At 45.7% G+C, this 72,089-nt stretch overlaps 3 protein-coding genes and 1 long non-coding RNA gene across 4 annotated transcripts; 1 reads left to right on the forward strand and 3 right to left on the reverse strand.

Annotated features, from left to right (window-relative positions):
• Positions 1-8,688: 8,688 nt before the first annotated feature.
• Positions 8,689-9,844, reverse strand: LOC139829655 (expansin-B2-like). The gene is made up of 2 exons (XM_051330590.2): positions 9,615-9,844; positions 8,689-9,521 (listed from the first exon to the last, which is right to left on the reverse strand). Exons 1-2 carry the CDS (start codon positions 9,787-9,789, stop codon positions 8,884-8,886), a joined length of 813 nt encoding a protein of 270 aa, XP_051186550.1. The 5' UTR covers positions 9,790-9,844; the 3' UTR covers positions 8,689-8,883.
• Positions 9,845-12,085: 2,241 nt separating this feature from the next.
• On the reverse strand, positions 12,086-13,437 carry LOC127300472 (expansin-B2). Its single transcript, XM_051330588.2, has 3 exons — positions 13,196-13,437; positions 12,979-13,088; positions 12,086-12,736 (listed from the first exon to the last, which is right to left on the reverse strand). Exons 1-3 carry the CDS (start codon positions 13,380-13,382, stop codon positions 12,209-12,211), a joined length of 825 nt encoding a protein of 274 aa, XP_051186548.1. The 5' UTR covers positions 13,383-13,437; the 3' UTR covers positions 12,086-12,208.
• A 9,022-nt stretch (positions 13,438-22,459) lies between these two features.
• On the forward strand, positions 22,460-23,813 carry LOC127300474 (expansin-B2). The gene is made up of 3 exons (XM_051330591.2): positions 22,460-22,681; positions 22,770-22,879; positions 23,082-23,813. Exons 1-3 carry the CDS (start codon positions 22,504-22,506, stop codon positions 23,607-23,609), a joined length of 816 nt encoding a protein of 271 aa, XP_051186551.1. The 5' UTR covers positions 22,460-22,503; the 3' UTR covers positions 23,610-23,813.
• A 20,763-nt stretch (positions 23,814-44,576) lies between these two features.
• On the reverse strand, positions 44,577-48,390 carry LOC139831052 (uncharacterized). Its single transcript, XR_011745196.1, has 2 exons — positions 48,327-48,390; positions 44,577-47,084 (listed from the first exon to the last, which is right to left on the reverse strand). It is a non-coding gene; the product is annotated as an uncharacterized lncRNA (long non-coding RNA).
• Between the last annotated feature and the right edge of the window lie 23,699 nt (positions 48,391-72,089).

Raw genomic sequence — 72,089 nt, forward strand, 5'->3', positions numbered from 1 at the left:
TATGAGCTAACAAGAAAGAAAGACAATGAAACATCTACATGTATTTCTCTTTTCTACTTAAACCTCAAAGTGTTGTTGCTATTGACCAATGCTAAGTTTGCCAAAACCAAATAGATTTATTCAATGCTCCCAAAGTGATACCAATACTAACAACAAGGTAAATCATATGATAGAGATTGCAAACTAGAATAAGATGTGCAATATGTAAATGATAAGACTTCTCATTAATATTCCATAACGATAACTCACACCAAGGGATACATAGATAACCAACTAAAGGAGAGATACTTCCAACTGCAACCCATCTTATATGATAACTTCCCTACTCATGATATGACACTACTTGACAATAAAAGTAAAAGGTAGTGATGATGTGATACCGCGGTACTCCCCCAAGCTTGGAACAAACCAAGGGGATGCCAATACCGATGATGAATTACTCCTGCGGAGATGGTGGTGATGAACTCCCGTCATCAAGCTTCCAAGGAAGAGGCTCTCCATCAAGAAACGACATCTTGGTCTCGGGAATCCTGAAACTGGCAGCACGGCTTATGTATTTAAACCTGTTTTCATACTCACAGTTCTGATTCTGAACGTCATAGAGTTGTGCTTGGAGCTTGTTGGTGGTGTCGTGAAGTGAGAGGATGTCGCTCCAAAGCTTTCCAGTTTCCTTCTCATGTTCAGCAATGAGTTCGGACACAATCCTGTGGAAGATATCCACCTCACGCTCAGCCATCTTCTTGTATTTGAAAACCTCCTGTTCTAGCTTCTCCATCCTGTCTTCCAAGCTTCCTTCTCCTTTAGGACCCTGGACATCCTTGACCTGCAGTTCTCCTTCAACGAGCAGCAACTCCTTGGGGTGCATCCTCAGCTCCTCCATGTACAAGTTGCCAACATCCTTGCTGGAGCTGTCCTTCGGAGTTTCCGACGAAGACATGATGGCTCTAGATCCGAAACAAATCCTGGCAGAAACAGCTCGAAACAAAACACGTAGAGAAAATGATATACGGACTTCCAGGGGTCCGGGGGATTATATAGCAAAAATTTTCACGACACAAGGAAAGTACCAGATCGAACCAGAGTCGGAAAGGGGCGACGAGGCGGCCAAACCATAGGGCGGCGCGGGCCCAGGCTTGGCCGCGCCGGCCCATGGTGGCGCCCCCTCGTGCGTCCTTTCCACTCCGTTTCGAACTCGTAATTTTTCATATTTTCCAAAAACAGCAAAAATATTGTTCGGAAAGTAAATTGCGTACTTTTCATTACCGATCGTTACCTATTCAAAGTCGAGTTAAGCGGACTGTCAATTTGCCCTTTGATGAAAGCCTCCGGTGTTTCCACTTGAATAATATCAACATCAACATTATAAGAATCACCTGAGATATAATGCTTGAGTCTTTGTCCATTCACCACTTGCGTAGCATTGCCTTGGAGAGAGCTAATTTTAATTGCTCCTGAACGATACACCTCCTCGACAACATATGGTCCTTCCCATTTCGAGAGTAATTTTCCTGCAAAGAATCTGAGACAAGACCGATACAATAGGACTTTATCCCCAATATTAAATTCTCTTTTGATAATCCTTCTATCATGCCATTTTTTAACTTTCTCTTTAAAGAGTTTAGCATTTTCATAAGCTTCACTTCTCCATTCATCTAGAGAACTTAATTGCAACAACCTCTTATCACCGGCAAGTTTAGGATCTTTATTTAATTCTCTAACAGCCCAATAAGCTTTGTGCTCTAGTTCTAAAGGTAAATGACAAGCTTTCCCATAAACCATTTTATAAGGTGACATTCCCATGGGATTTTTATAAGCAGTTCTATAAGCCCATAGTGCATCCTTCAATTTACTAGCCAAATTTTTTCTAGTTTTATTAACAGTCTTTCCCAAAATAGATTTAATCTCTCTATTTGATAATTCTACTTGGCCACTAGTTTGAGGATGATAAGCGGAAGCAATTCTATGATTAATACCATACTTAGCAAGAGTTTTTCTAAAACCTCCATGAATAAAATGAGAACCTCCATCAGTCATAATATATCTAGGCACTCCAAATCTAGGAAAAATAATGTCTAAAAGCATTCTTAAAGAGGTCTCACCATCAGCACTTTTTGTAGGTATGGCTTCCACCCATTTAGTAACATAATCAACAGCAACAAGTATGTGAGTGTTACCTTCTGAAGACGGAAAAGGTCCCATGAAGTCAAATCCCCAACAATCAAACGGTTCAATAACAAGAGTATAATTCATAGGCATTTCATTACGTCTGGAGATATTACCAACCCTTTGGCATTCATCACAAGATAAAATAAACTTTCTCGCATCCTTGAAGAGAGTTGGCCAATAAAAACCTGATTGTAAAACCTTTTGCGCGGTTCTTTCTCCGGCGTGATGTCCTCCATAAGCACTACCATGACATTTACTCAATATCTCTTGTTGTTCATATTCGGGAATACATCTTCGCATAATACCATCCACTCCTTCTTTATATAAGTGTGGGTCATCCCAGAAATAATGCCTCAAGTCATAAAAGAATTTCCTCCTTTGCTGAGCTGAAAAGGTTGGAGGCAAGTACTTGGAAACAATAAAGTTAGCATAATCAGCATACCAAGGACTGTCTCGCGAGCTCACCTTTATTACAGCCAATTGTTCATTTGGAAAACTATCATTAACAGAAACAGGATCATAAGCAATATTTTCCAATCTAGACAAATTATCAGCAACAGGATTATCAGCACCTTTCCTATCTACAATATGTAAATCAAATTCTTGCAAAAGAAGTACCCATCTAATAAGCCTCGGCTTAGCATCTTTCTTTGTCATAAGGTATCTAATTGCAGCATGATCAGTATGAATAGTAACTTTTGAATCAACAATATAAGATCTAAATTTATCGCAAGCAAAGACTACAGCTAATAATTCTTTTTCAGTTGTAGCATAATTTCTTTGAGCAGCATCAAGAGTTTTACTAGCATAATGAATAACATTCAGTTTTTTATCTACTCATTGTCCAAGAACAGCGCGCCACAAAGAAAATCACTAGCATCACACATAATTTCAAAGGGTAAGTTCCAATCAGGAGGTTCAACTATACGAGCAGTTGTTAAGGCTTTCTTAAGAGTTTCAAAAGCTTCCTTACAATCGTCATCAAAAACAAAAGGTACATCTTTTTGAAGAAGATTAGTAAGAGGCTTTGAAATCTTGGAGAAATCTTTAATAAATCTCCTATAAAACCCAGCATGACCAAGAACACTACGAATACCTTTAACATCCCTAGGATAGGGCATCTTCTCAATCGCTTCAACTTTAGCTCTATCAACTTCTATACCTCTCTCAGAAATTTTATGTCCCAATACAATTCCTTCATTAACCATAAAGTGGCATTTCTCCCAATTAAGAACAAGGTTAGTTTCTTCACATCTCTGCAAAACTTTATCAAGGTTTCGCAAGCAACTATCAAAAGAATTCCCATAGACGGAAAAATCATCCATGAATACCTCTACAATACTCTCGCAAAAACCATGAAAAATAGCAGACATGCATCTTTGAAAAGTAGCAGGAGCATTACATAAACCAAAAGGCATGCGTCTATAAGCATAAGTTCCATAGGGACAAGTAAAAGTGGTTTTCTCTTGATCTTTAGCTTTAACAGCAATTTGTGAAAACCCAGAATAACCATCAAGAAAACAAAAATGAGTATTTTTAGACAATCTTTCTAGCATTTGATCAATAAATGGTAAAGGGTAATGATCTTTCTTAGTAACTTTATTAACTTTTCGAAAATCAATGCACATTCTATACCCTACAACTACTCTTTGAGGAATGAGCTCATCATTATCATTAGGCACAACAGTCATTCCTCCTTTCTTGGGAACGCAATGCACAGGACTAACCCATCTACTATCAGCAATAGGATATATAATACCAGCTTCAAGAAGTCTTAATACCTCATTCCTTACCACTTCCTTCATCTTCGGAATTAGACGACGTTGATGTTCAACAACAGGCTTTGCATCATCTTCCATATTAATAGCATGTTGGCAAATAGAAGGAGAAATTCCTTTCAAATCATCAAGAGTATAGCCAATAGCTCCTCGGTGCTTCTTCAATATTTCCAATAACCTTTCTTCTTCAATCTCTAAAAGCTTAGAACTAATAATAACAGGATATATTTTCTTATCATCAATATGAGCATATTTAAGATTATCAGGCAAAGGCTTTAAATCAAAAACAGGATCTTCCTTTGGTGGCGGTGTTGTACCCAAATCTTCCACCGGTAAATCATGCTTGAGAATAGGTTGGCGGAGAAAAATTTCCTCAAGCTCATCTCTTTCTTTCCTAAAAACTTCACTCTCGCTATCCTCCAAATGTTGCTGCAAAGGATTGTTAGGAACAAGAACAATAGATGCACACTGTTCCATTTTAAAATCATCACTAGGCAAATCAGCTTTATAAGGAGTTTTGGTAAATTTAGGGAAGTTAAACTCATAAGATTCACCAGCAAATTTAGTCAAAATTTTCTCTTTCTTGCAATCTATAATAGCTCCACAAGTATTTAGAAAAGGTCTACCAAAAATAATAGGACAATAATCACTAGCAGCAGAACCAAGTACCAAAAAGTCAGCAGGATATTTAATCTTACCGCATAAAACTTCCACATCTCGAACAATACCAATTGGAGAAATAGTTTCTCTATTAGCCAGCTGAATAACCACATCAATATCTTCAAGTTCACAAGAATCAATTTCGTGCATAATCTCCGTGTAAAGCTCATAAGGAATAGCACTAACACTTGCACCAATATCACATAATCCATAATAGCAATGATCACCAATTCTAACAGATAGCATAGGAACACTAGCTTGTTTGGGTTTATTAGGATGTGAAACAATATTAGAAGCATCTTCACAGAAAATAATATGAACATCCTCCACATTTTCAGTCACAAGATCTTTAACTATTGCAACAAAGAGTTTAACTTTTATTTGTTCTTCAGGTTCTACAGGTTTCTTTTCACTTTTATGAACCGCACTATTTATAACAGAGTACTCCTTCATTTTAGCAGGGAAAGGAGTTTTTTCAATATACACTTCAGGAATAACATGATCAGCAGTTTCAACTACAACGCATTTATTAATAGATGAATCAATTTTATCTTTATACGGTTCATGATACTTATCAAAATTCTTCTTTGGCAATTCATAATGAGAGGCAAAAGCTTTATAAAGATTTGCAGCAACTTGAGAATCAAGACCATATGTAGCACTCATATTACGAAATTTATCAGTATCCATAAAAGCTTTAATGCATTTATAATCATAAATTATACCTGATTCTCTATCCTTGTCGTTCTCCCAACCTTCAGTATTTTCTTGGATCCGATCAAGAAGGTCCCTTTTAAACTCTTCTTTGTTGTGTGTAAATGATCCAGAACAAGAAGTATCCAGCAAGGTCTTGTCTTGAAAAGAAAGTCTTGCATAGAAATTATCAATAATAACATTACCAGGAAGCTCATGAATGGGGCATTTGAGCATTAAAGACTTCAATCTCCCCCAAGCTTGGGCAATACTCTCTCCATCATGAGGCCAAAAATTATATATGCGATTCCGATCCTTATGAATTTCACTTGGAGGATAGAACTTAGAATAAAACCGGGGCACAATATCATTCCATTCAAGAGAATCCCCATTATCCAGTAATTTATACCAATGCGCCGCCTTACCAGACAGCGATAAAGAGAATAGTTTCTTCCTCACTTCATCCATAGCAATACCTGCACATTTGAATAACCCGCATAATTCATGCAAAAACAGTAAATGATCACCGGGATGGACAGTTCCATCCCCTTCATAGCGGATATCCATAACACGTTCAATAATTTTCATAGGTATTTTATATGGTATCACTTCCTCACCTGGCGCCTCATCCACTACCATTGCAGTAGTAGTAGATTTCCCAAATAAAAATTGAAGAGAAGATCTCTCCATAATGACTTATAGCAGCAGGCAGAAATAAAATCAGCACAACAGTAAAGGTTTTCCTTACCAATTCCACTTACCAATAGCGCTTCACTCCCCGGCAACGGCGCCAGAAAATAGTCTTGATGACCCACAAGTATAGGGGGTGTATCGTAGTATTTTCGATAAGTAAGAATGTCGATCCCAACGAGGAGCAGAAGGTGTTGACAAGCAGTTTCGATGAAGGATTCACTGTAAATGCTCACAGACAAGTATTCAGGGTGTTTTGATGTAACAGTTGAATAAAGTACGAGTAAGTAAAGTGCGAGAGTAACAATTGCAGCGAGTGGCCCAATCCTTTTTAGCACAAAGAACAAGCCGGTTTGTTTACTTATAATGACCAAACATTCTCGAGGACACACGGGATTTTAGTCTAGTGCTTTCGCTACATACGGCTAAATAATCTTAATTGTTATGATAAGTGTTGTGTGGGTGAACCTATGCTAATGTACCACCCTTCCTAGGACTAATACATACTTGTGATTATACCCCTTGCAAGCATCCGCAACTACAAGAAAGTAATTAAGAATAAATCTAACCACAGCCTTAAACTCTGAGATCCTGCTATCCCTCCTGCATCGATATACCAACGGGGGTTTAGGTTTCTGTCACTCCGGCAACCCCGCAATTGGCAAACGAATACAAGATGCATTCCCCTAGGCCCATAAATGGTGAAGTGTCATGTAGTCGACGTTCACATGACACCACTAGAAGAATAACACCACAACTTAAATATCATACCATTGAATATTACTCAACCATAGTTCACTACTAACATTTAGACTTCACCCATGTCCTCAAGAACTAAACGAACTACTCACGAGACATCATATGGAACATGATCAGAGGTGATATGATGATGAATAACAATCTGAACATAAACTTGATTCAATGGTTTCACTCAATAGTATCAACAACAAGTAGAGATCGATACCGGGAGAGTTTCCCCTATCAAACAATCAAGATCAAACCCAAATTGCTACGGCGGTGACGGTGTCCAGCGGTGGAGACGGCGGTGATGACGGTGGAGATGATGATGATGGTGATGGAGATGATGTCCAGCTCGATGACGGTGACGATCGCGTCGATTTCCCCCTCCCGGAGGGAATTTCCCCGGCGGATTCCTGCCCGCCGGAGAGCTCTTTTCTCTCTGGTGTTCTCCGCCCCGCAGAGGCGGCTGTAACTCTTCGCGAGGTACCCTCTGTGGCTTAGGTTTTCGGGACGAAGGATTTCGCGAAGAAAAGGAGGCGAAAGGGGCTGTGGGCCCCCACACCACATGCTGGCGCGGCCAGGCCATGGGCCGCGCCGCCCTATGGTGTGGGCCCACCCTGGGTCCTCCTGGCTCCTCCTTCTGGCTTCCTTCGTCATCTTGAAAAATAGGATTTTTGGTATAATTTCCTTCCACAGTTGATCTTCCGAAATATTGCGTTCTGACGGTGATTTTTCCAGCAGAATCCTGGCTCCGGTGCTTGATCCTCCAATAATGATGAAACATGCAAAATAGATGAAATAACATAAGTATTGTGTCCCAATATGAAATATATCAATGAATAACAGCAAATTATGATATAAAATAGTGATGCAAATTGGACGTATCACGCACCCATGTTTCTGGCCGTGCGGCTTCAAGAGGGACTGACGCGAAGCTTCGGTGTCTGTTGCCATCATGGAACATGTTGGTTTTCGATCTCCATGAAGAAGATATGCGCGGAGATTGTTATGGCGGCTGAGGTCTGAAGTCTAGTAATGACATACCGAGTCTTCGTGGCGAAGATGACTTCACTTGATGTTTCTTGTCTTGCAGTAGTGACATCGATAAGCGGGGGCGGCAACATAGAGGAGTACATAGTCTTGTCTTCCATGGTGAAAATCTAAGTTCTGATCTTAATTGGTTGTGCCTAGCAATGACCTTGTTGAAGGTATTGTTTTGAGAGGGAGGACTTGCTCCAGGGTGAAAATCCGGTATCTAGCCTTAATCGGTTGTGCCTGGTAATGGCCTTGTTGAAGCCAAATTGTTTTAAGAGCGCGAATTTTGGGTGCTATCTTGGCAGTGGTTTGTGTTGCAGCTACAAGGTTTTGATCACAATAGCGAAATCTTCGTTTTTCCTTCTTATTAGTAGAGTTGTGTGCATCCATAATGTCTTTAAACATTTCGTTGTTGTACTGGCTGAGTGTAGTTGATATTTTCGCGATAGCAATTTATGCTAACGAAAATAAATCAAACCCTTCTATACAGCGTCCGGCAACCCGGTAACAAATTCCCAGGCGCTCTTAGAGGACGAGCGCGAGTGAGCTCAATCTAGTTGGTATCCACCGCCACCTCCCACTACCTTGTTTTTGGCCCAAAACAAGCAAACTCCCAGACTATTACTAGAACCATCCTGACCACTACCTTGTTCTTGGCCCAAAACAAGCAAACTCCGAGACTATTACTAGAACCATCCTGACTACTCTAAACGCATTTGGTACTCTAGGGCAAATTGCCAAATTTGATGCTCCATATGGGTAGACTTCGTAGATGTTAGCCCGTTGCAAACGAGCCACTTGCCACTTTCAGCTGTTCATCGTGAATGCATTTTATGTACCAGGGAGGAAACTCTACCCCCACTAAGTAGGTTGCAAACATGCTTTTCGGTCGCACACATGAGCATACTATAATAGGATTTTTCATTAGAGTGGTGAGGTTGACTAGCAGTGCTGGCTGGATAAGAACACGTTCAGTAATATTTAGTTTATCACACGCACATCACACAATTAACGCCAATCAAGTAATCAACACGCCTGGAATATTACCCCGCTAGTAAATATGGATCAATCACATAACACTAGCAAAACGATTGACTCAGCCTCGATCGGGGGGAATGAATCAAGAGAACTGGATGTTGGACGAGTAGCTGGTGTCGCCCTTCCAGCCATTGGGGATGGCATTGTTGGCGACGAGCGTCTTGCCGGACTCGCTGGTGACGCGCAAGGAGAGCGGCCCCAGCAGCGCGTCCCTGGAGTCGCACCGCCAGACAGAGCCCCAGGAGCGGTACATGGGCTCCCATCGCCCCGTGGCGCGGCCGTTCGTGGACCGCATGAGGTCCATCTTCACGACAGTGCCGTCCCGGTTGGCGTACTGCACCAGCACCGGGAGGTAGTTGGGGTTGGCGCCGCGCAGGATGTAGAAGCCCAGCTTCATGCCGGCGAAGTTGCAGGGCACCCTCCTGAACTGCATGTCGATGATGCCCGCGTGCCGGAGCTGGTCGTTCTGTCCCGGCATCGCCAGCGCGCCGAACGCCGTGCCGCTGAGGTCGAAGTGGTACTTGGCCACGGGGTAGTAGTTCATGTCGGTGATCACCACCGTCTTTGTCTGGCCGGAGCAGGAGGGGTTGTTGGCTCTCGTGCATCGTATCTGGTAGCAGGTGCCGCAGCCGGCGCCGCCCTGGAACAGGGGCTCGTTGCCGCATGACGTCATAGCGGAGAGTGGGTACTGGTTCACGTTCTTGAAGCCACAAGCACCACCTGCAAATAGATCGATCGGTATTATTGGTACTTGCAAATAACTGCGTGATGCAAGACCAACATGCATTGCGTCGTCGTTGCGTATGAGCGTACCGTTGTCATCGGGGCCGGCGCCGTTGGGCCGGCCGTACCAGGTGGCCTTGGCGGGGAGCCAGCCGGAGTTGTAGGATCTCGCGGCGGAGATGCTGTAGTCGACTGCAGAACGGACGGACGGGACGAGCATAGAGACGAGTGCGACCAGCGCAATGGCGCCATTGGTGTTGGCCATATTGGCAGTTTGGCACTACGGTTGAACTAGTATGAACCTCCTTAGACTTGTACGGTATGTGTACTCCTGATTGCGTCTTGATCGCTGGGCGGGGGATGGCATTTTATAGGCAGCCCAACAGGCAACAATCAGGTGAGAACGACGAGTCGGTGCCAGTTGCAGTTGCATCTGACGACGACGTGTAATGGCGTGTTAAGAACTGCAAGGTAACATGGCTACCGAGGGAATCATGGAGGAATGGAGGCTCCGGTTTAAGTGTGTACGAGTCGGACGACTATGAGATCGCATCTTCAACGAATATGAAATACGGAGTAGAATACAGTCCTGGAGGTGATCATCGAGTAACCGCTAATGATTGCCGTACATAAGCGAAAGTTCTATCGATCCAATGATCATCAACTAACCAGAATCAGATCATGGGGTTGAAGGCATAAAGTCAGACCATTGTTGTGCATTAAGATCTAGCTAGCCCCACGTTATACATTTTAAATTCAAATGATACAACACGCTTAATAGGTGTATTTAAATTAATGGACCGTGTTACCTAAAGAACGTGCCCATCAAACCCTTCTATAGGCTTGCGTCGCTCCCGGGGCGGCTCGGGCGAAACCCTAGACGTCGCTGCCCCCTCCCCCACCTCTCCTCCCCTACATCTCCCTGCCACCACCGGAGGAAATTGGCGGGCAAAGCCCTTCCCGGCAAACAGTGGTGGCGAGCTCTCATCTTCGAGGGCCCCTAGCGGTGGTGGGAGCCTGCTCCTCCTTGTGTGGTGGGATCTTCGGTCGGAGCTTAGCGGCGACCCTAGATGGGATGGCTCGGTCGAAGAAGATGGATGGCGGGGAGGCGGTCCCAAACTTATTCGATGACCTCGATGATTGTTGTTGCCGCAAGGGCGGCACGGCGCCTGGCTCATGGGACTCGGTACGGCTCAAACCCTCATCTCTGCGCGGTACGGGTGGTGGTGGTGCCTGGTGACATCTTCGGTCTGGTGTTGGGAGCTAGCGGACGACATTGTAGGGTGGGGGGTGCCGATCTGCCTAATGAAGGAGGCGGCTCGCGCCAAGACGGTGTCCTGCTTGATACCTGCCCTCATTGATCTGGCCGATGATGAGTTTCAGAAGGCTCCACCGAGGATCTCCTTTGGGCGCCTGATGCCGGTAGTTTGCTGGATCGGATGAGATTTGCTCGTGCGCACCCATATTTCTGGCCGTGCGGCTTCAAGAGTGAGTGATGGGAAGCTTCGGTGTCTGTTGCCATCATAGGACATGTTGGTTTTCGATTTCCATGAAGAAGACAACGGTGGAGATTGTTTTGGCAGTCGAGGTCTAAAGTCTATTAATGACATACCCAGTCTTCGTGGCGACAAGGACTTTACTTGATGTTTCTTGTCTTGCAGTAGCGATATCGACAAGCGGGTGCGGCAACATAGAGGAGTACATAGTCTTATCTTCCATGGTAAAAATTCAAGGTCTGATCTTAATTGGTAATGCCTAGCAATGTCCTTGTTGAAGACATTGTTTTGAGAGCGCGGACTTGCTCCAGGTGAAAATTCAATATCTAGCCTTAATTGCTTGTGCCTGGTAATGACCTTGTTAAAGATATTGTTTTTAGAGCGCGATTTCCGAGTGCTATCTTGGCAATGATTTGTGTTGCAGCTACAAGATTTTGATCACCACAGCGAGATCTTCATTTTTTCTTCTTATTTTTGTAGTAGGGTTTGCATCCGTAATGTCTTTAAACATTTCTTTGCTGTAGAGGGCGAGTGTAATTGATATTTAATATATTCTTTTTATCGAAAATAAATCAAACCCTCCTATATAGCGTCCGGCAACCCGGTAACAAATTCCCACGTGCTCTCTGGTATCCACCGCCACCAGCCTAGAGACGTGTCCCTCTCCCTTGTTTCTGGCCCAAAATAAGCAAACTCCCACGTTGTTATCAAAACCATCATAACCACTCTAGGCGCGTTTAATAGCCTGGACCGAATTTGATGCTCCCATGGGGACAGGCTCCGTAGGTGTTAGCCCGTTACAAACGAGCCACAAGCCACTTTTAGCTGTTAATTTGATTGCTCGTGAATGCATTTTCTGCACTGGGAGGGAACACTAGACCCACTGTTAGGTAGGTTACAAACATACCTTTCTGCCCTGTGGTGCAACGCACCCCTTTCTCGGTTGCACACATAAGCATGCAATGGCAACCTTTTCTATTGAAGTGGTGAGGTTAACTAGCAGTGCTGGCTCAATAAGAAGTTAAAAACACATTCAGTTCATCAAATATCTTCGCGATAGTCGGGCTCACGCTCATCGCACAATTAACGCCAATCAACACGTCTGGAATATTACCTCTCGGTAGTAAATACGGATCAATCACATGACACTTGCAAAACGATTGACTCAGCCTCAATCGGGGGAATGAATCAAGAGAACTGGATGTTGGACGAGTAGCTGGTGTCGCCCTTCCAGCCATTGGGGATGACATTGTTGGCGACGAGCGTCTTGCCGGACTCGCTGGTGACGCGCAGGGAGAGCGGCCCCAGCAGCGCGTCCCTGGAGTCGCATCGCCAGACGGATCCCCAGGATCGGTACATGGGCTCCCAGCGTCCAGTCGGGCGGCCGTTCCTGGAGCGCATGAGGTCCATCTTCACGACGGTGCCGTCCCGGTTGGCGTACTGCACCAGCACCGGCAGGTAGTTGGGGTTGGCGCCCCGCAGGACGTAGAAGCCCAGCTTCATGCCCGCGAAGTTGCAGGGCACCCTCCTGAACTGCATGTCGATGATGCCCGCGTGTCGGAGCTGGTCGTTCCGGCCCGGCATCGCCAGGGCGCCGAACGCCGTGCCGCTGAGGTCGAAGTGGTACTTGGCCACGGGGTAGTAGTTCATGTCGGTGATCACCACCGTCTTTGTCTGGCCGGAACACGCAGGGTTGTTGGTTCTCGTGCACCGTATCTAAAACAACAATGGAGGAAAACATAGAAGGTCAACTTCCCGATGTATACATGGCACATGGCAGAATACCTAACATTGATCGACATCGGTTTGAGTTCGACCAAGCTAATCATTAGTGATCAGAAATCAGCATCAACTAATTTAATCGACATTGACACATCGTCATTAGCTGACATTGTCGTCACCACGCGTGGTAGTGGTAGTAAGTTGCAAATTCCTAGAGCTGTCAGTGCATACTGTACCTGGTAGCAGGTGCCGCAGCCGGCGCCACCCTGGAAGAGGGGCTCGTTGCCGCAGGAAATCATGGCGGACAAGGGGTACCGGTTCACGTTCTTGAAGCCGCAAGCACCACCTGCAAATGGTAGATCGATCAGCATTATTACTTTTACCGAGCTGGAACTTCTGCGTGATGCAAGAACGACATTGCGCCGTCATCGCATATGATTTCAGCGTACATACCGTTGTCGTCGGCCCCGGCGCCGTTGGGCTGGCCGTACCAGGTGGCCTTGGCGGGGAGCCAGCCGGAGTTGTAGGATCTAGCGGCGGAGACGCCGTAGTCGACTGCAGAACGGACGGACGGGACGACCAGGGAGAGGAGCGCGACAACGACAAGCGCGACGGCGCCATTGCTGGTGACACCAGCCATATTGGCAGTACGGTTATATGAACCTCCTTAATTAGACTTGTACGATTTGTACTTGCTGGACTCCTGTTTGTGTTTTGATGGTTGAGCGGGACGGGATTTATAGGCAGGCAAAATGAGGTGAGAACGATGAGTCGGCGCCAGTTGCAGTTGCGCCGACGAACGACGACGACGTGTAATGGCGTGTTTAGAACTGCAAGGGTAACATGGCTACGGACGGAATCACGGAGGAATGGAGGCTCCCGTTTAAGTGTGTACGAGTCGTACGACTATGAGATCTCATCTTCAACGAATATGAATTACAATAACATCCTGGAAGTGATCATCCAGTAACCGCTAATGATTTGGGTACACAACTGAAAATGTTTATTGCATATTTTTTGGGTGGTGGCGGTGCAGTGGAGAGGCTCCGGTTTGATTAATTGCAGAAAATCAGACCATTGTTGTGGCCTCCGGTTTGATTGCAGAGAGTCAGACCATTGTTGTGGCCTAAAAGTCAAGCTCCACGCTATATATTTGATGCAAATGATACTCTAGGGCTTAATATGAGTACATAAAACAATTTACACTGGTTAGTATATTTTGCATACTTATGTCTCTCTTAATATTCGTAAAAAGTATATTTTGCATAACAAACTATAACCTAATAATGAACCACAACCCAATAACGAACGTGCCACTCTAATAGAGCAAGAACAATATATGCCAACTTACGACTAGCTCCAGATAACGAAAGATACATGAGGGTCCGCCTAACGTCCAGGTGACTAAGAGCTAAGTTAGTTCAAAGTAAACTAACATTACCGCCGCTCCTTTCCCATGATCTTGTCCTCAACCTCCGGCAAGCATTGCTCCTTTATACCTTCGAGCGATCCATGCCTCCAACACAACCACTGCCGGGTAAACCGCCGTCTACCACGTCCGTGGCCAGGGCGTTGCCGTGACGTCTCTCTTAGCTCCTCCTCCGCCATTTCAAAGTCTACCCCGACCATCCCTCTTAGCCCTGCCCCCTTCTTATCCGGAGCCAAAAACCTCGCACTCCCCCATCGTTAAGTTTTTTCTCAGCTCTGAAGGGGTTTGATGCATGTAAAATAAACAACTCCCTACACTACCACCCAATATCTATCTATGAAGATGCAATGGATCTAAATGATCTTACTGAGCTAAAGCAAAAGAGGCTTAATGACAACTGTGACCGTGGCGATCCCCACATCTAGGCGTATTCCTCCCATCCGCGAGGACATATCTCCCCCTTGCTTCAATCCAAGGATCATGTGTATGATCCCTCTCCCGGTATCAATTCATCATGTAATCTAATATGTCAATGTTCCACCATTCAGAGCGTGACTCTAACGGAAAAATCTACGGCATCTTAGCGTGCCTATGTGGAGAAGTCCATGAGAGATAACCTCCATGAGGGAGAGACTCATCAAGGGAGATAGATAGAGAGAGAGAAGAGCCAACCAAGAGGCTTATTTCTAAGGCACAACGATTGATTTGAGACAGACATGAGACCCTACGTTTATATAGGAGGAGGGGTGGGGGAGGGGCAGCATACGGCTGCACCCCACCGTCCCTTGGCTGCTCCCTTATTTGGAAGGTTTGGTGAGCCTCGAAACACTAGGGCACACCAACCTCCTTGTCTAGCATGGAGGCCCTAGGGGGGCTACATGTGCCCCTTAAAGCTCATGTGGCCAGCCTTGGTGGCCTTTCGGCCATCCTCCAGCCCCTATGGTAACTTCATGATAAAGTTGGAGGCCCAATTCCTTATATAAATTAACCGAACCTATTCCTATCAATCCCAAACTTATTTAGTAATTCCGGAACACTTCCGATGATACTTTGAAACAATATTAACAACTCCAAAACACTTTCGAAAGTTTCTCTCTCACATAAAGAAGTCCCGAAACAATTACGAAACCTCTCTGGTATTACTTTGACAATCCCAGAAAATTCCAATTTCATTATCTGAAACACATACCATATATATAACACTTATATAAATTCTTAGAAAGTTTAAATTACTTTAAACGTGTGATCCACTCATGACTCCCAACTCCTTCAGATCATAACCAACAGCCGGACTCTGTGATGGCTCCTGTGCGTACTCGAATTACTTCGAACACACCTTCGGTTATACATATTTCTTTATCTATTGCTTCATGATATACTGAAAGTCTAAGGCGAGACTTTGATATCCCCATGATTCAACTCCTGATCACTATACCAGTTATCCTTGTTCCGGTTTCATTATTATTTATGCCGTATTCCAATGTCCTCGTGATTACTATCACAATCTGTTTGGTTACACGGTAGAGGGAAACTGTAATATTGAGAGGGTCCAGACCATATCTCTTCGTAGTCGGAGGAGCAATATCCTAGTTTTGGACTATACTTGCCGCACACACACTTTCTGATGTAGTTGAAGGCTGGAGGTCACATTTATAATCACCCTCTTCAGGTCAATGTTTGATTAGTTCAAAGTATATCTTCCGGTGTGTATGTACTTGATATCCTTGTGGTCTAAGAACTTTTACATATGATCAACACATAAAGCTAATACTAACAACCAATGACTACGTGTCTCATAGCATATCATACATAAGGGGTCGGTCCAGTGCCCTTGTTCTTCAAACAATGCACTCTCATTGTTGATGGAATTCTTGTAACAATGACTATGCCCATGACAAGAAAACATAGTCATCATTCAAGAAATGAGCTAGTTCTAGATACATGACTAGGAACAACTTCTGTGTTTATCTCTTTAAAGATGCTTATGAGTTTTCCTTTAAATATCATATTCAAGACACATAACAGTTCTCGGCTGAAAAAATAAACGTTAATCATAAACTGATAGTTAAATAATAATATTTATTATTGGCTCTAAGGCATAAGTCCTTCAAATACAGCCCACCGTGGTCAGGCGTGTGGGCCCTGACTCCGATGAGGTTAGTGGTCGACTCTCTCATCTCTCTCTGTTTTCTTGTCCGGGTCGAGAGTGAGGTGGGAGAGAATGTTCTTTTCAGAAACGCGCGAGAAAGTTGTTTATAGATAGGAGAAGAACCAAACACAAGCATCCACAAACAAACAACACCAAGGCCAACAAGGCTTAGAAGAAAAAAATGGTGTACAACTCACAAAAATCCCACTAGTTTCCACCTCCCCGCCCCCTTTACAATGGCATCCACCACAAGCGCTTATGTATTCGTATTGTTCTTGAAGATCATGTTGTTCGCTAAGTGCCAAGAGGAAGAGAGGTTGCACTTGAGGTTTAATCTATGCCAACCATGAGTCAATTAGCACACGCGGCTACGGTTTTAGTAGGCTATCTACAGAAGAAGGAGCCAAGGATAGGTAAACCCAAGCCTCTAAGGACCACAAAGCAAATGGTCCTCGCACGCGCAAGGGCATGAAAGGAGGAGGCGATCATTTTTTTCGGAGTCTTGTATGAAGAAAGCGCAAGAGTCATCCATGGTTAGCCTATGATAAAGTCTCTGATCACGTGTCTAACACCTGTTCCACGCCACTTACCAGTCAAATAGTTTGAATTCGAGGGGTGCTTTGAATTTCCAAATTGGGTCATACCATGGTCATAGAGGGCGCCCTTCTTCGTCGGTAGGTGCAAGGGAATTGTACCAAGCACAAGAAAACCAAGCATGGATTTTCTCCTCGGAGAGAATGTGAGGCTAAGGAGGATGGGGATGAAGATGGATGGGACTCACCGACACAAATCTTAACACAATGGTCCAAAGGCGAAGGAGGTGACAAGTACTAATCTAATTCTCATCGAGCCGTAGCAAACACAACACAAAACACATCGAAGAAGTCCCCTTCCGCTGGGGGGGGGGGGGGGCAACAGTGTTGACACTTAGTTTCTGTGAGTCGCGAGAAACTGAATATTTCTTAGGATTAGCTCAGTTCGAGAGGAAGCCGGAAACTGGCACTCTTAGGTAACATTTTATCAAATTCGCTTCTATTGTATCTCCGGGAAAATATAAATTTATATCAATGATTCACACAGTATTTTTTTCGAGAATACACCATGGAGAGGTGTATCAATCATATAGAAGGGGTGCCAAGAGGCACAAAGGGGCTGCCAACAAGAGGTGGCAGGTCCTCACCCTAAACCTACTCTCCTAATTGCCACGGTGTAGCTACAGGTTCGGGAAAAACAAAGACATCGCTACGGAAAAGCTTCGCCAGCTTCCACCTATCGCACTCCTCCCTAATCTTCTCCTTGATGCAAAGCTGGGATGGGGCCGCCCCATTGAAGACCACGTCATTCCTGTGCCTCCAAATGCACCAGAACACCAGGATGATGGCCGTCCACAGGTCCCGCTGGAGAGACCGCAGGCACGACCTGGAAGTCCACCACTCAACAATGCCGGAGTCAGCCACCGGGAGCCAATCCGTGTTGTCCCACTGCCGGAGGACCCATATCCAAACCTCCCGCGCGACGACACATCCAAGGAGAAGGTGTTGCAGCGTCTCCGGCTCCTGATCGCAAAGGGGGCAAGCCGCGGGGGCCGGCAGACCACGGTGTAGCAGTCTGTCTGCAGTCCAGCAGCGGTTCTTCGACACTAGCCACGCGAAGAACTTGCAACTGTAAGGCGCTCTGGAACGCCAGATCTCGTCCACCACATGGGCTCTGATAGTTCCGCCAAAGAAGCCTCGTAGGCTGACTTGGAAGAGTAGCAGCCGTCGCTAGTCCACCTCCAAACTAGCTTATCCTCTCTAACAGGATCGAGGACAACAGAGGCTAGCCTGTGCCACAGCAAAAAGAACTCGGGTAGAGCTCGCTCACCCAAATCCGGACCGCAGTCCAGAAGCCATCCACCTGCCAGTCCATCTTTGACCGAACGAGTATTGGCCCTCCGCTTGGAGACCAACATGGCCACATGTGGAGCTATATCCTCCACCTTCTCTCCTCCCGGCCACCTGTCTTTCCAAAACCGTGCCCGCTCTCCATTGCCCAACTCGTAGTAAGTAGCAGCGTCAACAATCGCAGAGCACATGCTGGGTGTTTGGATGTTAAAATCTGCCCAAGCCTTGGAGGGATCTACCTTCTGGAGCCACGACCACCGGCATCTAAGAGCCAGGTTGAGGAGTTTGAGGTTCGGAATCCCCAAACCGCCCAGCAGCTTTGGCGAGGCCACCTTATCCCACGCAACCAAACAGTGTCCTCCCTTGACCTCTCTCCGGCCTTTCCACATGAAAGCCCAACTGATCTTGAGAAGCGACTCAAGAACCTTGGGAGGAATGTCCAACGACATCATGGCGTGAATGGGAATCGCACATAACATCGTGTGAACAAGGATAGTCCTCCCCCCTCTGGTGAGAAGGTTCGCACACCACGGTTGCAGCCTTCCGGCCGCATTATCCACGAGCGGCTGAAGCTGCGCCGCCGTCACCTTTCGAAGCCCCAGGGATAGGCCCAGGTACTTGAAGGGGAAGGAGGCAACCTCACAGCCCAAGATCGAACGCGCAAGATCCACTTGCTCCACCGAGCAACGAATGGGGTGGATGGAGCATTTGGCGAGGTTGGTGCGGAGCCCCTATGCCACCCCAAAGTCATCCACGATGGAGGCACAAGCTAGGAGGTCACCTCTCGTAGGCCTGATGAAGGTGACTACGTCGTCGGCGTACATGGAGGTGCGATGCCGGAAACCACTTGGGGCCAACTCCGAGAGGAGACCATCTGCCGCCGCCCGCTCAAACAGCAGGTGCAGGACATCCATGACCGTGTCAAATAGCAGGGGGAAAGGGGGTCGCCCTGCCGGAGGCCATGCCGGTTGTAGATAAGGCCACCAGCCGCCCCATTCACCACCACACGGGTCGACGTAGAGCCGAGCAGCCCGCAGACCATGGTGATCCACTTGTGTCCAAAGCCAAGCTTCTTCAGGACTTCGAGAAGGAAGGCCCAATCCACTGTGTCAAAGGCCTTGGTGATGTCCAACTTCAACAGGATGGCGTCCGTCTTCCGCGCATGCAATTTGCTGGCCGTGCATTGCACCAACTGGAAGTTGTCATGAAGGCAGCGGCCCCGGATAAAGGCGCTCTGCTGCGGTCCCACGAGCTCAGACATACGAGGAGCCAGCCGTGCCGACAACACCTTAGCCACCAGCTTTGCCACACTGTGAATCAAGCTGATGGGGCGGAAGTCTTTGTTCTCCACAGCATCGGCGTGCTTAGGAAGGAGGGAGACCAACGCCTGATTCGCCACATGCAGCCCCCGACAATCACCACTCCACAAGGATCGAAAAGCATCCATGAGGTCGTGCTTGATAATGTGCTAGCACGCCACATAGAATCTACCGGAGAACCCATCCGGGCCTGGCGCCTTGTCCAACTCCTGGGATCGGATCACACCCCAAACCTCATCCTCCGAGAAGGTGACCTCCAGAGCCGACAGATCATGCGTCTGCACCCCCAAATAGTCCAAGTCCAGGGTGAAGTCCCGCTCGGGTGCAGACCCCAGGAGGAGCTCATAGAAGGAGTCCACCGCCTCGGCTTTCGCCTCTTGGTCAGACACCAGGACGCCATCCACCTTGAGCTGAGCAATGAAGTTCTTCCGACAGCGATGGTTGGCGTGAAGGTGGAAGAACTTGGTGCAGGCGTCACCCTCTGCGAGCCACGTGATCCTCGACCGCTGCCTAGCGATCGTCCTCTCCAAGGAGGCCAACCCGAGCAGCTTCCGCTTGAGAAGCTTCCTGAAGCCTCTCTCCTCGGTAGAGAGGGCCCGAGTCTCCATCGCCACATCCAGACGTAGGATCAGCTCATTGGCCAGCAAGATCTGTTTCTTGTTGCTGCCAATGAAGCGATCACTCCAGCTAGATAGGGCCTTAGCCGTAGCCGCCAACTTGGCAGCAAGGCGCTTGAACGGGTTCTCGATGGGCTGAACCGACGTCCAGGCACCCTCCACAACCTCTAAGAAATCATCCACTTTCGGCCAGAATGCTTCGAATCGGAAGCGGCGAGCCGCCTTCAGCTCTGCCGCCAAACTCAGCAGAAGCGGGCAGTGGTCTGAGGTGGAGGAAGACATCGCAGAGAGAAAGGAGGAAGGGAACGCCACCTCCCAGTCCACAGTGGAGAAAACTCGGTCTAACCTCTCCAAGGTCGGGCGCTCCCGCTCATTAGACCACGTGTAACGACGGCCATTGAGGTAGAGCTCCTTGAGTTCCAACTCAGCAAGAAGGCGGCGGAACTTGCCCATCATCCGCCTATTGAGATTGGCGTTGTTCTTATCCACAGCATCCACGATAAGGTTAAAATCACCAGCCACTGCCCACGGACCCGGGTGAAGATCCCTGATGTCCTTAATCTCTTGGAGAAAGAGACATTTGTCTATATCTGCTTGCGGGCCATAGACCACGGTGAGCCACCAACCGGTCGACCCCGAACCGCCAACTCTTGCCGTGATGGCATTGTTAGAGTAGTGCGGGTTAGACAAGGAGACCACTGCCGATTTCCAAGCCAAAAGAATGCCACCTCGTGTGCCATCGGCGGGGAGGAAGAAGTACTCATCAAACTCCCGACCGAGGCAACGATCCACAGTTGTACGGTCAACCACTTGCAGCTTAGTTTCGAGAAAACAAACCACACTTGCCCCCGAAAGACAGGCCACCTGGTAAATCGAATCACACCGCGCCAAGGAGTTTAGGCCACGGACATTCCACACCAATAAGGAGAAAAACCAGTCTGACATGGTAAACAACAAGAGGTCTGGGTACAAGTGAGAAAAAGCTCAAACAACTACATCCACGTCTCCCTCCTCAACCACAGGAAGCACGTTTGGCAACCAGCCAAACAGAGCCAGGCACGCAGTAAGGTGCTCCGCCGTCATGGGCTTCTCCTCGAAGTAGCGTAGGTAGGCCTGGAGCGTCTCCTCGCTGATCACCTCGCCCTCCATCGCCAACTCCAGCTGAATCATGAGGGTCTTTTGTTGCTGCGTGATCGAGGCTCCCGAAGAGAACCGCCCCGCCACACGAGCACTACGCCGAACCACCGAAGGAGGGGGTCTCTTGGCTCTCGGCTTCCTCGCCGTTGGACGCGGGAGCAGCGCCGCCTTCTTGCGGCGGCAGCGCTCACGGAACACCGCAAGCGCGCAGCTGGTGTCCACGGAGTCCGAGCCCACCGGGGTCGAGGGCACCACCGACGTGGAGGGCAGCGGCGGCTGCAGCTCCGGCTGCGCCTCCTCCACTATCTCGCCGTCTTCGACCTCCACCTGCGGCTCCTGCACCTGCTTCGTCACCGACGGAGAGGACCGGGAGATCTCCACGGTGAACATCGACATGGGAGATTGCAGCCACCGTCCTCTCCCCTCGAAGGAGTCGCGAAAACAGGAGGAGCTCAAGGGGGAGAGCGGGCCTGTAGGTGATCAGAGCACCCCTGTAGGCGAGAGCACCCCATCCCCCTTGCCTATCGGCCGCCACCACGGGTCGTCGTCTTGGATCGAAGCAGAGCTCGTCGTCGTCTTGGGTCGTCGTCGTCTTGGGTCACACAATTTTGAATATGGGGTTAGCACAGCTTGGTAGCGAGTTTGTTGACTGTGATTTTACAAAATTGCAGTCTAATGAGGAATCTGAAAATCTCATTAGTACGTATCATATGGGTGGAGTGCATTTTTAGCTTTAGTTTGACATTTTTAACTACATATCAACATAAATTATTGTATGTAGCGTGAAGCTAGATCTTAATGCACAACAGGGGGCCTGACTTTCTGGAATCAACCCCATGATCTGATTATGGTTACTAAACGATCGCATTGGATATAATTTTCAGTTGTGTACCCAAATCATTTAGCGGTTAATCGATGACCACTTCCAAAGATGTGATTTTGTTTTCGTTGAAGATGAGATTTTATAGTTGCACGCGCTTAAACCGGAGGCTCCATTCCTCCGCGATTCCCTCCGTAGCCATGTTACCCTTTTCAATTCTAAACACGCCATTACACTCGTCGTCGTTGTCGTCGGGTGCAACTGCAACTCGCCGGCTCTTCGTTCTCACCTGATTGTTGCCAGTTGGGCTGCCTATAAATGCCATCCCGCCCAGCGATCAAGACACAAACAGGAGTACAGCAAGTACACATATCGTACAAGTCTAAGGAGGTTCATACTGGTACAACATGGCTAGCGTCAGCACCAATGCCGTCGCGCTGGTCGCACTCCTCTCGATGCTCGTCCCGTCCGCCCGTTCTGCAGTCGACTACAGCATCTCAGCCGCTAGATCCTACAACTCCGGCTGGCTCCCCGCCAAGGCCACCTGGTACGGCCGCCCCAACGGCGCCGGCCCCGACGACAACGGTACGCTCATACGCCATGGCGGCGCAATGTCGTTCTTGCATCACGCAGTTTTTGCAGGTAGTAATAATGCCGATCGATCTATTTGCAGGTGGTGCTTGCGGCTTCAAGAACGTGAACCAGTACCCGCTCTCCGCCATGACGTCCTGCGGCAACGAGCCCCTCTTCCAGGGCGGCGCCGGCTGCGGCACCTGCTACCAGGTACTTACTACCACGCGTGTTGACGACGGCAATGTCAGCTAACGACAATGTGTCAATGTCGATTAAGTTAGTTGATGCTGATCACTAATGATTAATTAGCTTGGTCAAATTAACTCAAACCGATGCCGATCATTGTTAAGTAATCTGCCATGTTCGGGAGTATATACATGGGGACGCTGACCTTTGTCGATGGGTGTTTCAGATACGATGCACGAGAGCCAACAACCCTTCGTGCTCCGGCCAGACCAAGACGGTGGTGATCACCGACATGAACTACTACCCCGTGGCCAAGTACCACTTCGACCTCAGCGGCACGGCGTTCGGCGCCCTGGCGATGCCGGGCCGGAACGACCAGCTCCGGCACGCCGGCATCATCGACATGCAGTTCAGGAGGGTGCCCTGCAACTTCGCCGGCATGAAGCTGGGATTCTACGTCCTGCGCGGCGCCAACCCCAACTACCTCCCGGTGCTGGTGCAGTACGCCAACCGGGACGGCACCGTCGTGAAGATGGACCTCATGCGCTCCAGGAACGGCCGCCCGACTGGACGCTGGGAGCCCATGTACCGCTCCTGGGGCTCCGTCTGGCGATGCGACTCCAGGGACGCGCTGCTGGGGCCGCTCTCACTGCGCGTCACCAGCGAGTCCGGCAAGACGCTGGTGGCCAACAATGTCATCCCGAATGGCTGGAAGGGCGACACCAGCTACTCCTCCAACATCCAGTTCCGTTGATTCACCTACTTCCCCGATCGAGGCTGAGTCAATCGTTTTGCCGGTGTCATATATGATCTGGTAATTCCGGGTTTGGTTATTGGTGCTAAACTGTTAATTGTGTGTCTTCAAGATGTGTGTGTGCCGGACTCTGCGTATACGGGAAATATAAGGAACTAAGCAAGTGGAGTAGAGTATCCATGTGATTTGTGAAACGAGATGAATAGGAAAGTGCTGGGCGTCCCCCGGGGGATCTGATTCCCCAGCCCCCGGGTCCCCAGCCGTCGGATCAACCATCTGGACGGTCAGATCTACATGTAGCAAAAAACCACCCCCCGGCAGCAAAAAATTAACCCCGGCAGCAACTTCATGTAGCAAAAAACGGTTCGTCTAGAAAAGAAAATAAAAAAAAACTAGGTTGGCCGGATACGCGCCGGAGACCACGTAGCAATTTTTTTTTGCTAATGTAGCAAAAAAAATAATCGTCGGAGACATTGATGACGGCCTCGCCGGAGAACCTCACCAGAGACACCGCCGGAGACCTCTTAGCAAAATTTCTATACTAAAGTAGCAAAACAACAAAACAAATATAGCAAAAATAATATAGCATCACATCATTTTTTACAATGTTTGCGGCGAGGTCATTGCTATTGTATGAAAACAGACTTCACCGGAATACTTAGTAACAAAATATATACACTAACATAGCAAAACCATATAACGGTTATAGCAAAAAAATGTTCACATGTAGCAGAATCTACAGAACGAAAAAATTGACGGAGACTTCGCCAGAAAATTTGTATCAACCGCCACCGCCCTTTACAGCAATGCCGCCCGCCCGAGGCAGCAACTCCATATGACCAAGGTAGCAACGTAGGCCTTAGCCAGCAGCAACGCGAGGTGCCTAAAGGTAGCAGTGCCCTGCACGGCCAGCAGCAAGCCCCTAGAGACGCGATAGGCCAACACATGGAGGTGCTTGTAGCACCCGTAGACCTTGGGGCAACCTCTGCTCACGAATGGTTGCAGGGGAGGAGGTCGGCGAAGATAGCGGCCAAGGGCGGAGCTCGGCGTGGGGGCGAACAAGGGCGCATAGGATGCAGCGGTGGTCGTCGTCGTCGGAGGGATTCGGGGCCAGCCGGAGCTCCGCGGCGAGCATGGCCCTCCCTTCATTGCATCGAAACGGCGAAGCGCGACGAGCTCCAGGCGACGAGGTGGGCTAGCTCTAGGCGGCGAGGCGGCCGAGCTTCCCGCGGCGAGGCGGTCGAGCTCCCAACGGCGACGGCATGCCGGCAACGTCAGTAGCACGCGCAGCAGCGGCGCTGTGGGCCATGAAGCGCAGCGGCGGCGGCCGGTCAGCGATGTAAGTAGCGCGCAGCAGCGGCGCCGTGGGCCACGAAGCTCGGCGGCGGCCGGCCATTGGCGGCAGGATCTCCGGCGCCTGATCCTCCCATCACGGTGTGGTTATGGGCAGAGAGTTGGAGAGAGAAAGGCAAAAAGGGGATCCGGAATGAGTGGAGGAGGAAGAAGACGTTAAAGGTCGTCAGTCTTGGTGGGCCCCATGACGTGGACAGGCCACGCGGCGCACAGGCAAGGCGGGGGTTCGGAACGTTACGATCCCCCGGGGGAATCTGATCATTTTCCTATGCAATATGGCAGGTTGTATTATTGCGCATCGAGCGTGGGTATATCTCTTTAGAACATTCTTGCGGGAACCTGGCCCAATCCAGGGCCTGTGAATCGTGGCCGTCCCTTCCGTCGACGTGGCGTCGGCCTGCGTCGTCCGTTTTTCGGATCGACTGATCCTGGCCGTCCGATCGCCTCCTCGACACTGCTCATATGGTCGAACCGTTCATTTCGGCGTGGTGGCTGCCCCTGTGGTTAGGCATGCCCGCCAGGGGCATTTCATCTTTTCGCATCCCATTTCCGTCCTGCACCTCCACCTCCGTACGCGCGTGGCAGACGGGAGGCGATTTCGCCGTACGGCGGACGAGCGACTGCCCCTGCCCCCGTCCATGGAGAGAGAGGTAGAGGCGATTTTGCCGTATCTGCTTCTCTTTTCTCCTCCCACAGATCCTCTCCCTCTCCCTCCTGAAAACCCTAGCCGCCACTGTTGCCGTTGCCGATTTCTAGGGTTTTGCGGCACGAGGAGTGGGAAGTTAGCAGCAGGGAGGAGATGAGCAGCCAGTGAAGGGGAGGACAGATCCGGCGGAGCCTCGTCTCCCTTGAGCCTGATCCGGAGCGTGTTGACGATGTGGCCTCCCAATAAAACCCTAATAAAACCCTAATTGAAAAATGGAACTACTATAGATATATAGGGATGTCGTGTTCCTACAACAGCCATGTTCCTCGCGCAGTCATGTGTGGAAGCGTCTGTCCTATACTTCAGATCATGTAATTTGAACATTTCAAATTTACTTATACTTTTTAACACATATTTTTTATTTTAATATATGGTTGGACGCAAAGCCCGCTGTTATGATTTTGGTGTCAGAAATTATGAAGGGAAATGGACCGTGTGTTACTGCCGTCAAGCCTCGAGGGGAAACATCGAGACCATCATGTCCTCATTGGCCAAAGCTGCAGCAAGGATGGGTCCCTTTATCTGTGGATGGCTCTTCTGTTGGATAATTAGGCACAATTTTCATGATTAATTCTAGAATATTAAACATGACGACAATAACTACTAACATGTGAAACTTGAACATACTAGATGCAGTGATCAACATGAACAGTAGCAGAGCAAACAGTACAACATCCATCGCTAAACAGATCGAGATATGTCGCACGTACCAATCTGGTGGAGGTGGCGGTGAAGGTGTAGCAGACGATGTCGCAGCAGTAACGTTGTTGATGACGGGGACGACGGGTCGAAGTAGACGGCGTTGAAGACGACGGTAGGCAGCACCACCCGACTTGGACGGAAGGCGACCCGTGATGAAGAGGTTGAGCAGTCGCGCAGAGCGCTTCCCAAAAACCCAATTCGCCCTCTCCCGTACAGGATCGCAAGGACGAGCGGTTCTAGAGACCTGCTCTCCCGTTCGCCGATGCACGTCGGCACGCGGGATGGAGTAGGCTACGATGGCGGCGCAAGCAGAGAGAGTGGAAACCCTAACTCGTGTATTAGATGTATTTCTGCGGTAGCCGGGCAGGAGATTATATAGGCTCGGGAAACCCTAGGCAACGTGGGCCACGCCCACGTCGCACGAACATTTTGAGTCGGTTACAGATAGCCCACGATCCGGGAGCGACCCGAACCGACTAACTGCGACGCGTCCGTCTAGGACTCTGTTCGTTTTTCCTGAGCTGCAAAAAGTAAGGAAAGTCTCGGCTCAATCCACTCACCACGAGCACGGCGCGCGCGTCGTGACATGTCGTGTCGTGTCGTGTCGTGTCGTGTCGAGTCGAGACGAGCGAGGGAGGAGGAGGAGCGCGCGCGTGTAGCACTCCTATTCTCACTCACTTACTAGTGGTGGAACAACCCACCTTATAAGGTGGTCTAAATTCCTCCCAACTTTCCATGTGGGACTAAACTTCCCACCTCTTGTCACTCCCTAGTGAGCTGCCACCAACTTGGGCTCAAACTCACAAGGCTGCCACTATGTGGGCTTTGAGATTTATAGGGAAATCTGAAATCTAGTATGGGCCACTTAAAGTGGGCCCAATATTTCAACAATCCCCCACCAGATCTCAAATCCCATTTAGAGATTTACCAATACTCACTGCTTGTTTATATACCAGTGTTTCAGCGGAGACTGTTAAGTTGAATTTCCGCCTAGAACATTAAGCTACATCCATTCACACTTGAACAATGGACTAAGCCTTGAATTGCAAGTTTTGCGTGAACAGGGTTTCACTCAAAGTCATGACCAGTACATGGCTGCCAGTAGCCTACCCCGCGGGTGAAGCATATGCGTCATACTTCGTGGTCTCTTCATGAGTTTACTAGAGATCACCCAAATCTCATAGATTGCGACGTTTAACAATCGGACTCATATAGGTGTGTTATTTCAAGAATGCTCTGTAGGACAGCATCTTTGCTATAATAGCCAACATAAACACATTAAGGCTTGTTGCCAACCTGCCTTACAGCAATTGAGAGTCGTGCATCTTCACATAGAGAGGGTTACATAATACTCTCCTCAACTAAACCACTAGTTTGTTCTTCCCATGTCCTAATTCACGGGATCTCCGATCACAAAGGTTGGGTTACCACTATGGTGTAACATCAACGGGTCTCAAACCCATCTCCCTCGATGCACTTTCTATCACATTACGTGATAGTCCCTTTGTAAAGGGATCTGCCAGGTTTTTGTCTGTTTGAATATATGTAACAGTTATTACTCCGGAGTTTCGCAATTTCCTGACAGACTTCAAACGTCTCTTGACGTGTCTTGATGACTTCGCGTTATCCTTAGAATTGTTCACTATGACAATTACAGTTTGATTGTCACAATTCAAAAGGATTGCCGGTACAGGTTTTTCAACCACAGGCAGGTCCATCAAGAGCTCACGCAACCATTCTGATTCAACAGTGGTTGTGTCCAAAGCAGTAAGTTCTGCTTCCATAGTTGACCTCGTCAATATGGTTTGCTTACAAGATCTCCATGACACTGCGCCACCTCCAAAGGTAAATACATACCCGCTAGTGGCGTAGAGATCAGCTACATCAGAGATCCAATTTGAATCACTATATCCTTCAAGCACAGCTGGGTGCCCTGAATAGTGAATCTCATAACTCATTGTACCACATAGGTAGCGCATGACCCTATCAAGTGCATGCCAATGATCAGTACCCGGGTTTGACATGAACCTACTCAACTTGCTAATAGCAAAACAGATGTCGGGTCTAGTCGCGCTCGCTAAGTACATGAGTGAGCCAACGATCTGAGAATATCTCAATTGATCTATGGCAATCCTCCGGTTCTTGCGTAGTGTCACACTGGGATCATAAGGTGTTGGAGAAGACTTGCTATCAATATAGCCGAACCGGCTCAAAATCTTCTCAACATAATGGGATTGCGTTAGAGTAATCCCACTCTCGTTCTTAATCAGCTTGATGTTTAGAATCATATCAGCTTCTCCCAGATCTTTCATATCAAAGCTCTTTGACAAGAAAGACTTGACCTCGTGTATTACTCTCATGTTTGTACCAAAGATCAGAATATCATCCACATACAAACATAGTATAACACCTTCGCCCCCACCATGGCGATAGTAAACGCACTTGTCAGCCTCATTGACAACAAAGCCTACAGAAGTTAAAGTTCTGTCAAACTTCTCATGCCATTGCTTAGGTGCTTGTTTCAGGCCATATAAAGATTTCAGCAACTTGCACACCTTTCTTTCTTCACCTTTTACTACAAACCCATCAGGCTGATCCATATAGATTTCCTCTTCCAACTCTCCATTAAGGAAAGCTATCTTTACGTCCATTTGATGAACGATAAGACCATAGGAGGCAGCCATGGATAGTAGTACTCGAATGGTGGTAAGTCTAGCGACAGGTGAATAGGTGTCGAAGTAATCTTCGCCTTCTCTCTGTGTGTAGCCTTTCGCTACAAGCCGGGCCTTGTACTTTTCAATAGTACCATCAAGTCTTAGCTTCTTCTTGAACACCCATTTGCAGCCCACATGCTTACATCCATGGGGTCGTTCTGATAGCTCCCAAGTTCCATTAGAAAGAATCGAGTCCATCTCGTTATGGACAGCTTCTTTCCAGTCATCTGCATCTGGAGATGCATATGCCTCTGCAATGGACGTGGGAGTATCATCCACAAGGTACACAATGAAATCATCACCAAAGGATTTTTCAATCCTTCGTCTCTTGCTCCGTTTAGGAGCTTCATTGTCATCCTTCTCAGTAACATTCTCATGTGATTGTTCAAAATACTCATTAGATGTACTGGACTCAGGAATTATCTCAGTAGAAATTCTAGCAATGCTATGCATATCTTTCATAGGAAACATATTCTCAAAAAATGTTGCATCACGAGATTCCATAATAGTATCAACATGCATATCAGGTACCTCGGATTGAATACTAAAAATCTATATCCTACACTCCGAGGAGCATAACCTAGAAATATACAATCCACTGTCTTTGGTCCAAGTTTGCGCTTCTTAGTAATTGGAATATTGACTTTCGCCAAACATCCCCATGTGCGCAAATACGAAAGTGATGGTTTTCTCCCAGCCCACTCCTCGTAAGGGGTGCTATCTTTATTCTTGTTAGGAACTCTATTCAGGACATGACATGAAGTCAACAAAGCCTCCCCCACCATGCCTTTGATAAACCAGCAGTGGCTAACATGGAATTCACCAAGTCAGTTAGCGTGCGGTTTTTCCTCTCGGCAACCCCGTTTGATTGGGGTGAATAGGGAGGCGTCCTCTCATGAATAATGCCATGTTCCTCACAGAATTCATCAAAGATTTTAGGAAAATATTCGCCACCACGATCCGACCTGGGACGCTTGATCTTTCTCTCTAGTTGATTTTCAACTTCGGCCTTATAAATTTTAAAGTAGTATAAAGCTTCATCTTTAGTTCGCAACAAATAAACATAGCAAAATCTAGTCGCATCATCAATCAATTGAAGGAGATATGCCCTAGAGGCAATAATAAAGTGGTTATTATTTATATCTTTATGTTTATGATAAATGTTTATATATCATGCTAGAATTGTATTAACCGAAACATTAGTACATGTGTGATATGTAGACAAACAAGAAGTCCCTAGTATGCCTCTTAAACTAGCTTGTTGATTAATGGATGATTAGTTTCATAATCATGAACATTGGATGTTATTAATAACAAGGTTATGTCATTGTGTGAATGATATAATGGACACACCCAATTAAGCGTAGCATAAGATCTCGTCATTAAGTTATTTGCTATAAGCTTTCGATACATAGTTACCTAGTCCTTATGACCATGAGATCATGTAAATCACTTATACCGGAAAGGTACTTTGATTACACCAAACACCACTGCGTAAATGGGTGGCTATAAAGGTGGGATTAAGTATCCGGAAAGTATGAGTTGAGGCATATGGATCAACAGTGGGATTTGTCCATCCCGATGACGGATAGATATACTCTGGGCCCTCTCGGTGGAATGTCGTCTAATGTCTTGCAAGCATATGAATGAGTTCATAAGAGACCACATACCACGGTACGAGTAAAGAGTACTTGTCAGGAGACGAGGTTGAACAAGGTATAGAGTGATACCGAAGATCAAACCTCGGACAAGTAAAATATCGCGAGACAAAGGGAATTGGTAATGTATGTGAATGGTTCATTCGATCACTAAAGTCATCGTTGAATATGTGGGAGCCATTATGGATCTCCAGATCCCGCTATTGGTTATTGGTCGGAGTGAGTACTCAACCATGTCCGCATAGTTCTCGAACCGTAGGGTGACACACTTAAAGTTGGATGTTGAAATGGTAGTACTTGAATTATGGAATGGAGTTCGAATATTTGTTCGGAGTCCCGGATGAGATCCCGGACATCACGAGGAGTTCCGGAATGGTCCGGAGAATAAGATTCATATATAGGATGTCATTTTATGTGAAATAAAATGTCGCGGAAGGTTCTATGGAAGGTTCTAGAAGGTTCTAGAAAAGTCCGGAAGAAACCACCAAGGAAGGTGGAGTCCACAAGGGACTCCACCACCATGGCCGGCCAGCCCTAGATGGGGTGGAGTCCCAAGTGGACTCCACCATAGGGGCCGGCCACCCCCACATGGGAGGTGGGAATCCCACCTTTGGGTGGGAGTCCTAGTTGGGCTAGGTTTGCCCCTCCTATGGAAGGTTTTGGTTTCGGGTCTTATTCGAAGACTTGGACACCAACACTTGGGATCCACCTATATAATGAGGGGCCAAGGGAGGGGCCGGCCACCCCAAGACCATAAGCTGGCCGCCCTTGAGTGGCCGGCCACCCCTCCCAAACCCTAGCTTTGCTCCTCCACTCCATATTGCCCGCGTAGCTTAGCGAAGCTCCGCCGGACTTCTACACCGCCACCGACACCACACCGTCGTCTTTGTCGGATTCAAGAGGAGCTACTACTTCCGCTGCCCGCTGGAACGGGGAGGTGGACGTCGTCTTCATCAACAACCGAACGTGTGACCGAGTACGGAGGTGCTGCCCGTTCGTGGCGCCGGAACCGATCGTGATCAAGATCTTCTACGCGCTTTTGCAAGCGGCAAGTGATCGTCTACCGCAGCAACAAGAGCCTCATCTTGTAGGCTTTGGAATCTCTTCAAGGGTGAGACTCGATACCCCCTCGTTGCTACCGTCTTCTAGATTGCATCTTGGCTTGGATTGCGTGTTCGCGGTAGGAAAATTTTTGTTTTCTATGCAACGTTATCCTACAGTGGTATCAGAGCCGTGTCTATGCATAGATGGTTGCACGAGTAGAACACAATGGTTTGTGGGCGTTGATGCTCTTGTTATCTTTAGTTTGAGTACTTTGCATCTTTATGGCATAGTGGGATGAAGCGGCTCGGACTAACTTTACATGACCGCGTTCATGAGACTTGTTCCTCGTTCGACATGCAACTTGTATTGCATAAGAGGCTTTGCGGGTGTCTGTCTCTCCTACTATAGTAAAGATTCAATTTACTCTTCTATTGAAAACATTAGTATCAACGTTGTGGTTCATGTTCGTAGGTAGATTAGATCTCTCTCGAAAACCCTAAACCACGTAAAATATGCAAACCAAATTAGAGACGTCTAACTTGTTTTTGCAGGGTTTGGTGATGTGATATGGCCATAATGTGATGATGAATATGTATGAGATGATCATTATTGTATTGTGGCAACCGGCAGGAGCCTTATGGTTGTCTTTAAATTTCATGTTGAGTAGTATTTCAAAGTAGTTGTAATAGTTGCTACATGAAGGACAATCATGAAGACGGCGCCATTGACCTTGGTGCTACGCCGACGATGATGGAGATCATGCCCGAAGATGATGGAGATCATGTCCGTGCTTTGGAGATGAAGATCAAAGGCACAAAGACAAAAGGGCCATATCATATCACATATGAACTGCATGTGATGTTAATCCTTTTTATGCATCTTATTTTGCTTAGATCGCGACGGTAGCATTATAAGATGATCCCTCACTAAAATCTCAAGATAATAAAGTGTTCATCCTTAGTAGCACCGTTGCCAAGACTTGTCGTTTCGAAGCATCTCGTGATGATCGGGTGTGATAGAATCAACAAGTGCATACAACGGGTGCAAGACAGTTTTGCACATGCGGATACTAAGGTGGCCTTGACGAGCCTAGCATGTACAGACATGGTCTCGGAACACGTGATACCGAAAGGTAGAGCATGAATCATATGGTTGATATGATGAACACTTTGAGTGTTCGCCATTGAAATCACACCTTGTCTCGTGATGATCGGACATAGGTGCGGTGGATTTGGTTCGTGTGATCACTAAGACAATGCGAGGGATATTGATTTGAGTGGGAGTTCACCTAGGGTTTTAATTATGTTGAATTAAAATTTGAACTCAATTTGTCATAAACTTAGTCTAAACTATTGCAAATATATGTTGTAGAGATGGCGTCCCCAATCAATTTTAATCAGTTCCTAGAGAAAGAGAAACTTAAGAGCAACGGTAGCAACTTCACCGACTGGTTCCGTCATGTGAGGATCTTCCTCTCTGGCGGAAATCTGCAATTTGTGCTTGATGCACCGCTAGGTGACCCTCCTGCAGAAGATGAATCCGATGAAGTAAAAGCTGTTTACGCGACTCGGAAAACTCGGTACTCTCAAGTTCAGTGTGCCATCCTGTGCAGCCTGGAATCCGATCTTCAAAAACATTTTGAGCACCACGATCCTCATGAGTTGATGAATGAGCTGAAAGCTATATTCGAGACTCATGCGGCCGTGGAATGCTATGAAGCATCGAAACATTTCTTCAGCTGTATGATGGAAGAAGGCAGCTCCGTTAGTGAGCACATGCTCGCCATGACCGGGCATGCGAAGAAACTCAGTGACTTGGGAATAGTGATTCCTAACGGTGAGGATTAATCGTGTCCTTCAATCACCGCCACCAAGTTACAAGAACTTTGTGATGAACTACAATATGCAGAACATGAACAAGGAGTTACTGAACTCTTTGGCATGCTAAAAGCTGCTGAGATTGAGATCAAGAAAGAGCACCAAGTGTTGATGGTCAACAAGACCACCGGTTTCAAGAAACAGGGGCAAGTCTAAGGGAAAATTCAAGAAGGGTGGCAAAGAAAGCTGCCACGCCTCCTATGAAACCTAAGAACGGCCCTAAGCCCGATCTTGAGTGCTATTCTTGCAAGGAGAAGGGACACTGGAAGCGTAATTGCTCCAAGTATCTGGCTGATCTGAAGAGCGGCCTTGTCAAGAAGAAGAAAGAAGGTCTATCTGATATACATGTTATAGATGTTTATCTCACAGGATCTCGGTCTAGTACCTGGTTATTTGATACTGGTTCGGTTGCTCATATACGTAACTCGAAACAGGAACTAAAGAATAAACGAAGACTACCGAAAGATGAAGTGACGATGCGCGTTGGAAATGGATCCAAAGTCGATGTGATCATTGTCGGCACACTTCCTCTACATCTACCTTCGGGATTAGTTTTAAGCCTAAATAATTGTTATTTTGTACCCGCGTTGAGCATGAACATTATATCTGGATCTTGTTTAATGCAAGACGGTTATTCATTCAAGTCTGAGAATAATGGTTGTTCTATTTTTATGAATAATATCTTTTATGGTCGAGCACCACAAAAGAATGGCTTATTTCTGTTAGATCTCGATAGTAGTGATACGCATATACATAACATTGATGCTAAGCGAATTAAACTTAATGATAATTCTACTTATATGTGGCACTATCGTCTTGGTCATATTGGAGTGAAACGCATGAAGAAACTCCATACTGATGGATTACTTGAATCACTTGACTTTGAGTCACTTGATAGATGCGAAGCATGTCTAATGGGAAAAATGACAAAGACTCCATTTTACGGTATGATGGAGCGAGCCATCGACTTATTGGAAATCATACATACCGATGTATGTGGACCAATGAGTGTAGCATCGCGTGGTGGTTATCGTTATATTCTAACCTTCACAGATGATCTGAGTAGATATGGGTATATCTATTTCATGAAACATAAATCCGAAACTTTCGAGAAGTTTAAGGAATTTCAAAGTGAAGTAGAAAATCAACGTAACAAGAAGATCAAATTTCTACGATCTGATCGTGGAGGTGAATATCTGAGTTATGAGTTTGGCATGCATTTAAAGAAATGCGGAATACTTTCACAATTGACACCGCCGGGGAACACCACAACGAAACGGTGTGTCCGAACGTCGTAATCGAACTCTCTTAGATATGGTTCGTAGTATGATGTCTCTTCGATTTGCCATTATCATTTTGGAGTTATGCATTAGAGACAGCCGCATTCACTTTAAATAGAGCACCATCAAAATCCGTAGAAACGACACCGTATGAATTATGGTTTAATAAGAAACCTAAGCTGTCGTTCCTGAAAGTTTGGGGTTGCGAAGCCTATGTAAAGAAGTTACAACCGGACAAGCTAGAACCCAAAGCGGAGAAATGCGTCTTCATAGGATACCCTAAGGAAACTATAGGGTACACTTTCTATCACAAATCCGAAGGCAAAATCTTTGTTGCTAAGAACGGAACCTTTCTTGAGAAAGAATTTCTCACTAAAGAAGTGACTGGAAGAAAAGTAGAACTCGATGAGATTGATGAATCTATACTCGTTGATCGGAAGTAGCGCGATGGGAAGTTGTACTGTACCGCCTACACCGACAACAGAGGAAGCTAATGATAATGATCATGAAACTTCGAACGAGGAAACTACTGAACCTCGCAGATCGACAAGGGAACGTGCCACTCCTGATTGGTATGATCCTTGTCTAAATGTCATGATTGTGGATAACAATGATGAGGACCATGCGACGTATGAAGAAGCGATGATGAGCCCAGATTCCAACAAATGGCAAGAAGCCATGAAATCCGAAATAGGATCCATGTATGATAACAAAGTATGGACTTTGGTAGACTTACCCGATAGCGAAGGCTGTCGAGAATAAATGGATCTTCAAGAGAAAAACAGATCTTGATGGTAATATTACTGTCTATAAAGCTCGACTTGTCGCAAAGGGTTTCCGACAAATTCAAGGAGTTGACTACGATGAGACTTTCTCACTGTAGCGAAGCTAAAATCTGTGAGGATTTTGTTAGCAATAGCTGCATTTTTCGATTATGAGATTTGGCGATGGATGTCAAAACGGCGTTCCTTAATGGAGACATTGAGGAAGAGTTGTATATGGTACAACCCAAAGGTTTTGTCGATCCTAAAAATGCTGACAAAGTATGCAAACTTCAGCGTTCAATCTATGGACTGAAGCAAGCATCAAGAAGTTGGAACCGACGTTTTGATAAGGTGATCAAAGACTTCGGGTTTATACGGTGTCATGGAGAGGCCTGTATTTACAAGAAAGTGAGTGGGAGCTACGTAGCATTCCCCGATATTATATGTAGATGACATATTATTGATCGGGAATGATATAGAACTATTAAGCAGTGTTAAGGGTTATTTGAATAATAGTTTTTCAATGAAAGACCTTGGTGAAGCATCGTATATATTAGGCATCAAGATTTATAGAGATAGATCAAGACGCCTAATAGGGCTATCACAGAGTACATTACTGGACAAGATTATAAAGAAGTTTAGAATGGACGAAAGTATGACAGGGTTCAGACCTATGTTACCCGGCAAGGTATTGAGTAAAACTCAAGGACCGGCTACGGCAGAAGAAAGAGAAAGGATGAGTAACATCCCCTATGCCTCGGCGATGGGATCTATCATGTATGCCATGCTATGTACTAGACCGGATATAGCACATCTTTGTTAGTTTGACTAGCAGATATCAAAGTGATCCAGGAATGGAACAACTGGACAGCGGTCAAGAATATCTGAAGTACTTGAAAAGAACTAAGGATATGTTTCTTTGTTATGGAGGTGACCAAGAGCTCGTTGTAAACGGTTACACCGATGCAAGTTGGAACACCGATCCCGATGACTCTAAGTCACAATGCAGGTACGTGTTTATATTGAATGGTGCTGCGATAGCTGGGCAAGCTCGAAGCAAAGCACGGTGGCGAAGTCTTCAACAGAATCGAGTACATAAGCGGCTTCGGAGGCTTCATCGAAGCGGTATGGATGAAGAGGTTCATTGTAGAGCTCGGTGTGGTTCCTAGTGCATTGGACCCATTAATCATTTACTTTGTGATAACATGGGTGCCATCGCCAATGCACAAGAGCCAAGGTCACACAAGAGGCTGAAGCATATCAAGCTGCGTTACCACTCGATTCGCGAGTACATCGAAGATGGAGAAGTAAAGATTTGCAAAGTACACACCGATCCTAATGTAGCAGATCCGTTGACTAAAGCTCTCCCTAGGGCAAAGCATGACCAACACCAGAATGCCATGGGTGTTAGGTATATTACAATGGAATCTAGATTATTGACTCTCGTGCAAGTGGGTGAGTGAAGGAGATATGCCCTAGAGGCAATAATAAAGTGGTTATTATTTATATCTTTATGTTTATGATAAATGTTTATATATCATGCTAGAATTGTATTAACCGAAACATTAGTACATGTGTGATATGTAGACAAACAAGAAGTCCCTAGTATGCCTCTTAAACTAGCTTGTTGATTAATGGATGATTAGTTTCATAATCATGAACATTGGATGTTATTAATAACAAGGTTATGTCATTGTGTGAATGATATAATGGACACACCCAATTAAGCGTAGCATAAGATCTCGTCATTAAGTTATTTGCTATAAGCTTTCGATACATAGTTACCTAGTCCTTATGACCATGAGATCATGTAAATCACTTATACCGGAAAGGTACTTTGATTACACCAAACACCACTGCGTAAATGGGTGGCTATAAAGGTGGGATTAAGTATCCGGAAAGTATGAGTTGAGGCATATGGATCAACGGTGGGATTTGTCCATCCCGATGACGGATAGATATACTCTGGGCCCTCTCGGTGGAATGTCGTCTAATGTCTTGCAAGCATATGAATGAGTTCATAAGAGACCACATACCACGGTACGAGTAAAGAGTACTTGTCAGAGACGAGGTTGAACAAGGTATAGAGTGATACCGAAGATCAAACCTCGGACAAGTAAAATATCGCGAGACAAAGGGAATTGGTAATGTATGTGAATGGTTCATTCGATCACTAAAGTCATCGTTGAATATGTGGGAGCCATTATGGATCTCCGTATCCCGCTATTGGTTATTGGTCGGAGTGAGTACTCAACCATGTCCGCATAGTTCTCGAACCGTAGGGTGACACACTTAAAGTTGGATGTTGAAATGGTAGTACTTGAATTATGGAATGGAGTTCGAATATTTGTTCGGAGTCCCGGATGAGATCCCGGACATCACGAGGAGTTAGGAATGGTCCGGAGAATAAGATTCATATATAGGATGTCATTTTATGTGAAATAAAATGTCGCGGAAGGTTCTATGGAAGGTTCTAGAAGGTTCTAGAAAAGTCCGGAAGAAACCACCAAGGAAGGTGGAGTCCACAAGGGACTCCACCACCATGGCCGGCCAGCCCTAGATGGGGTGGAGTCCCAAGTGGACTCCACCATAGGGGGCCGGCCACCCCCCACATGGGAGGTGGGAATCCCACCTTTGGGTGGGAGTCCTAGTTGGGCTAGGTTTGCCCCCTCCTATGGAAGGTTTTGGTTTCGGGTCTTATTCGAAGACTTGGACACCAACACTTGGGATCCACCTATATAATGAGGGGCCAAGGGAGGGGGCCGGCCACCCCAAGACCATAAGCTGGCCGCCCTCCTTGAGTGGCCGGCCACCCCCTCCCAAACCCTAGCTTTGCTCCTCCACTCCATATTGCCCGCGTAGCTTAGCGAAGCTCCGCCGGACTTCTACACCGCCACCGACACCACGCCGTCGTGCTGTCGGATTCAAGAGGAGCTACTACTTCCGCTGCCCGCTGGAACGGGGAGGTGGACGTCGTCTTCATCAACAACCGAACGTGTGACCGAGTACGGAGGTGCTGCCCGTTCGTGGCGCCGGAACCGATCGTGATCAAGATCTTCTACGCGCTTTTGCAAGCGGCAAGTGATCGTCTACCGCAGCAACAAGAGCCTCATCTTGTAGGCTTTGGAATCTCTTCAAGGGTGAGACTCGATACCCCCTCGTTGCTACCGTCTTCTAGATTGCATCTTGGCTTGGATTGCGTGTTCGCGGTAGGAAAATTTTTGTTTTCTATGCAACGTTATCCTACATCAATGTCATGAAATATCTCTTTCCACCTTTTGTCAACACACCATTCATCTCGCATATATCAGAATGTATGAGTTCTAGAGGTGCCAAGTTTCTCTCCTCGGTCGCCTTGTGAGGCTTCCGAGGTTGCTTCGATTGCACACAACTATGGCACTTAGAACCTTTGGCAATAGTGAAATTCAGAATTAAACTTAAACTGGCTAGCCGAGACATTAAACCAAAATTAATGTGACATAAACGAGAATGCCAAACACTGGTATCATCACTAACATTGCCACAAATATGGTTCACAGACTTATTACTGAAATCAGAAAGCGAAAAGCGGAACAAGCCTCCGCACTCATAGCCTTTACCAATAAATTGTCCAAACTTGGAAACAACTACTTTATTCGACTCTAAAACAACCTTAAACCCATCTCTGCATAGAAGGGAGCCGCTAACGAGATTCTTGTTCATAGTAGGGACATGCTGCACGTTCCTCAGCTGCACGATCTTCCCCGAAGTGAACTTCAGAACTTCAGATCTACCGTGCCAACACCACGAACAGAAGCATGTGACCCATTCCCCATCAAGACGGAAGAATCCCGGGCGACCTGGTAAGAAGTGAACATGGATATGTCAGCACACACATGAACATTAGCACCTGTATCAATCCACCAACATGGAGATTGAAATAACGAAAGAACAGTAAAGAGATTACCGTACACATCAGCATTGCTAGCGGTCACCGTGTTGACTTGGCTCGCCTTTTTCTTGCGGTCTGCCCTCTCTGGACAATCCTTAGAAAAGTGGCCAGTCTCTCCACATGTAAAGCAGCTCAGATCTGCTTTGTTTATCATCTTCTTCTTCTTGAAGGTTATAGTCTTCATAGGCTTATTGAAGGAGGGCTTGTTATTCCCTTTGTTCTTGCTGTAGGGTTTCTTCTGCACCATGTTGGCGCTAGACTGACCCTCTCCTTTCTCAGTATTATCCTTAGCCCGAGCTTTCTCCTCAACATCAAGAGATGCTATCAGATTTTCAACTGATATCTCCTGTCTCTTGTGTTTGAGAGTTGTGGCAAAGTTCCTCCATGAAGGGGGCAACTTAGCGATGATGCATCCAGCCACAAACTTGTCAGGTAAGGCACACTTAAGGAGTTCAAGCTATTTCGCAATGCACTGTATCTCATGAGCTTGTTCGACTACAGAACGGTTGTTAACCATCCTGATGTCATGGAAGCTCTCCATGATGTACGATTCATCGCACTGCATCGGTTGCACCGAACTTAGCATTCAGTGCATCCCAGAGCTCTTTACCATCTGTTATGTGCATGTACACATCACACAGACGATCGGCAAGAATACTTAGAACGCATCCGACGAAGAGAGTATTGTTTTCCTTGAACTTGTTCTGATCTTGGTCAGATATAGTTCCTTCAGATAAACCATCAGTAACTTCGAACACTTTCAGATGAGTAAGCCAGAGCATGGCCTTAACCTGCCACCTCTTAAAGTGCACACCGGTAAACTTATCCGGCCTCAGTGCATCGGAAAAACCAGCCATTGTTAACTCAGGAAATTGCCTACTATTAGGTTTTTGGATTGTTGGATAATTAGGCACAATTTTCATGATTAATTCCAGAATATTAAACATGACGACAGTAACTACTAACATGTGAAACTCGAACATACTAGATGTAGTGATCAACATGAACAGTAGCAGAGCAAACAGTACAACATCCATCGCTAAACAGATCGAGATATACCGCACGTACCGATCTGGTGGAGGTGGCGGTGAAGGTGTAGCAGACGATGTCGCAGCAATAACGTTGTTGATGACAACGTTGTTGATGACGGGGACGACGGGTCGAAGTAGACGGCGTTGAAGACGACGGTAGGCAGCACCGCCCGACTTGGACGGAAGGCGACCCGTGATGAAGAGCTTGAGCAGTCGCGCAGAGCGCTTCCCAAAAACCTAATTCGCCCTCTCCCGTACAGGATCGCAAGGACGAGCGGTTCCGGAGACATGCTATCCCGTTCGCCGATGCACGTCGGCGCGCGGGATGGAGTAGGCTACGATGGCGGCGCAAGCAGAGAGAGTGGAAACCCTAACTCGTGTATTAGATGAATTTCTGCGGTAGCCGGGCAGGAGATTATATAGGCTCGGGAAACCCTAGGCAACGTGGGCCACGCCCACGTCGCACGAACATTTTGAGTCGGTTATAGATAGCCCACGATCCGGGAGCGACCCGAACCGACTAACTGCGACGCGTCCGTCTAGGACTCTGTTCGTTTTTCCTGAGCTGCAAAAAGTAAGGAAAGTCTCGGCTCAATCCACTCACCACGAGCGCGGCGCGCGTCGCGTCGCGTCGAGACGAGCGAGCGAGGAGGAGGAGCGCGCGCGTGTAGCACTCCTATTCTCACTCACTTACTAGTGGTGGAACAACCCACCTTATAAGGTGGTCTAACTTCCTCCCAACTTTCCATGTGGGACTAAACTTCCCACCTCTTGTCACTCCCTAGTGAGCTGCCACCAACTTGGGCTAAAACTCACAAGGCTGCCACTATGTGGGCTTTGAGATTTATAGGGAAATCTGAAATCTAGTATGAGCCACTTAAAGTGGGCCTAATATTTCAACATCTTCTGGTGCAGATGTCACGCTAGGGCAGGGACGATCCTGAAAGATGGTAATGGAGCTGTTATTTTTTCTGCATACCGTTGTCTTCTTCATTGCAATGATGCTCTAGAATCTGAAGTATGCGCTCTAATGGAAGGAATATCTATTGCTCTGGGATGCTCTGACTTGCCGATTACTATTTAGGCAGCTGCGCCTCCATACTGTTAGTGTTGAATGATTACGTAATAGCTAGATCAAGCTATGGTCACTTATTTGATGATGAGGTGAAGCGTCTATTGAGTCTTCGAGTTTTTGTCCTCGTCAAAATAGACCGGGAACAAAATAGGTTTACACATTGTCTAGCAAATTATGGTAGATCGGATGGCAGTACCGGTTGTTGGTTACACCATTTACGCGAGTGTGCTTCACAGCTTGTATTAGCTGATTGCAACCCTATTTCTGAGGAATAAAATCTCGATGATTCTCGCAAAAAATGATTTAGTTATTAATAAAAAAAAATCATGGTTTGCTAAGGAAACATAGTAGGTGGTAAATAGGAGGAAAAATAAAATTTGGTTGTGTCGAGTTGAGGCCCAGTTGGAGTCCGGCCCGATCCGTGGTTAAGTTGGGTCCGAGTCCGGCACGTAGCGACACCAGGGTTTGTTTCTCTATATAGATCGAGATCTTTAGAGTCTAGCCGCCGCCTCCTCTCATCGTACCCAACACGACAACACCCGACCCGACGGAAGAAGCATCCCGAATCGCTCACTCAATCCACCCACCGGAGAAAAGAATCGCTCGGGAGCGATGGCCTGTTCCGACGAGCTGTTGATCCCCAAGGAGCTTCCGCGGTTTGCCCTGAAGGAGGTTTCCGGTGCCGTGGAGGTGCTGGTCGAGACCGAGACCGGGAAGGAGGTGGTGGCTATCAACAAGAACCAGACGGACAAGTGCACTGAATCTGACCAGCCTGCTGGTGTAAATGGCATGTATGAGCTCTCTGATGACCTTGTCAGATTCATCCTGGCCATGCCGAAAGAGGCGCCTATCGATACCGAGGACATCCCTTTCATGACCACTAAGTATGACCTGGCGAAGCTGCTGAACCGCTCGGAGGAATGGATCGAGGAACAAAGGCAGTGGTTCAAGGAAGACGCTGCTCGTGACCAGAAAATCTACGACGACTTTGTGCTGTTCCAGAACTGGGTCCATCATGAATTTTCTGCAAATGGCTATGTCGAGGTGGATGAGGAGTGCCTCAACCAGGTCGCCGAGCTGGAGCAATACAGCAGGGAGCTGTGGGATGACTGGGTAAATAACCGTGGAGGCCTGGCCGGCCTCAAATTCGCTGACCCCAGCGACCCGAGATGTGCTGTCGCTTATTAATATAGGAGGAGGTGCATGCTTGATTACTTCAAAGAGTATGGTGGGTCGAGCTTGGATCCAACGGAGAAGATTGGTCTGTATCTGTATGGTCCGCCTCTTATCTAGCCATATCTATCTATCTATAGCAACTGTGTGGGTTTGCAGCTAAGTTAATTACGCCCATCTTTGTTATCTATGTCTTTGAACCATCCATGTATGTATCTAGATCCATCTTATTAGTGTACTCTAAAACTATGTTACGTTTGGCAATTAATCTTCTGTTTGATATTGCCATATGATTGTCTTGATTGATTCACGTGAGGTCTCCCAGCTATTCGTTTGATTCGTTGACAGTTACTGACTGCATTGGGTTGATCTGTCCAACAGATGATAGTCTAGGTTTTTTCTTAGTTACTCACTGCCTGCATTGGGTTGCTCTGTCGAACAGATGATAGTCTAGGTTTTTTCTTATGTACGACAGTGAAGACCGTGCGCCTGTTTTACCTGTATCCGTTGCTTGAAAGGGACCTGAGGTTCTAGGAAGAAAGGCCGAGTGAAAAAAAACGGTTTTTTGGTGATTCTCTGGCTTTCTTGACGTACTAAGGCTGAGTAAATGTTTGGTTGGTCTCTTTGTTCTTTGTGTCAAACAAAACTTTGCTCTATCGAACAGATGATATTCTACTGAACCAATTAGCTTTACCATGAAGTGTTCGTCATGGTCTCTTGCTGCTTTGGCTAAGGGTTAATGCCGCTTCTCATGATCTGATCTCTTCGTTGATAGACATGATGCCGCCTTTAAAGTCATGTGCTGTAGCATTTTGTTCTAGTTAATGAGTTCAAAAGCAAACCCGGAAGAACAGAGCTATGAGACTGGTGGCTTTTCAAACTCACTGACGACAGATGCGGTGCCGAGTCCAAGCTGCAGGAGCTACAGTGTGACCATCGTCTATGAGACGCCCTCGCCCCCTTATTAGAGGTCACGTTAAAGTATGAATGCTGTAGTTCTTAGTCACAGCCAGGCGCATCAAAGTAGTACTCTCTCTGCATGAAAGTTGTCTTAGATATATCTATTGATAAAGTTAAGACAAGTTTCATAAGAGGAGTATTTAAAACCGTAGAAATTTTTAAAACTGTGGTATTTCTTAAACTAATTGAATATCTGTACATTGTCACAGTCTATTGACATCTTGCTTTAAATCTATACTAGATGGATATGCGCACTTCGCCGCGCCGGCTACAATGCAGTCTTGCACCCCTTGATAGGCTAGTTTTTTTTTTTGGTTGTCATTGTTATCTATTACACATTTTGTCGGGCGCCTATATTGCGTTTTTTTGCACTCCATGGTAGCCATGTGAGTCTACATTGCGCTTTTTCATACATTGCGTTTTCGCACTGTCATTGCCATATATAACACATTTAGCCTTTCCCGGTTACCATACACATGTGTTGGTCGTGTCTTGCCATCTATGACACGTTTAGTCTTTCCCGGTTAATAAACAAAATAGAATTGCGTTGTCTCTTAGTTATTGTCGCTCTGGTACCTAATAAAAAGTGACAATTTTGCAGGGAAATGTTTAACAACTGGAGTACCTCAACAAATAATCAAACATAGTAAGATTGGTCACATATTAAGTACATATTATACAGAGACCAAACAATGCATATTGTGTTAATTCCTTGATAAAGAATTAATTCAGACTTCATCAAGTATCCAGCCAATATATACATCAATCAATGTTGGCAAAATTTCAATTTGGAAGCGCAACATCTAGAGAAGTGAAGCTTTCCCGTCCTAGAATTACAGGGTGCAGCAACTTGCACAGCTAACCATCTTCTAGTTCCAAGAAGTTACTCTTTTCTTTTTAACCTCAGCATTCTTCTTCGCTGTCCAGCCACTTCTCATCGTAGTTCCATCTTGGATAGTCATGGCTAGCTTTCAGCCTTCATTCAAGCAGTTTGGTCATGTTGCTAAAACAAATTACAAAATAACTGATGATAAATGAGAAAGATAGAATTGGTAGATCAGCACCTAACTGGCTGAAAACTTGTAACATCATAAAATATTTGTGTACCCCGCATTCCTACTGGAGCCTGATTTGCTCGGGTAAAAGCTACATCAATTTCGTTGGGGCCTGAGTTGCTTAGGTAAACTGATGATAATTTTAAAAGTCAATATGAAAGTAAAAGCTACATCAGTTTTGTCATCTTTCTCAGGTACCTCAGCCTTGAAACCTCACAATCTCTGACACAAGAAATCCTGGAAAAATAGTTAATAACTTAATATGTAACATCATCAGCTAGCTATTCCTATCTTTTAACATCAAAGTTATCGAATTGATAATGTCAAATGGATCCCAAAAAAGGTTCACCCAAATAAGTTACTAAGCATAGCTGGCTTTTTTCAGCGAAGTACTAAGCAACATTGAGCAGGATTATAGTCAGAAAAGAGTTCACTCATTTGGCAAGAGGCAAAAGGGGTCTATAAGAAAGGTGAAAGCCCAAGAAATATTACTTGTATGGATGCACGGTGATGATAATAAAGGTGTATTGCCGTGCCCATATGAATCACGGGGAAGCATAAGTTAACTACAGAACAATCAGGATCACTTAATTCACACGTATGTTCATGTCATGAAAACCAAAATATGTAAATTCCTGTACTAAGCCAAGATGGCAGCACATGAACACTACCTGGTCTACTTGAGTTAGCAACTAAACAATTGAATTTTTGATATATGGTAGACAATGATTATATAATTAGTGGATACATGTATGCACATAGACTGAAATATTACCGCTATTCAGCTTGATTTGTGCACAAGATTGTGCGCTTAAGACAATGCACTTTGGTTTTTTGGAACCCGCCTTAAAAGATAGATGTAAGTCCTGATAGCCTTTGACTTAGATCCACTAAAATAAATCTCATGGTGAGGTGACAATTAGAAGCTGACAGTGGGGTGACAGTCCACAGAATCCTTTTCGAGGTCAGCTTGTCTTACATGTAAATGGTGTCAACAGGTGATACGCCTGTAACTATCTAACGTGCACATATAGGAAACAACACAGATTCATAGATACACAAGATGGCAAACAGAAATTTGAATCCAAATCAAATACCATACCAAACTCTATTGGTGTGTATACCTTCAAGGAAGGTTTCTTGAGTATAGTACTTACCATGCTCTAAAAGTAAGTCTAAAAGCAATGAAGCAATTTAGCAAGGAAAAATCTGATGAACAGAACAAATCTCTGAAATTTCTGTCCATCTGGTAAATCAAGCCTAAAACTGATGTTCAACAGCTAAATACATGTCCCTTTGTTTTCTCAATATAAAAGGTAATAGCCAAACACAAAAACTGCCGTCACTGGAATTCTTGAAAAATGAAGCATGATTTAGGATAGCTTACCGGTAGGCTTTTCTCCATGTCGGCATTTATGCGATCTAGTTGTAGTCCAACCATGCATGGTCGCAAACATTTTTGTAGTCATAAGGACGGAATTTAAGCGGATTACAGTAAGTATATAGGGAATTGTCATGTGACCAAGTGCAAGGTGAATAAACTGTGATCTATCTCAGCTTCAGCAACATGAGAGCAGCATATTCCATACATTATCCTATTACAGCTGGGTAGGGAATAAAAGACTGAGATTGCTGCCTAGGTCAACAAATAGTATGACAGCCAAAAATATATTCCCTAAATAGAAGGTGCTAAACTTAAATGTAATCAAATATAAGTATAAACTAAACCTCACGTGGCGCAAATAGAAGGTGCTAACTTAATGTAATCATATATTACCTAAACACAATGTGCTAGTGAGTTAAAATAATGGAAGATGCTAATGGGTCAAAACAATAGAGCTAACGGTATAAATCATATAGAAATATGCTCGAGGTTAAACCTCACATACGTGAAAGCTGCTTCTGATGCTTTCTAGCATATCATCATGCATCAATATTTGATACAATGAATCTGCTATGTACCAGTTTATCAACGTACCATCTAATAGAAATCCATAAAACCGATAAAAGCTAGGATATCTTTTAGCATCTTGTTGTTTACTTATTCAGCTATTCAGAAGGCAATGGATCCTAGAAAAAGTAAACGTTACCATGTGCATAATAAAGACACTGCCAAAGCAAGCTGAATTCCAGCAAAACTCCCCCAGGACACCTAGAGAAAGGGGCATGCAGAGCATTAGGTGTATTGAACTTTGAGAGAGAACATGATATCGGAGAATAATTTTCGTAAAATCATTTTCTTTTCATTTCTTTCTGCAGCATCAAAGTTGCTTGATAACAACATATTAATAGAGACATGCATAACAATGTAAATAGAATAGATGCTCATTATTGGTTCAAGTGGAGAAAACTGTGTGAAAAACTCTCAGTTCTAAAGTAAATGTCAGCATAACATTGTCATTCAGATGCCATATACTTACATGCCAAACCATAAATAACTAATGTTTGTTCAGATTACAATAGTAGAAGAAAAACAATCAATATGCAGAAACTAATTTTAAGGAATCACTATAACTGCTTGGCATTGCATCTGACGTTATGACCTATAGGGTATTTGTTCAAATTACATGGGAAATAATTGTTAGAAGTGTGTATTGCCTAAAAGGCACAAAATTCATGGAATGATTAAGTTCATTTGATGGCATATTTAATATTTTAGCCGCAAGCCAAAATCAATCACGATTTATTGAACATATTCACAATATTTTCACCAAAAATAGCTACTTTCATTGTTTAGAAAAATAATCATTTCAGATATTTCATTGAGATGACCTGAAAACATACGCTGGGTATTCCCAGCAAGGAAAGCAAGGGAAAAAGGTCAGAAAAACAACTTGTAGTGCTGATGTTTAAAAACTCAGGTTTGCTAGCCTCTAAAGCCTTGTGCTAGGTTTGGTCTGCTAGCTTCTGCAATCGTACATGAGCTACAACATCGACGTGCATATAAGTATAGGGTGATGCCCAAGAAATTTTATGAATCAGATGGCCCTATATCAGAACGAATTGAGGCTACTGGTCTAAAGTAGCAACGTCCACGCATTTGCGTGGTGGAAGTTCTTGATGTTGTGTGGCAGGGAGTTGGAGGGACTGGCGGCCGGTGGTGGATTCCAATCAGACCTGATGCACAGTCCTGCCAATTGAGTTGAACTGCTTTAATCAACTCTAACAGGACATGCCAACATAAAGGTCAAGCATGGAACACGTTGGAGCGCACACACAGGTGGAGAGGAGACTCTGGCTGCTAGACTAAAAAACACAACAATCAATTGCTCTGGTACCAAATAGAGACATGCATTGACTGTATTACCCATAGGCATTTTGCCGAACACATGAGATGCACAGGACAGAGTGATGCATACGGAAAAGGAGAAAAGGTGATAGATAAGAGATTAACTGGTGTACTTCACGCCCGAAAGGATGAGGTCTGTCGGCCTTGAGCTCATCAAGTTCTTGGGAAGACGCGAGGCAACAACATTAGCGTGGGGAACGGAGGTCGACGATGGGTGGCGAACACCTGCGCGTTGGGGACGGGCGGTGCGGTAGGGCCTGCTCACTTGGCGGTCACCTCGGATCTGGATGGCCGCCTCCCGCGCCGCGACCACCCCAGGACGGAACCAATCGGTGGATGGTGAGCCCTACCAACACGATTCTCTCCCGACCTCCTTCGTAGCCAGCTCCCGAAGCTCCTAGAAGCCGTTGGTCGCGGTGGCCTCGCATCTTGCTGCCCGGTTCGCATCGCGTCTCCTAGAAGCTCCGCCTCCACGCCTTGATCCGCACCGCCACCGGCCGATCGCCGAGCCGAGCTCCGCTGCCCTCGGACGGGGGCCGAGAGAGAGGCTGGGCGGGTGGACGGCCGAGCTAGGCAAGACGCTCGGGAGGAAGCGGTGAATCAATCATCCCCCAGGGCACCTCCCAAGATCTAGGGTTTCAAGGTAATTAGGGGAGAATGGAGGCGGGCGTAGGCGTTGCGATGGAGGGAGGGACGACGAGTCCACGACCGCTACGACCTAGGGTTCCAAGGTAATTAGGGGAGAAAGAATGGAGGAAGGGCGGAGGTGAACGCGGAGGGAAGACTTGATTTTTTTACGAAGCTGTCGGGTTGGGATGAAACCGACGGATGGGGCCACATAAAGGCGGATAGGCAGAGCACCGTGAAAAAAGTCTGAGACTAAAGATGAAAACGGACAGCCTTGATCACTTCTAACCAAGATCAATAATTACAGAACAATCACGACCACGGTAAACACCAATTCTTGAAATGAATTTACAAAAATAGCTATAGTTGACTACGGCTTCAAATTGCGATATGAACAACTACCAACTTCTGTATCATATGTAAGAAGGCGGTTGACAGAGGCCCTCAATGTCATCAAGGAGTAAAGACCTCATTAGCCAGATTGTATCACCTCAACTACAAATACACCTCATCACCAAGGTGAAACTTCAACCTGGCCTTCATTGATATCCCCACTTCTATCTGTTGCGAGTTATGCCGCATGGCTTCTAGCACTAGTAGAAAAATGGGCATCCATCTAAGCCTTTAGTACAGGTTCCCATTAGTACCGGTTCCATGCGTGGGACATCTATACCGGTTCGTTAAGGCTCTTTTATACCGGTTCGTGTTACGAACCGGAATTAAAGGGTTCCTGCCCAGTTTCCAGGCGGAGGTGGGGCCAGGGCTGCACCTTTAGTACCGGTTCATCTAAGGAACCGGTACTAAAGGGTCTGTCCCTATATCAGCGCGCGCAGCCCCGCCCGAGACCCCTGCATCTCATTCTCCTTCTCATCCTCTCTCACATTTTCAAATATTTTGCACCTCTCACACTCCAATAATCTTCATTTTTCTCCACCATTTTAACAAGATTAACGACACACATCTATCCAAGGGTTAGCAATATCATTCTTCCTTCCGGCGTTCCTAATTTAGCTCATTTCTTTGGTAGTTTTAACTCGTACTATTTTTCTAGTGCTAGCAAGGTGTTCCATGAAATGCCTAAGTTAGGGATTTTATTTTTTTTATATGCAATTTGAGCTGAAATTATGGTATGTTTTGTAGGTTTTTATTAGTATCATCCCCGTCCTCACCGCCGTCGATCGCCAGCGTCGTCCCCTAGCCGGCACGGTACCACCTCGGTGAGCCTCTTCTTTTTTATAAAAAAAAGTTAGTTTTATGTGATGAACTTGAATATTAATTAAGTTGGTCACTCATATATCCACGATGTTGTGTACTTAATGATTTTTGATATACATATAAAATGCAGATGAGTCGACAATGGATGTACGGTGACCGGTGCCATCCCGATTTCATTAATGGCATGCATTATTTTCTCAACGTGGCTGAGGCAAACAGGCGGTCGAATGGTTTCATGTATTGTCCATGTAGTTCCTGTAAGAATATGAAGGATTACTCTACCTCAAAGACCCTTCACGTCCACCTGCTGGAGAACGGTTTCATGCCCAGCTATAATTGTTGGACCAAGCACGGAGAAAGAGGGGTTATATTGGAAGACAACGAAGAAGAAGAGGATAGTGACAACCATCCCTTATTCACTGAAGACGGTGATAGTAGAATGGGGGAAGACGAAGCTGAAGAAGAGCCCATTTTCGATGAGCCGATTTTTGATGACCCGGATGACGATTTGGGTCGGGCCATTCTTGATGCGAAGATGAACTGCGGAAATGAAAATGAGAGGTTGAAGTTGGAGAAAATGTTAGAGGATCACAACAAACTGTTGTACCCAAATTGCAAAAATGGTCAGAAAAGCTGGGTACCACGCTGGAATTGCTGCAGTGGAAGGCAGAGAATGGTACTTCTGACAAGGGATTTGAAAAGTTGCTGAAAATAATAAAGAAGATGCTTCCAGGGGAGAACGTATTGCCCTCTAGTACGTACGAAGCAAAGAAGGTTGTCTGCCCTCTAAGATTAGAGGTGCAGTAGATACATGCATGCATCAATGACTGCATCCTCTACCGCGGAGAGTACGAGAATTTGAATGCATGCCCGGTATGTAGTGCATTGAGGTATAAGATCAGGCGAGATGACCCTGGCGATGTTGAGGGCGAGTCCACCCCCAGGAAGAGGGTTCATGCGAAGGTGATGTGGTATGCTCCTATAATACCACGGTGGAAACGTTTGTTCCAGAACAAAGAGCATGTCAAGTTGTTACGATGGCACAAAGAGGACCGTAAGAAAGATGTGATGCTGAGACACCCCGCTGACGGGTCGAGTGGAGAAAAATCGACAGAGAGTTCAAGTCATTTTTAGATGACGCAAGGAACTTAAGATTTGGTCTAAGTACAGATGGCTTTAATCCTTTCGGGGAGCAGAGCTCCAGTCATAGCACCTGGCCAGTGACTCTATGTATCTATAACCTTCCTCCTTGGTTGTGCATGAAGCGGAAGTTCATTATGATGTCAGTGCTCATCCAGGGCCCGAAGCAACCCGGCAACAACATTGATGTGTACCTGAGGCCATTGGTTGAAGAACTTTTAGAGTTGTGGCGTGACGAAGGTGTACCTATGTGGGATGAGCACGAACAAAAGGAATTTAACCTACGAGCGTTGTTATTTGTAACCATCAATGATTGGCCTGCTCTTGGTAACATTTCAGGGCAGTCAAACAAGGGATACAATGCATGCACACACTGTTTAGGTGAGACTGACAGTAATTATTTGGGAAACAAGAATGTGTACCTGGGGCATCGTCGATTTCTTCCAAAACAACATCACGTAAGAAAGAGAGGAAAGCATTTCGGAGGTGAGGCAGATAACCGAACGAAGCCTACCCGCCCTCCTGGGGAAGTTATATATGATATGGTCAAGGATTTAAAAGTGATCTTTGGAAAGGGTCCTGGCGGACAATCTGTTCCGCATGATGTTGACGGACACGTACCCATGTGGAAGAAGAAGTCGATATTTTGGGAGCTACCCTACTGGAAATTCTTAGAGGTTCACTCTGCAATCGACGTGATGCACGTGACGAAAACTCTTTGCGTGAACCTGCTAAACTTCTTGGGCGTGTATGGGAAGACAAAAGATACACCGGATGCACGGGAGGACCAGCAAAGTATCCACGAAGGAAACAACCTGAATCCAGAGAAGTATCAAGGTCCTGCCAGCTACGCTCTTACCAAAGAGGAGAATGAGATCTTTTTTGAAGTCCTAAGTAGCATCAAGGTCCCGTCTGGCTTCTCGTCGAATATAAAGGGAATAATAAACATGTCAGAGAAAAGTTTCAAAACCTAAAGTCTCATGACTGCCACGTGATTATGACACAATTACTTCCGGTTGCATTGAGGGGGCTTCTGCCGGAAAATGTTCGAGTACCCATTGTGAAGCTATGTGCGTTTCTCAATGCAATTTCTCAGAAGGTGATCAATCCACTTACTCTACAAAATTTCCAGAAGGATGTGGTCCAATGTCTAGTCAGCTTCGAGTTGGTGTTCCCACCATCCTTCTTCAATATTATGACACATCTCCTAGTTCACCTGGTCGAAGAGATTGGCGTTCTCGGTCCTGTATTTCTACACAACATGTTCCCCTTTGAGAGATTCATGGGAGTCTTAAAGAAGTACGTTCATAACCGTGCTAGGCCAGAAGGAAGCATCTCCAAGGGCTATGGAACAGAGGAGGTCATTGAGTTTTGTGTTGACTTTATTACTGACCTTAAGCCGATCGGTGTTCCTGAATCGCGCTATGAGGGGAGACTGCGTGGAAAAGGCACGCTAGGAAAGAAATCAACAACGTGTATGGACAGACATTCTTTCACTCAAGCACACTACACAGTTCTACATAATTCCATCTTGGTGGCTCCGTACAAAGAGGAACACAAGGATATCTTACGCTCTAAATACCCGGAGCAACGTGAAGATTGGATTGATGGAGAACACATGAAGACTTTCGGCGGTTGGTTGCAAACACGTCTCATGAATGTCACCGATGACGAGCAGTTGTACTTGTTGGCCAAGCAACCATCTTCTACTATATCGACTTTTCAAGGGTACGAGATTAATGGGAACACATTTTACACTTTCTCCCAAGACAAAAAGAGCACCAACCAAAACAGTGGTGTCCGTTTTGATGCAGAAGATGGCAATGGGAACAAGGTCACATATTATGGGTACATAGAGGAGATATGGGAACTTGACTATGGACCTAATTTCAAGGTCCCTTTGTTCCGGTGCAAATGGTTCAACCTGAAAGACGGGGTACAGGTAGACCCGCAGTACGGAATGACTACAGTGGATTTCAAGAATCTAGGGTATGACACCGAACCATTCGTCCTAGCCAGTGAAGTGGCTCAGGTTTTTTATGTGAAGGACATGTCTAGCAAACCGAAAAAAAGAAAAGAAAGGCAAGAGGACACATCATACGATGAGACAAAGCGGCACATAGTTCTTTCAGGAAAAAGAAACATCGTGGGAGTAGAGGACAAGACAGACATGTCAAAAGATTATAATAAGTTTGACGATATTCCACCTTTCAAGGTAAAAATTGACCCAAGCATCATCTTAAACAATGAAGATTGTCCATGTTTGCGTCGCAGTAAGAAGAAAGGGAAACAGACGAAGAAAACTCAGAAGACTAGCTAGATATAGGGATCATAACTTGCGTATCTCAATATGGAAATCACTTTTGAGTAATGATGTTACTGTATGTAAGATATTAACAATGGAGATGGTTGGCTTGTTTTACTAGTTAAGTAGCTTTCACGGGCTTGCAGGGAAATTTTTCCGAGGCGGAACTTCCGAATATGCCATATATAGGGCATGTGCACCAAGGGCATATTCGAGAAGTTCCGCCACGGGAGATTTCCCAACCCTTTTCCCAACATTGTTAGAGGAGATGGAGTCTTTCACGGGCTTGCAGGGAAATTTTCTGAGGCGGAACTTCCGAAGATGCCATAGGGCGTGTGCACCAAGGGCATCTTCGACAAGTTCCGCCACGGGAGATTTCCCAACCCTTTCCCCAACATTGTTAGAGGAGATGGAGTCTTTCACGGGCTTGCAGGGAAATTTTTCCGAGGCGGAACTTCCGAAGATGCCATAGGGCGTGTGCACCAAGGGCATCTTCGACAAGTTCCGCCACGGGAGATTTCCCAACCCTTTCCTCCATCGATGGTGATGAAACTCTCCATCCATGTTGGCTTGTTGAGTTGCTTGCCATGGCGTATCGATGCTCCTTTTATAGGCACGGCGCCACTTCTACATTGTCTTCTTCCTCCGACAGGGCGTCGTGCGCTACATGTTTTATCTCATCGAGCAGGGCGTCCTTATCCTGCCGACAGCTTTAGTACCGGTTGCACCCACCAGCCGATACTAAAGGTTACCCACGCGTCCTTATCCCACCGACACTTTTGTTACATGACAGAAAAACCACCTTTAGTACCGGTTGCACCCACTAGCCGGTACTAAAGGTTGCCCACGCGTCCTTATCCCACCGACACTTTTGTTACATGACAGAAAAACCACCTTTAGTACCGGTTACACCCACCAGCCGGTACTAAAGGTTACCCACGCGTCCTTATCCCACCGACACTTTTGTTACATGACAGAAAAACCACCTTTAGTACCGGTTGCACCCACCAGCCGGTACTAAAGGTTTGCCGCGTCATTGCGTTCCCGCCTACTTTATTCCCGCGCTTTCCACCGGTTCCCGCCTCTGTCTTCCCGCCTCCGTCATCCCGCCTATATATATGTAGGCTTGGCCTCCATTTACATATCACATCTAGACTCATATCTGCAAACCTCATCATTCTCTCCCATGGCTTCCATCGTATCTCTAACCCCCCGGGAGGCGGAGGCGCTTTGCACCTTGAACTACCCCTGCCCGCCGGGCTAACGCGTCCCGACCGGCTGGTTGCTGAGCGTCGGAGGCGTACCGGTCCCTCCTGTCCCTCTAGGTGTGGCGCGCGAGATGGCCATCACGAACCACTACTACTTCGAGCTCACGCCAGAGCAGCGGAGGAATCCCCAGTGGCATCCTGACTACAGCCCGACTTGGGAAAGCTTCTTCATCAATCGGCGTGAGAGGGCGCTTGCCAGGCACGAGGAGGGCGGCCCACCTCCTTCGAACTTCAACTAGGCCGGCCGTCGGCTGTGGTGGCGCGGTCGGACTCTCCAGGGCGTCATGGCCTACCGTGGCCCCTGCCTGCGCTACCCTCAGTCCCAGCCCATGCGTGCTCTCCCGCCGAGGTTCGACTACCGCGACCATGATGCCAGCGACGATGATGACGGCGACTGCGACGACTACAGTGGCGAGTACGATAGGGCTAGGCACGAGTATGACTGAATGACTCCAACAGTCAAATCTGGCCATGTACTTTTAATTCGAGTTCAATCGTAATAAAATTTTATTCCCGCCCTTTCTTTCTCGCCTATTTTTCTCCCACGCGCGGCGTCGTGGCGGGAAAGTTTCCCGCACGACGTCGGGGCGGGAAACTTTCCCATGCGGACGACGTCGTGGCGGGAGTAAAGAAAAGAAGTAGAAAAGATATAGAAAAGATATAGAAAATAATTAAAAAAAGAAATAGAAAAGAAACAAAAAAGAAATGGAAAAGAAAAGGAAAAGAAATAGAAATAGAAAAAAATAGAAAAGAAAAGAAAAAGAAAAGCAATAGAAAAAATAAATAGAATAGAAAAGAAAAGAAAAGAAAAGAAAAAGAAACAGAAAAAGAAAAGAAAAGAAACAGGAAAGAAAAGGAAAAGAAATAGAAATAGAAAAAAATAGAAAAGAAAAGAAACGTAAAAGAAAAGAAAAAAAAACAATAGAAAAAATAAATAGAATAGAAAAGAAAAAGAAACAGAAAAAGAAAAGAAAATAAACAGGAAAGAAAAAGAAAAGAAAAAGAAACAGCAAAAGAAACAACAAAAGAAACAACAAAAGAAAAAGAAAAACAAAAAAACCCTTTGGTACCGGTTGGTACCACCAACCGGTACGTACAAAAGGCCCTCTCCCCTGTGTTATGACTTAGGCGCGTGGCAAAACTTTGCCAAAATTTCAACACCGCCGCCGCGCGCAGAGACAGGCCCGAGCTCGCCGTCGCCCGCGCCGTCGACCGTAGCTACGGCCGTAGCCGCCGCCGTCGCCATCGCCGAAGCTCCACGCGCCGCCGCCGTCGTCGTTGCCCGCAGCAGCAGGCCACCGTCGCGCGCAGCAGCAGGCCGGGTCGCCGTCGTCGCCGCGTCGCCCGCCGCTCCACCTCTCCCCGTGCCGGCAACCGAGGTGAGCACCCCTCCTCTCCCTCCCTAGCCTCGCCTCCCTGGCCGCCGCGCGCCTCGCCGGGAGGAGCCCGCGCACGTGTCGACTGCCGCGCCGCGGTCGCCGCCGGCCTCCCCTCACGCACGCCCGCAGCGTGTTCGAGGAAATGCCGCGTCGCCGCCTCCTCCCCTGCCGCCTGCACTGGCGCGGTAAGAAGGGGAACGCGCTCGCCTCCGTGTTCGAGGACGACGACGCCCAGCCTCGCGCGCTGCTTTTGGCCCTCGCCGCCCCTGTGCCTCGCCGGCGTCTTCGCGGGGTCGCCCAACGGCGCCATGGACGCGGCCGTGAGCGCCAGATGGGGCGCGTCCACGACCACCGATGCTCCCTGATCCTCCGTGTCCCCCTTTTTTTGCGCGCTAGAATGTACCCGATGCTCGCCATCCCTTGAGCAGCGGCACCAGCGACACCACCGAGAACACCGCCGTCGTGGCCGCTCTCCGCCTGCGATAGGAGCCCGACGCCGCGGTGGGGAGGGTGGTGCGTGAAGGAGATATGCCCAAGAGGCAATAATAAAAGTGGTTATTATATATCTTTATGTTTATGATAAATGTTTATATATCATGCTATAATTGTATTAACCGAAACATTAGTACATGTGTGATATGTAGACAACAAAGAGTCCCTAGTATGCCTCTTAACTAGCTTGTTGATTAATGGATGATTAGTTTCATAATCATGAACATTGGATGTTATTAATAACAAGGTTATATCATTATATGAATGATGTAATGGACACACCCAATTAAGCATAGCATAAGATCACGTCATTGAGTTATTTGCTATAAGCTTTCGATACATAGTTACCTAGTCCTTATGACCATGAGATCATGTAAATCACTTATACCGGAAAGGTACTTTGATTACACCAAACGCCACTGCGTAAATGGGTGGTTATAAAGGTGGGATTAAGTATCCGGAAAGTATGAGTTGAAGCATATGGATCAACAGTGGGATTTGTCCATCCCGATGACGGATAGATATACTCTGGGCCCTCTCGGTGGAATGTCGTCTAATGTCTTGCAAGCATATGAATAAGTTCATAAGAGACCACATACCACGGTACGAGTAAAGAGTACTTGTCAGGAGACGAGGTTGAACAAGGTATAGAGTGATACCGATGATCAAACCTCGGACAAGTAAAATATCGCGTGACAAAGGGAATTGGTATTGTATGTGAATGGTACATTCGATCACTAAAGTCACCGTTGAATATGTGGGATCCATTATGGATCTCCAGATCCCGCTATTGGTTATTGGTCGGAGTGAGTACTCAACCATGTCCGCATAGTTCACGAACCGTTGGGTGACACACTTAAAGTTGGATGTTGAAATGGTAGAACTTGAATATGGAATGGAGTTCGAATATTTGTTCGGAGTCCCGGATGAGATCCCGGACATCACGAGGAGTTCCGGAATGGTCCGGAGAATAAGATTCATATATAGGATGTCATTTTATGTGAATTAAAATGATCCGGGAGGTTCTACGGAAGGTTCTAGAAGGTTCTAGAAAAGTCTGGAAGAAATAAGGATGGAAGGTGGAGTCCCAGAGGGACTCCACCCACCTTGGCCGGCCAACCTAAGGGAGGAGGAGTCCCAAGTGGACTCCCCACCATGGTGGCCGGCCACCCCACCAAGGAAAGGGGGGAGTCCCACTCCCCCTAGGTTTGGACACTTGGAAGGTTTTGTTGGGGTCTTATTCGGACTCTTTGACCTAAACCTTGGGGCCTCCACCTATATAAAGAGGGGGAGAGAGGGGCTGGCCGGCCACTCAAGCCACCACCACGGCCGCACTCCTCAAGGGTGCCCTAGCCGGCGCCCCTCTCCCCAAACCCTAGCGGTCTCTCTCCTCCACCACATCCCGCACGCTTAAGCGAAGCTCCGCCGGATTTCTCCACCACCACCGACACCACGCCGTCGTGCTGTCGGATTCAAGAGGAGCTACTACTTCCGCTGCCCGCTGGAACGGGAGGTGGACGTCGTCTTCATCAACAACCGAACGTGTGACCGAGTACGGAGGTGCTGCCCGTTCGTGGCACCGGTGATCAAGATCTTCTATGCGCTTTTGCAAGCGGCAAGTGATCGTCTACCGTAGCAACAAGAGCCTCATCTTGTAGGCTTTGGAATCTCTTCAAGGGTTAGTCTTGATCTTCCCCTCGTTGCTCCCGTCTTATAGATTGCATCTTGCCTTGGATTGCATTCTCGCGGTAGGAAATTTTTTGTTTTTTATGCAACGAATCCCTACAGTGGTATCAGAGCCGTGTCTATGCATAGATGGTTGCACGAGTAGAACACAATGGTTTTGTGGGCGTTGATGCTCTTGTTATCTTTAGTTTGAGTACTTTGCATCTTTGTGGCATAGTGGGATGAAGCGGCCCGGACTAACTTTACATGACCGCGTTCATGAGACTTGTTCCTCGTTCGACATGCAACTTGTATTGCATAAGAGGCTTTGCGGGTGTCTGTCTCTCCTACTATAGTGAAGATTCAATTTACTTTTCTATTGACAACATTAGTATCACCGTTGTGGTTCATGTTCGTAGGTAGATTAGATCTCTCTCGAAAACCCTAAACCACGTAAAATATGAAAACCAAATTAGAGACGTCTAACTTGTTTTTGCAGGGTTTGGTGATGTGATATGGCCATAATGTGATGATGAATATGTATGAGATGATCATTATTGTATTGTGGCAACCGGCAGGAGCCTTATGGTTGTCTTTGATTTTCATGTTGAGTAGTATTTCAAAGTAGTTGTAATAGTTGCTACATGAGGTGAACAACCATGAAGACGGCGTCATGAACCTTGACGCTACGCCGACGATGATGGAGATCATGCCCGTTGATGATGGAGATCATGTCCGTGCTTTGATGATGAAGATCGAAGGCGCAAAGACTAAAGGGCCATATCATATCACATATGAATTCATGTGATGTTAATCTTTTATGCATCTTATTTTGCTTAGAACGCGACGGTAGCATTATAAGATGATCCCTCACATTAATATCAAGATAATAAAGTGTTCTCCCCTCGTATGCACCGTTGTACAGTTCATCGTTTCAAAGCATCTCGTGATGATCGGATGTGATAGATTCAATGATTCACATACAACGGGTGTAAGCCATGTTGCACACGCGGAATACTTGGGTTTGCTTGACGAGCCTAGCATGTACAGACATGGCCTCGGGACAACGGAAACCGAAAGGTTGAACACGAGTCATATGGATGATATGATCAACATGTTGATGTTCACCATTGAAGCTACATCATCTCACGTGATGATCGGTTTTTGGTGTAGTGAATTTGGATCGTGTACCACTTAACAACTATGAGGGATGTTGTATTAAGTGGGAGTTCATTAGTAATTAGATTAAAACATGAACTAATTATCATAAACATAGTCTGAGTAGTATTTTGAATTAATTTTGTAGTATTGGCATCCGTTTGCTACTATGCGCTAGTCTTGTTATTGAGATAGAAATACTGTTAAAATCTGACAAGAAACTTTACGGATTGGTACCGTATTGTTAAAGAATCAAGAATTGATTAAGTCCTATTGCAAATTTTTAGTAAACCTCACATTGTTGATTCAAAGAGCTATGATTTCAATTAGTACCTAAAGTTATCTTGTCTCCGTAAAACTTGAAGTTCAAATTTGTTTGAAAAGTAAAGGAGCTGAAAATTTAGTTTTCAGAAATAATCAAGGTATGAGATATATGTGATATCTAAGACCTTATTGCAAGATGATAGAATATAATTTGGTGAGACTACATAAACTCATAAGTTTTATGGGAATGTATGAAGGTTGAAGACGCCAGGCGTCACAATCCTCCAACTATTGGGGCACTAATGATATTCGCATATCCATGAAGTTATCATCCTTAGTATGCACCGTTGCTAAGACTCGTCGTTTCGAAGCATCACGTGATGATCGGGTGTTATAGATTCTACGTGTGCTTACAACGGGTGCAAGCCAGATTTGCACATGCGAATACTAAGGTTAAACTTTATGAGCCTAGCATGTACAGACATGGTCTCAAAAAGTTGTCATGAATTGATGGATAAAATTATGAGTGAAATTGTTCATCATATTACAAAGTTACTAATAAGTGAAATCTAGAACACTTGTCATATGATGATCAACTTCAAAGTAAGAACCTCAAGGTTATTGGTATTTGACCAACAAAACCTAGAAGTTATTGATGTTGAAGTGTTTTTCTGAATAATGAGGAAAGCTAAAAGAGAAACTGCAAAAGATATTCTGGCAAAAAGATAAGAAAAGACTAGAAAGTCTAGCTCAGGTGTATATAAATGATATACATGTTATGGTTGTATTCCTAGTTAAGTCACACAATGAAATTCTTGGGTATTAGTACTATATTGGTTGGTATGAAGTGTGATACAAAACAACGCAATACAAGAATACAATGGCCTAAGTGACTGACAAGGAATATGATAGGAATGCACGTCTGGAACAAAAATAAAGTGTTATTATGTTCGTCATTGGCATTCTATCTAGCCCTTAGAATTTATAATAAAGAACTTAATAATTGTTATTTTGCTCTGGTCAAATGAAAACAATGAGTTGTTCAAATTATGACATTACTCCATGTACGATGGATAAGTTATTATAAATCTTAATGGTGAAACACACATACATAACACTGACGCTAAAAATGCCATAAGGCAAATGATTTGAATTCCACTTATTTGTGGAACCGCCATTTAGGTCATGTTAGAAAGGAACGCATGAAGGAACTCCATGCAAATGGATTTTTGGAGTCATTTGATTTTTGAATCATTTGGCGCTTGCAAATCTTTTCTAAAGAGAATGATTAAAATACCGTTCATAGGCCAAGAGTTGAACGGGCAACAAACTTAGTGGAAAAATACATGATGATGTATGTGGTTCACTGGGCATAGTTGTGTGCGGGAGATTTTTCTACTTCATGAAAACTTTCAACAGTGAATTGAGTATATATATGTGGATATATTCAATAAGGAAGAAGTTTGAAACATTTGAATGGATTCAAATAAATTTCAGCATGAAGTGGAAATCGTCGTAATAGAAAAGTCAAATATCTATGATTGGATCATGGTAAAAATATTTAAATTACGAGTTTTAGCGAACATCTAAGAGAGTTATGAAATTGTTCTACAACTTACGTTTCTTGGAGTATCATAGTGATGATGAAGTATCCAAGAGATATATCCAAACTTTGTTGGATCAATGATGAGATAAAATATTGATGCCATTATATTTTTGTGGATTATGCTTTAGTGACTACCGCTTTTACACTGAATAGAGCATCATCATGATCCGTTGAAATGACACCATACGAGTTATGGCATGGGTATGAAACCTGATAGTCTTTTCTTAAATTTTGGTATGCATAGCATAAGTAAATAAGTTTACAACCAAAATCGGATGAATGTCTTTGTTGGTTATCCCAGAGATTTGATTGGGAATTTTTCCCACGAGACAAAGACAAAAGTGTTTGTCAATGTTTCTTATTTCCAAGAAATTGTTTCTAGCGAACTATTTAAGTGGGAGGACAATAGAACTTGATAAGGTTTATGAACCTGAGCATAATGATCAGAGTAGCGCAGCATCGGAAATTGGTTCCGGAAGCGACCGCGACGATCATGGCTCCCATGACTACAAAGTGTTTTTAGCCATGGAGATCGAAGTACATATTGAACCTTGTAGGTATGGTTTACTTTGTGATCAAATAAATGATTTGTGGACAAAGGATTGATTTTGAACAATGATAAACCAACTACAAACAAAGAAGTTATGATGGGCCCTGACTCCGTTAAAATGGCTATACGCCATGAAATCCAAGATAGATGAATACTTTTTGAAAGTAAATGGATCTATGAAATTGATGGACTTGGATGAAATATCCTTGAAGAAGCTCAACTTGTCGAGAAGTTGTTTATGACAAAGTTCAAAGAGTTGACTACGATAAGATTAGATCTTCCGTAGCAATGCTTATAGTCTATGTGGATTATTCTAGTAATCACTACATATTTCTTTTATGAGATATGTTAGTAGGATGGCAAAATACACTACTTAACAGAAGTGTGTATTAAAGGTGTATACTAGATACAACCAAAAGTTTTGCTAGTCCGTGGAATACTAGATAGGTATACGAACTTCAATTGGATGAAGTAAGTATCGCGGAGTTGGAATCTTCACCAGATGAAATCTTCAAAGAGTTTTTAATTTCATCAGAGACGATGAAGAGGCTTGCATTTGCAAGAAATTAAGTGGGAGCGCTGAGACATATTTATAATACTTTATGTAGATGACATATAGTTGGTTATAAATGATGTAATTATATACTTGATTAAAAGATTTCATTGAGAATTAACTTCAATGAAAGGATATGGACTGAAACAAATTTAGTGTCAAGATCTATGAAGATAGATTGAAACACATAAATAAGTTTAAGTCAAAGTACATAGGATGGATATTGAAGTAGTTCAATATAGAAATATTAAGAAAATGTTCTTGTCATGTGAAGGTTTAACAAGACTTGAGTGTATCTGACACTCAATGAGTAAAAACACATGAGTGATTGTAGATCACAAATAATATGTACACAATCAGATGTCCTATGCTCTAAAAGTGTTATGAGCATGTACCAGAATGATTCATGTGATGATCATTGAAAAACAGTAAGAATATTCTTGAGTACTTAAGAAGAACCAAGTATATATATATATAATTTTGTATGGAGAAATGACAAACAAATCGCTGTAAGGTGTTACACCGATATTGGTTTTGTCACATATAAAATATAATTTCAAATCTCAAATTTGACTAAGTGTTGTTTAAAAGATAGCACAATGAGTTAGAAGTTGTCTATGTTAGATTTAGAAGAGTTCTAAATATTGTGACGGATTCTACAAACGAAAGGCAGAGTATGTCATTGTTTTGACAATGACTGAGGATGTTAAGTCAAGAAGTTCTTTGAGAACTTGGTGTAGTTCCGATAGTGTCAGAACTTTGAAGCTATATTGTATGTGACGATATTAGTGACATATTTCAGACCGCGGAATTAAGGTTCCACCAGAAGACCAAACATATTTAATGCCAACTCATTTGGAAATGAGTGATGCATTGAGACGCAAATGAATTAAAAAATACATACGGTTCTGAGCATGTCAGATCCGTTGACTAAAACCTCTCCCGTGAGCAAAACATGATAAAGCACCGGAAGGCCAAGGTGTTATATCTTTACGAATGTAAACTAGATTATTGACTCTAGTGCAAGTGGGAGACTGAAGGAGATATGCCCAAGAGGCAATAATAAAAGTGGTTATTATATATCTTTATGTTTATGATAAATGTTTATATATCATGCTATAATTGTATTAACCGAAACATTAGTACATGTGTGATATGTAGACAATAAAGAGTCCCTAGTATGCCTCTTAACTAGCTTGTTGATTAATGGATGATTAGTTTCATAATCATGAACATTGGATGTTATTAATAACAAGGTTATATCATTATATGAATGATGTAATGGACACACCCAATTAAGCATAGCATAAGATCACGTCATTGAGTTATTTGCTATAAGCTTTCGATACATAGTTACCTAGTCCTTATGACCATGAGATCATGTAAATCACTTATACCGGAAAGGTACTTTGATTACACCAAACGCCACTGCGTAAATGGGTGGTTATAAAGGTGGGATTAAGTATCCGGAAAGTATGAGTTGAGGCATATGGATCAACAGTGGGATTTGTCCATCCCGATGACAGATAGGTATACTCTGGGCCCTCTCGGTGGAATGTCGTCTAATGTCTTGCAAGCATATGAATAAGTTCATAAGAGACCACATACCACGGTACGAGTAAAGAGTACTTGTCAGGAGACGAGGTTGAACAAGGTATAGAGTGATACCGATGATCAAACCTCGGACAAGTAAAATATCACATGACAAAGGGAATTGGTATTGTATGTGAATGGTTCATTCGATCACTAAAGTCATCGTTGAATATGTGGGAGCCATTATGGATCTCCAGATCCCGCTATTGGTTATTGGTCGGAGTGAGTACTCAACCATGTCCGCATAGTTCACGAACCGTAGGGTGACACACTTAAAGTTGGATGTTGAGATGGTAGAACTTGAATATGGAATGGAGTTCGAATATTTGTTCGGAGTCCCGGATGAGATCCCGGACATCACGAGGAGTTCCGGAATGGTCCGTAGAATAAGATTCATATATAGGATGTCATTTTATGTGAATTAAAATGATCCGGAAGGTTCTACGGAAGGTTCTAGAAGGTTCTAGAAAAGTTCGGAAGAAATAAGGATGGAAGGTAGGGACTCCACCCACCTTGGCCGGCCAACCTAAGGGAGGAGGAGTCCCAAGTGGACTCCCCACCATGGTGGCCGGCCACCCCACCAAGGAAAGGGGGGAGTCCCACTCCCCCTAGGTTTGGACACTTGGAAGGTTTTGTTGGGGTCTTATTCGGACTCTTTGACCTAAACCTTGGGGCCTCCACCTATATAAAGAGGGGGAGAGAGGGGCTGGCCGGCCACTCAAGCCACCACCATGGCCGCACCCCTCAAGGGTGCCCTAGCCGGCGCCCCTCTCCCCAAACCCTAGCGGTCTCTCTCCTCCACCACATCCCGCACGCTTAAGCGAAGCTCCGCCGGATTTCTCCACCACCACCGACACCACGCCGTCGTGCTGTCGGATTCAAGAGGAGCTACTACTTCCGCTGCCCACTGGAACGGGAGGTGGACGTCGTCTTCATCAACAACCAAACGTGTGACCGAGTACGGAGGTGCTGCCCGTTCGTGGCACCAGTGATCAAGATCTTCTACGCGCTTTTGCAAGCGGCAAGTGATCGTCTACCGCAGCAACAAGAGCCTCATCTTGTAGGCTTTGGAATCTCTTCAAGGGTTAGTCTTGATCTTCCCCTCGTTGCTCTCGTCTTCTAGATTGCATCTTGGCTTGGATTGCGTTCTCGCGGTAGGAAATTTTTTGTTTTCTATGCAACGAATCCCTACAGTGCGGTGGTGGACAGAGGAGCCCGACGCCCGACGCCACCGTGTTGGGCTGCTGCTAGCTCGGCTGAGGGAAAAGAGAAGAGAGAAGAATGGGCTGGGCTGCTGCTAGCTTGTGCTTCTCTTTTCTTTTTCAAAACTGTTTTGTAAAGATGATTTGAAACTAGTTCAAACTAAATTTGAATTTTGAGTTCAGAGGTGGGAAGAGATAAAACAAGATAACTTATTGTTTGTTGGTTTTGGTTTTAGGGTTTTGTTGAAAGAAAAGGAGAGGTAAGGTTCTCATTTTATAACCAGTCTGTGGTGTTAGGGTTAGGGTCGAGAAGAGCGAGAGGAGGAGGGGGAACGCCGAGTCCGTGGTCGTGGCACCGCGACATCGAGTCAATTGTTATCCATCTAGCAATCTATTATATGATCATGACATGATGAATGAAATATAATTGCTTTCTTAATTTTGTAGTGACATTGAGGTATGGAGGACGGCACCTTCGTCCGAGATGAGGAGGGGGAAGAAGCGGTGCAGAAATTGATCTATGATAGTGCCCGTGGTCCGAAACCCGATGGAGATGACAACGAGTTGCAAGACTTTCTGAATGATTTCGGCGAGGGACTTGAGTCTGAACAAATTAGAAGAGACAACGAAGTGTCCATCACAAACTCCGGGGAGGTGTATATTTATGTATCAATTAGTCTATGTTCATCCCTAGATGCATTCATTTATTTGTATTGCACTTATTAACGAATAATTTTTTCTTTTAGCCTTCTGGATCATCGAGCAAGTCCGTTAGAACAAAACGAGGCCCGACGCGGGTGCTAAAGGGCGAGGGCAGGTTAGCCCTCACGGCATTCAAGGCTAATGGTGAACCAGAGCATCCCAAAGAGTTTTGCCGCAAATTTACAAGTCAAGCCGGAGTTGTTGTTAGGGACCATGTACCGATCAACATTCAAGAGTGGCATAAGCCGAAGAACGCGGAGAGTGGTGCTAGTTATGTCAACGACATGATGAAATTTTTTCTTTGGGACACGCTACTGATAAAGTTCAGCCTACCGGAAGACATGACGGAAGGCCAGAAGAATAAAGTCAAGGAATGGACATGGAAGAAGATGGCCATACAATTCCAGTCTTGGAAGAAAAAATTATGGGACAAATATAAGAATGAAGATCCAGTATTCGATGATAATCTAGTGAAGATAAAAGATCACTGGCCCGCATTTAAGAGGTATAAGCAATCGTCTACTTTTGTGTCCCGGTCGAAGAAAAATACCGAAAATGCTTCAAATAAGAAACTTCCGCATCATTTGGGGTCAGGTGGCTACAAGAGTGCCATTCCGAAGTGGACAGCGTTTGAAAATAAACTGATGAATGCAGGAATCACTCCACAGACATGGGACTGGCCCGAACGGTCCAAGTTCTGGTTGTTCGCTCATGGGGCAGGGTTGGACCCAAAGACAGGGCTGATCGTTGCGAAGGGAAAATGGAAGGAAAAAATTGAGGCAATTGTACCGAAGCTTGTAGATGCAATTGAAAAGGTCAGAAAGGGAGAGTACATTCCCGATCGAGAGATAGACGAGCTGACACTCGCTCTGGGGAACCCTAAACACGTTGGACGGGTACGAGCTCGCCCAGGTCTCACCATGAAGGAAGCGTGGCCGGACAGCGCTGACACTTATAGAAGCCGTTCGCGAAAGAAGAAGAAGGACGCCGATACGTTAACGGAATTGTTAAATAGGGTGGAGGCTCTTGAGAAAAATCAGAGGGCACCTGATCAGCCGTTGTTTCTACAGGATCCACAAGCTGATGCTGCCCCATCTCTGCGAAGAAGCAGTGTCGGTTCCTCGCATCTTGACGGATGTGGAGGAAGCTACCCCGTGGATTATGTCACGGAGAAGACAGATTGCGCGCTACATATGTTATTCAGGACCGCGTCCGTTAAGGTGGCGGTCGGCTATGTGTACCCAAGTGAAGATGGAGCAATGCACCATCATATGCCCATTCCACCTGGTTGTGTTCGTGTCGGGGTGGATGAAGTTGTTCCGGGTTTTGAAACAGTGGAGCTTGATATTCCTAGAGGTGAAGATGAGAGGACACCGGCCGATGTCAAGCACGGTTTCGCCCTATGGCCGAAGAAGTACGTCGTCCTTTTGCAAAGGCCACCGACTCCTACACATGAGCAGCAAATGCCATCGACTCCTCCTGGTGGCAGTCCCGGTGGCAGTCCTCGTGAGCAGCCAAGTCCACACCTACCTGAGAGGGACCCCAGCGTGAGTCCACCATCTCGAGATCCTCCGCGTAAGACAGCGTCCGTTAAGCGTAACGGTACGCCGCCCAGGAAGAGATCTAGAAAGGACAAAGTGTCGAGGAAAACAGGGAAGCCGTTGAGGCCGAGGTGCAAAAAAATTTTGCACCGAAAGTGCCAGAGATACCTTTCGAGAAGACACTAGATCCGGTGAAAGTTGTGCGTACCGTTGAGAATCTATATGACCCTGTACCATCGCCGCCATCTGACAATGTGCGTTCTATTGAAAGGTCGTATGACAAGATGATCGAGGCGACAAAACCCGTTCAATCGGGTATCAGGGAGATAAAAGGGATACACCAAGTCTACCAGCTCGGACAACAACCCGTTCAATCGGTCGCCCCTCTCAAGGTGTTTGACGGGAAGCCCGTTCAAAGTTCTCTACAAGACACAACTGATTACGCCTTCGCTGAACGAGCATATCAATTTGTTCAAGGGAAAGATTTGGTCGAGAATCTCAGGAAGCTACCAACATGTATGCATAACTTGCATTCGTGGTACCTTAATGCCTCAAAGGAAGGGATCGAGACTATCATGGTGCGAGTTAGGGAAGAGCACTACTTCCAGGAATACTGTGTGAACGTTGACTTCAACGAGCTTTTCCAGTTATACAATCTCCGGGCCCTCGACAAATCTATCATCAGTTCGTATTGTCTGTAAGTGATTTATTTAATTTGAGAAGTCTTTAGCTCAGCTCGTTCATTGTCTGCAGATTATAATCTTTTGTGCGCTATATTATGCAGATCGAAGATGCTCGGATGCAAAAGGGACGAAATCACGGACATTGGGTTCATTGACCCGCACACAATGCATGTTAAAACCATAGAAGATCCCCTCTATAACAAGGATACACCGGAGACTTTGCTAAGGTTTTTGAAGCGACAACGTGACAAAAGGCTAATAATTTGGCCTTACAACTTCGAGTGAGTCTTACTGTCTTATAACACATTATATTTTGCTCACCGTATGTCAAAATTTTAACTAATGACTTATATATATGACACTACATATTTAAACGTGCGTAGGTTTCACTTTATTCTTCTCGTCATCAATATGCAAATTGGAGAAGTTGAAGTCTTTGACTCACTAAGCAAAAAATTGGAACTATACTTGTCTTGTTATTTAATGCTCAAAAGGTAATTTTAATTCTTATCGGTTTGTTTCGTTAATTTCCTGCTATGAACTAATTGATAACTCTTTTATGCATTTTCTTTTGTCAGGCAGCGTATGGGAAACTTTCATCAAGGAAGATAAGTCCCATGAATGGACACCGAAGCTGCGATGGCGTGCGAAAGTAAGTAGTACTACCTAGGTCCACACACCTTTAATTATCATACTTGACTATTGTTTGATTGAATTATATTGTTGTAAAGAAATGCCCGCAACAACCAGAAGGGACTGATCTCTGTGGATTCTACGTTTGCGAGTACATCCACAGAATTGTCAGCGAGAGAATGAATAATGAAAGAAATAAAGAGGTACGAAAACAATATTCACAAATTTGTTTTCTTATCATAAGTTGTGCTGAGTTTCAGTAATAGTTGTTTCATGTATTCATTTGTATCTTATTCTTTTATAGTTGGCAAGAAAGCGGAACAAGCTCTCAATCGATGACCGCTTCATAGCAATAGGCGAGAAATTGGCGGGATTTTTCCTTCGGGACGTCATACCACCATTCGCAGAGTACCACTGTGAATGAAGATGTACATGTTACATATATAGTTGACTCGAAGAGTACCACTATGCTACATGTAATAGACATATATAGAGTACGCCTCGGAGAGTACCACTATGCATGAAGATCGATCTTCATGCATAGTGCTACTTAATTTGCGATCTTATGCAATTACATGTGTGTTATATTATATGCACCAACTTGATATGCATCATCTTGATCTTCATGTACTACCTAAACCCAAACACGTTTCTGGTGCATCGACGCGATATGAAACAAACCGATATCCCTAAACCCCTCCAAAAACCCTAAAACTTCAATTCTCTGCCGCGGCAGAGATTCGGGCAAATTCCCTGCTGCGGGTGGGAACCTTTGGTACCGGTTCGTATTACCAACCGGTACCAAAGCTGATGTAGCCCCGCTCACCGACAACGCTACACCAAGACCAACAAGTCCCCCAAGTGGACCAATGACGCGAGCCCGAGTTAAAGCTCTACATGATGAGGTGAACTCGCTCCTCACCACCCTTGATCTCGGTACCCCTTTGGATGGATTGCTACCTCATGCCGATGTGCTCTGTGTCATTAGGTACAAGGCGCATCAAGACCCCGGAGAGGAGGACACGCCAAGGTCAGTAGAAGGAGAGGAGCAGCGGGACATGGAGATGATCACGAAGCCGAACCCGACGTCGCTCGAAGCACTCAAAGGAAGAAAAGAAGTGCTGGCTGGTCCAGGACCCGGTCAGACCGGCCCTACAACCGGGCCATCCGGTCCCAGGCCCGGTCAACCGGGCGGCAACCGGATTTCCCTGCATCGCACCGGAAGACGACCAGAAACCTCGCAAGAATCCGGTTGGCGCCCGGTCGACCGGACCCAGGACCGGACCACCCGGTCATAGGCCCGGTCAGACTGGATCCGAAACCGGATTTGACGGGATTGCTCCACCGAACTGCCTAAGTTATCTGTTCGCGTACCCTTTCGCCCTTGCTGGCCATGTATGCCTATATAAGTAGCCTGGACCCCTCCTTTACCCCTCAGACTTATTTTGAACTCAAACCTACCTTTGAGCTTAGTCTCCCTAGGGTTACCATCCCTCTGTAATCACTCCTGGTTGTTGATTTGGATATTGTTGAGTGAGATTCTAGTACAAGCTACTCTCTCTCCCTCATCAATCTCTTCTTCTCCAACCCCAATCTCTCTCCGGGAATTCTGCCGCGTGCCTCTTCCAGGAGATTCTATTGGCGTGGTCCATCGAGCCACGAGGGTAAGCATCGGGTGTATCAGGTTGGTGTGCGTGCGTGAGTACCGGCGTTCTTCGTGTTATTCGTGTCCCTCGCATTCTCTCACCTCTTCCCTTGGTTTTCGGGGTCAACTCGCGAGATCGGGCCACTCACGGGATCCTAGATCCCATCATATGGTATAAGCAGCTCTTGGTTACCGCGATTTTGACCCTCCACCCACCCGATTTCGTTTCTAGAAAATTTTCCACAAAATCACCAAAAATAGCCCCAAAGTGCCTCTTGACCGATCTGTGATTTGGTTGCGTTTTGAGTGGTTTTGGTCCGTGGATTCGGTGTTTTCGTGCTTGATCTACTATTTCCCCAACTTTGAGCCTCCAATTCCATCGTTTCCCGTAGATTTCCTCTTTTGGTTTTGGTTTGGGGAAGAACAGGAGAGAGAATCGTGAAATCCGGTTGAGAAACCCGGTCAACCGGACCCCAGACCGGACCAGCCGGCCCAGCACCCGGTCAACCGGGCGCCAACCGGATCAGCCGGTGCAAAATCCGGTCCAACCGGATCCAGACCAGGCGCATCCTCGCGCCCTCCTCCGAGCTCGTTTTCGCCTACCACCACCACCACCACCATCATCGCAGGTATAACTTGCAGCTTTCCCTTGTAACCCTCTTCCTTTTGCGATCTATCCCATCGAGCATTGCTTGTTTAGTGTTGCGAGACATTGCACGTGGCCCCGCATTGTGAGGTGTGTGTGCCCGTGTTGAGTAAAGCATCCAAGCAAACACTCGTGTGGCAAGATAGCAAAAGCGAGGCTAACGCTAACATAGTGCGTGGAAAAAGCCCCAAAAACACAAAAAGAGTGCAAGTAGCACCATACATCCATACATCCATACATCCATATATCCATACATACAAAAGTGTGAAAGTGCCACCAAGGATACAAAAGAGTGTGAGTGCCACCGTGTACAAAAGAGTCATAAGCTTTTAAGCAAAGGAGAGATAAGAGAAGAGAGGCCGCGTGTGAATCTTGTTGTCTCTTCAATTGCAACCAAAGCTTTGGCTCTCCTTGTGTTAGTGTGACACCGAGCACTTTTACATACACTTTTCCGCTCACTTTTGGTTGCACTAACCCCGCTTATCCCGTGTGTGTGTTCCACAACTTTTCCGTGTTTATAGTGAGATCTTCACATTGATATTTGAATTTTTGGACCTCACCCACTTTTAACAACATACTCGATCTTGGATTTGTCTTTTGGCTTTCCACAACACTCGCCTAACACCATATTTGCTAGCTTTTGCGTGTGGTTTTGCGTGTGTCCCGATACACTTGATCTTGCTTTTGGCTTGGTTGATTGCCTCAATACTATCTTACCTTGGTAAGAGTGCGAGGTAGTCTCCTTCCACTAACATACACAACATAGTTCTTGTCTTGCCATCATGGATAGGAACGGAGACGACTCAAGGGATGGAGAAGTCCTCCGCAACACCGAGAGGTTGGATACTCAACACAACCTATGGACACAACGCCAAGAGTTCAAGGAGCAACTCGCCCTCTTCGAGACGCGCATCGATGAGCAATACGATGAGGTGGCTCATAACTTCTCCACCGTGAACCAAGACTTGGCTCTTCTTCGTGAAGCTACGGACAACTTGAAT

Source organism: Lolium perenne, chromosome 5, assembly GCF_019359855.2.
Source record: "Lolium perenne isolate Kyuss_39 chromosome 5, Kyuss_2.0, whole genome shotgun sequence".
In the NCBI taxonomy this organism is placed as follows: Eukaryota; Viridiplantae; Streptophyta; class Magnoliopsida; order Poales; family Poaceae; genus Lolium; species Lolium perenne.

Coding starts and splice junctions, on each gene's coding strand:
- LOC139829655 (XM_051330590.2), bottom strand. CDS start 9,789: ATGGCCAACACCAATGGCGCCATTGCGCTGGTCGCACTCGTCTCTATG. Junction 9,522..9,614: donor CGCCGGCCCCGATGACAACG/GTACGCTCATAC, acceptor ATCTATTTGCAG/GTGGTGCTTGTGGCTTCAAG.
- LOC127300472 (XM_051330588.2), bottom strand. CDS start 13,382: ATGGCTGGTGTCACCAGCAATGGCGCCGTCGCGCTTGTCGTTGTCGCG. Junction 13,089..13,195: donor CGCCGGGGCCGACGACAACG/GTATGTACGCTG, acceptor TACCATTTGCAG/GTGGTGCTTGCGGCTTCAAG. Junction 12,737..12,978: donor GCTGCGGCACCTGCTACCAG/GTACAGTATGCA, acceptor TTGTTGTTTTAG/ATACGGTGCACGAGAACCAA.
- LOC127300474 (XM_051330591.2), top strand. CDS start 22,504: ATGGCTAGCGTCAGCACCAATGCCGTCGCGCTGGTCGCACTCCTCTCG. Junction 22,682..22,769: donor CGCCGGCCCCGACGACAACG/GTACGCTCATAC, acceptor ATCTATTTGCAG/GTGGTGCTTGCGGCTTCAAG. Junction 22,880..23,081: donor GCTGCGGCACCTGCTACCAG/GTACTTACTACC, acceptor TGGGTGTTTCAG/ATACGATGCACGAGAGCCAA.